Source organism: Phyllostomus hastatus, unplaced genomic scaffold (assembly GCF_019186645.2).
Source record: "Phyllostomus hastatus isolate PE091 unplaced genomic scaffold, TTU_PhHast_1.1 phas_scaffold_46, whole genome shotgun sequence".
NCBI lineage: Eukaryota > Metazoa > Chordata > Mammalia > Chiroptera > Phyllostomidae > Phyllostomus > Phyllostomus hastatus.
The window spans coordinates 16,708,374-16,780,462 of NW_025334032.1; the positions used below are offsets into that span (position 1 = coordinate 16,708,374).

At 39.7% G+C, this 72,089-nt stretch overlaps 1 protein-coding gene across 1 annotated transcript; it reads right to left on the bottom strand.

Annotated features, from left to right (window-relative positions):
• Positions 1–19,146: 19,146 nt before the first annotated feature.
• On the bottom strand, positions 19,147–53,191 carry ANKRD10 (ankyrin repeat domain 10). The gene is made up of 6 exons (XM_045821701.1): positions 52,825–53,191; positions 48,425–48,577; positions 43,380–43,471; positions 32,153–32,388; positions 23,839–23,934; positions 19,147–20,744 (listed from the first exon to the last, which is right to left on the bottom strand). Exons 1-6 carry the CDS (start codon positions 53,032–53,034, stop codon positions 20,269–20,271), a joined length of 1,263 nt encoding a protein of 420 aa, XP_045677657.1. The 5' UTR covers positions 53,035–53,191; the 3' UTR covers positions 19,147–20,268.
• Positions 53,192–72,089: the final 18,898 nt, after the last annotated feature.

Genomic DNA, 72,089 nt, shown 5'->3' on the forward strand with positions numbered 1-72,089 from the left:
TGGCTTTCAGATCCTGAGCCATGGCCTTTCTGCTGTCCTTTCTCCCACTAGACCAACCTGTCTAGGCAGCTCTGAGGACCTCTTCTTCTCTTGTCCCCTCCCTACCCTTCCCTGGGTGAAGAGAAGGTGAATCAGGCCAATGCATCCCTCAGGTGTCACAGGAAGGGGGTCTGGACTCTGTTGTCATTAGAATATCTTAATCTGCTACGCTTATAGCCAGACTGTGCTTTAGCAGGAACTCTGCCAACAGTGTGCAAGTGAGATAGCAGCATTCAAATGAAAGAGATAGTTAAAAGCCAAGAAGAGGAAGTGAAAGTTTGCATGAAGGCAGCATTAGTGGGGGAGGTGCCAGGGGGCAGTTATATTCCAGACACACTCCAGAGTTATAACCACTTTTTGTGTGGCTCTTGGGGTGTGAGGAAGGCAGAGGAGTCAAGGACCACTCACATCCTCCAGCTTTGAGAGCTGGGTGGCTGGGGTTCCCACTAGCCAGGATAGGGAATACGGGAGAATGACTGGTTTTGAGGATAAAAGATGAAAACGGTTACCCAAGCACAGCCTTCTGGAAAGCAGATGAATATTCAGACCTGCAGCTCAGGAAGGGGTTTGGGGCTGGAAAACAGAATTCAGGATCCCAAGTAGATGATGGTGTTCACAGATGTGGGATAAAGGGAATCCTGGGAAGATTTCCCTTGGACTTGTTATCCCTTCTCCCACCTTTTCCCACCTAGCTTGTGGGAGTGAACATTTACTTTAGGGAAGGAAAAGGTTGACCTACTACCTCAACTTAGACAGGATCCCTTTGGCTAGTTGGAGGCGGCCTTGGGAAGTGGACAGTTTACAAGGCGGGGCAGTGTCTTGAGCACCCACAGACGACATTTGGTGGCTGGCAACTGCAGGACTCTTCTTAAAGTTTCGAAAGGGTGGGGAAGGGAGCTCCTCACCCAAATGGACACAGTGGTAGACATTCCTTTCTTATGAGTATAGATACAAATATACAAAGTTATATTAGTACACTGTACCTGGCTATATGTTAAAAATATACACTGTGGTAAAGTAGGGTTTATTCTAAGAATATGGGGAAGCTTTATCATTAAGAGATCCACCAACACAAATCATTGCATCCAACATACCAAAGAAGAAAAGTCATGTGATTTTATCACTATAGGCCAAAATGCACCTGATAAAATTCAGCAGATTACCTAATCACAAACTTGATGTAAATTGAAATAGAAGAGAACTTACATAACATAATAAAAGTATTTTCTAGGAATTGGCAATAAATATGATCCTAAATGATGAAATACTGAAGCATTAAAGGCAGAAACAATTTAGAAATGCCCAATATGTAATACTGCTTCAGACATTTCAAAGCAATTAAGCAAAAGAATTATGTATATAAATATTGCCAAAGAAAAGCCAAACAAGCACTAGTTTTATTTTTTCAAATGGCTAAGATGTGCCCCAGCTGGTGTGGCTCAGTAGATTGAGTGCTGGCCTGTGAAACAAAGAGTTGCCAGTTGAATTCCTGGTCAGGGCACATGCCTGGGTTTCAGACCAGGTCCCTGGGAGGGGGCGAGAGGCAACCACCCATTGATGTTTATCTCTCTTTCTCCCTCCCTTTCCCTCTCTCTAAAAATAAATAAATGAAATATTTAAAAAATGGCTAAGATGTAATTTGATTTTTTACAGCTTTATTGAGGTATAATTTGTATTGAGGTATAATAGGTATAGAAAAACTACACACATTTTATTACTGAACTTCTGGCCAAGATGGAGGCGTAAGTAGGCACACTGTGCGTCTTCACACAACCAAAAGAAGGACAACGATAATTTAAAAATAAAAAACAACCAGAACTGACAGAAAACTGAACTATATAGAAGTCCAACAACCAAGGAGTTTGAAAGAAGAAACATTCACCCAGACCGGTACGAGACGGTCAGCCGGGCAGAGAGGACTCGTGGCAAGAGGACCAGGGAGGGCAAGGTGGCAGCTGGTGGGCCCAGCGAGGCAGCGGATTGCGGACTGGGCGGTTCCACATTCTCATGCAGATAAACTGGGAGGAACAAGTGGGAAGCAGGACCGTCTGCACAACCCAAGGCCTCAGAGCGGGGAAATAAAGCCTCAAACCTCTGACTGAAAACACCTGTAGGGGTTGAGGCAGCAGCAGGAGAAACTCCCAGCCTCACAGGAGAGTTTGTTGGAGAGACCCACAGAGTCCTAGAATGTACACAAACCCACCCACACAAGAATCAACACCAGAGGGCCAAATTTGCTTGAGGGTAGCAGGGGAAGTGACTAAAATATGGTAGAGAGCGGAGCAAGCAGCAATGTGCCCTCTCAGACCCCTCCTGCACATATAGTGTCACAACCCAGCAACGTGGGTTGCCCTGCTCTGGTGAACACCTCAGGCTCCTCCCCTCACTATGTAATGGGCACATAACAGGCGTGTCAAGACAAAAAAAAAAAAATGGCCCAAATGAAAGAACAGATCAAAGCTCCAGAAAAAATACAACTAAGCGATGAAGAGATAGCCAACTTATCAGATGCATAGTTCAAAACACTGGTAATCAGGGTGCTCACAGAATTGGTTCAATTTGGTAGCAAATTAGATGAAAAAATGAAGGCCATGCTAAGTGAAATAAAGGAAAATGTGAAATAAAGGAGGGAACCAACAGTGATGGGAAGGAAACTGGGACTCAAATCAATGGAGTGAACCAGAAGGAAGAAAGAAACATCCAAACAGAAAAGAATGAAGAAACAAGAATTTAAAAAATGAGGGGAGGCTTAGGAACCTCCAGGACATCTTTAAACATTCCAACATCCAAATTATAGGAGTACCAGAAGAGGAAGAGGAAGAGCAACAAGTGGAAAACTTATTTGAACAAATAATAAAGGAGAACTTCCCCATTCTGGCAAAGGAAATAGACTTCCAGGAAGTCCAGGAAACTCAGAGAGTCCCAAAGAAGTTGGACCCAAGGAGGAACACACCAAGGCACATCATAATTACATTAGCCAAGGTGAAAATGAAGGAGAGAATCCTAGAAGCAGCAAGAGAAAAGGAGACAGTTTCCTACAGTCCAGGAGTTCCCATAAGGTTATTAGCTGATTTCTCAAAAGAAACCTTGCAGGCAAGAAGGGGCTGGAAAGAAGTATTCCAAGTCATGAAAGGCAAGGACCTATATCCCAGATTGCTCTATCCAGTAAAGCTTTTATTTAGAATGGAAGGGCAGATAAAGTGTTTCTCAGATAAGGCCAAGTTGAAGGAGTTCATCATCACCAAGCCCTTATTATATGAAATGTTCAAGGGACTTATCTAAGAAAAAGAAGATAAAAAATGAACAGTAAAATGACAGCAAACTCACAATTATTAACAACCACACATAAAACAAAAACAAAAACAAACTAAGCAAACAACTAGAACAGGAACAGAACCACAGAAATGGAGAACACATAGAGGATTATCAACAGGGGGGTGGGAGGGGGGAGAGGGGGAAAGGTACAGTGAATGAGAAGCATAAATGGTAGGTAGAAAATAGAAAGGGGGAGAGTAAGAATAGTATAGGAAATGGAGAAGCCAAAGAACTTATATGTACGACCCATGGACATGAACTAAAGGTGGGGGGAATGTGGGTGGAAGAGGGTGTGCAGGGTGGAAGGGAGTGAATGGGGGAAAATGGGACAACTGTAATAGCATAATCAATAAAATATATTAAAAAGAGAAAAACTACACATAATTAATGTATACAATTTGGTATTATACACTTATGTTAGTATCACCACAATCAAAGTAATAAACACATCTGTCATCTTAAAACGTTTCCTTGTGTTTCTTTGTGTGTGGGGTTTTTTTGTGTGTGTGTGGTAATAACACTGAACATGAGAACTACTTTCTCAATACAATTTTTTTTAAAGATTTTATTTATTTTTAGGGAGAGGAAGGGAGGGAGAAAGGGAGAGAAACTTCAATATGTGGTTGCCTCTCACTTGCCCCCCACTTGCCCCCTCCCAGGGACCTGGCCTGAAACCCAGGCATGTGCCCTGACCGGGAGTTGAACTGGCAACCCTTTGTTTTGCAGGCCAGCACTCAATCCTCTGAGCCACACCAGCCAGGGTTCTGAACACACTGCATAATACCTTATTGATAACTGTAGGCACTATGTTGTACAGCAGATTTAAGAAGTGGTTTTGTATAACTGTAATTGTATACCTATTGACTAACGACTCCCCATTATCCTCCTCTTCCTATCCCCTGGTAATTCTGTTGTCTATTTCTGTATATTTGACTATTTCAGATGCCTCATATAAGAGAAACATGCAGTATTTGTCCTTCGGTGAGTGGCTTATTTCACTCAGCATAACACCTCCAGGTCCATCCATACTGTCTCAATGGTAGGATTTCCTTCTTTTGTAAGGCTGAATAATATCTCTTTGTATCTATATACCACATTTTTTAATCCATTCATTTGTTGATGGACATTTGGGTTGATTTCATATCCTGGCTTTTGTGAATAATGCTTAAATGAATATGGAGTGCAGATATCTTTTGGAAATGAATTTCCTTTCCTTTGGATAAATACCTAGAAGTAGGATTGCTGGATCATAAGGCAGTTCCAATTTTTTGTAGGCCCTCCATACTGTTTTTTATAGCGCCTGCTTCAACTTATGTTCCTATCAACCATGTACAAGGGTTCCAACTTGTCGATTTATCCACATCCTTGCCAACACTTCTTTTTTTTGATAGTCATCCTAATGGTGTGAGGTGATATCTCATTGGGGTGTTGAGTTGCACTTCCCTGATGATTAGTGAAAAAAGTTTAGCATTTTTTCATGTACCTGTGGCCATTTCTATGTCTTTTTTGGAGAAATGTCTACTTAGATCCTTTGTCCATTTTTGTTCATTGTTGTTTTTGCTATTGCGTTGTAGGAGTTTCTTACATGTTTTGGAAATTAACCCCTTATCAGATACATGGTTTGAAAACATTTCCTTGCATCCTGCAGATTGCCTTTCACTTACCACCCCCTCGCCTGACATGTTATCTGATCTTTTCACTTTGATCAAATCTGTCAAGCGCTAGTGACTGTTCTTGCTTTTTTAAATTGCATATCTTTATTCATTATGCTGATTAATTAACTGAGTTGTGTTATCTCTTTAACGATGCCTAAGGATTTTGGCAGAAACGCATTCTGTCACATTCCATACATGAAGTGAGTTTCAGAGAAAGTTCTCCATTCTTTAAAAAATATAGAAATTAAAAGCAGGGCAGGAGCAGCATAGCGGACGACTTCTTATACGACAACATAGGTAACTTCAGCATGTCTGATAGTTCGATTTCAACTGCATTTTAAATTCTCTTTTAGCGTGTTTTAACTTCAGTTCCATGAGTTGTCTCTCTCAAGGTGAAATGAATGACTCTCTTTCCAGTTTTAAAAATAGCCACTAATACTTTAAATATCACCATTTCAACTTTAAAAATCCACACACGGTCAAGGAGCTAACTTAATCAAATTTGGTTTCCAAGATTGATAGCTAAAGTAATTTGAATAAAATTATGATATTAAAGGCAACCTAGACTGTGGTGGGCACTGGGGTAAATCAGAGAATGCGGTTTCCCTAAGGCTTTCTGGGTAGCTTTGTTAATTATGAGAGTGACGCACGCCCCAGCTGGTGGGTCTTGTCCTTGACTCTGTACTCCTGGAGGCAAAGTTACTCTTTGCTCCTCCAGGACCTGCCTGCCTATGTAGTGCTAATTTTCCTGTCATCCTCTCTCATGCCAGTTTTCAGTATCTTTATAAAAGAGATATCTTTTATAACTTGGCTGTATATATTTTTTATCAGACAGATGAGCCCTTATGCATTTGGGGAGAAACAAGGAAATCTTAGTCTCTTTTTAAGATTTAAATATTTGTGATATGCACACTATCTCTGTCACTTCCTTTTCAACAGCAAATACCAACAAGGTGCATGGTAGGACACTCTGTCTACAGGTAGCTAAGAAGGGAAGGATTTGTTTTCACCTTCTTTGAGGACCTACAGGCATAAACTAGCCTTTGCTTATCACAGTTTCCTGTACTTTCCACCAGAATTACCTTCCCACCTCTGTTCCTAACCCTTCCCACACAAACATTTTTTAAAATGAGTGTGCCAGAATTTAAATGCTGTCTTCCTTTTGGAGATGAAGAAGATGGGAAGGTGGCACCCTAAAATATGCTTGGGGGGATACAGATGATTTTAAGCAGGTTATTTTTAAGAAACAAAAGACTCCGAAAGAAACTTTGACCTTCGCCCTAATTGCCTAAAAGGATTCAGACAGAGGACCTACTCCAGGGAGGGAACAATCGCCATGGATAACTATAGTTCACTATGAGCTAGTGTGGTGGACAGGGAGGACCCTAGCAAGGCCCATTTGATCAAAGTCCTTGCTGTGTCCCATTGTTTCAAGGTGGCCTAGCAAACATTTATTTACAAGCCATTTGCTTTTCCATCCCCATGTGAATTGTCTCCTTGACCTTTGAAGTGCCCCACCCCCCACTTTCTCCTTAGCTCAAGCAAAGTGGCAGGCGAACCTCAACTGCCCAATCTCTCCTTGCGTCTCATATTTTTATGGAACCCCCCTCTCCCACCATGTGTATACGTAATAAATTTGGTCATTTTCTCCTGTTATTCTGCCTTGTGTTTATTTGATTATTAGTCCAACTAGAAAAATTTAGAAGGTAGGAGGAAATTTGTTTTTTTCCTTCCCCACAGGGGGTAATTCCAAATACAGAAAAAGTCCTACACTCGAAGATATAATTAGCTTCATTATTTATGCAGCAAGATGGGATTATTTGCCCTCCTTCCCTTGCTGCAGCAGAACACATACCTATTCCTCTACTAGGGATCCAGGTCATACCAAAAAGTATAATAAAATGGAGTCTTGAAAAAAATAGAGAAAAGCCACAAGGACTTGTGAGCACAATACACTGGTAAAATAATGGTTTTGTGGACACCTCAGCCTGATGGGAAATATGTTCTCCTTCCTTCTTAAGCAAGACCTTAAAGAACTTGAAGGAAAGAAGAGTGGGGACTGAATAGGAGAGGGCGAAACAGGAAAAAGGCCCCGTCTCCTCCTGTCTTGGGGCTCGGGCAGCAGGACACAGCCTGGACAGCCTGGACAGCCTGGACAACCTGGCCCGTCTGGCTGGATCATCCTACCAGCAGCTCCCTTGAGGCCTGTGGGGCTTTGTACCACCTACACCCAATGTCAGTGAGGGCCTTCTTTTCAGCCTGGTAGGATTTGGACTGGTGTTGCAACAAAGGGATTATTATTAGGGTAACGACAGAAAATAGGGGTTACCTAGAGAACAACAAAGCATTTGGGCTGGGTTTCCTTGAGTGATCTGTTGGAACCAGGCTTTCTTTCCTTCTCCCACTTGCATCCTGTCAGGGGACCACCATTTGCATGTATCACATTGTGTATGTGCACGCGTGTGAATGTGCACATCGCACCTAGATCTGTTTTCGTGTCTGTATTGAAAAACCCGAGTTCACGTGGATGCCTCCAAGTCCAGCCCAACACCATAGGGTTGTTTGACTTTCCTGTCCTGCTCTGAAATCCGAACTTGAACCACGTGGACCTGTGTCACGTCCCATTCACTGTGTGCCAGCGGGGGAGCCGTCAGCCTGGCTTTGTTTTTTTAACTCCTTATAGTGACAGAAAGATAAAATATTATGTCAGAATGAATGCTTTTCAGTTTGTCTTCAACAGAAGTTGTTTGGAACAAATAAAGTTTGTACAGTATTTGTTAAAACCTATTTCCTGCTTTATCCAGCAGGTGGTGATGGGGCGTGGGGAGTCTCTGGCGTGCTGGGTTCGGCCCTATTCACGGTACCCGTGACCGTGAAGCCTGGGCTTGGTGAGGCTTCCACTGCAAACCCTCTGTCTTGTTGCGTCAATGGCCCTCCTCTCAGCAGCTATTTCTAACAGGTGTAAAATAGGTGGAAATATGACAATGTTCTGAGTTATATCACTGAGTAATTCAGTTTCTCTTTTTACACATTAAAACAGAAATATCATATTTTGTTGTGTATAATGTGCATCCACGTTTTGTGCACATTATGCACAGGATTATTATGTCTATCATTTACCCATGGTGTGTAATCATTATACTCGTGTACAGTGTGCATCTTTATTTTTCCCTCAAAAATTTGGGCAAACGTGTACATATACACGGCAAATCATCCAACATGGGGACTCTAGGCTAATTGTGTGACCTGGGTCATACCTAGCACTCCTGCCCCTGGGTTACACTGTCCCTGTGACCTACTGACTCTTTCACTGGGCTGCCTCAATCATCTGCCTGCCCCCTCTCACTCCACATTCCGTCTTCTTTGCAGGGTGTGGGAGTGACTAAGGATTATTTTACAAGCATGAGCTCATTTAATCCTCACTGCGATCCTATGAGTGTGAGGTAGGCACTGTCATAGGTCCCACTGTACAGACATAGAAACGGAGGCACAGAGAGGGCTAAGTATTTTGCCCAGGTTGCACAGCACTAAGTAGGAGCAACATTTGAGCCCAGGGGATCTAGCCCCTGAGTGAAAGTCTTTCACCCTCTCTCCACAACACCCCTCACCACAGAACTAACCCCTTCCAGCTGTGCAGTGTCTGCACATCACACACACATTCATACATAGATATGGAGCTGGGGACTTGGTCTGTGTTCCTTTTAAAACACCCATGGGATTCTGCTACAGCCATGGTCCTCTCACCTGCAGAGGTGCCCTGGAGGTGCCTGCCTGTCAGGACTGGGAGACTGTCCTGCGTTTCTTCCTTTTCCATAATCTCCCATATCCTGTGGCATCAGAACACATTTAACCACTCCCCACCGATTACATTTAAGTTGCTTCCAAAGTTTTGTAACAACAAACAATATTGCAATGATCTTTGTCATTTTACATTTTGTATATGACAGTGAATATTTCTGCAGAAAATTCCCCCTGGAGGTGGATTGCAGTTGAAGGTTCCAGATGTTTTAATTGGTGATATATGATGACAAACTGGTCTTGAAACAATAAAACTTTGCAGCCCCCTCAACTGCCAGAGAGTGTCCATTTTCCACACCTGTCAATAGCACCTTAGCAAACTTCTAAACACGTATCTAACAATTTCTAATTGGATTTATTGAGTGGATATTGATTCACAAAACCGTACAAGTTTCAAGCATACACCTCAATAAAACACCATCTGTGTGCTGCATCGTGTGCCCATCGCCCCAAGCAAAGTCTCGTTCAGTCCCCACTTTTGTCCCCTTTACCCACTGCACCCACCCCACCCCTTTCCCCATGGCCATCACCACACTAATGTCTAACACGTGTATGCATGCACCGGGGACTAGGTAAAGAGTGCAGACCCACCCACACTTAGTTCCACTTTCCAGGTGTCTTATAATCGTTCCTACCTCTTACCTCCCCGGGTAGCAGGGTCCACAAAGTGGAGTCTCACACCTGATACTTCTCTACCAGAGGGGCAGTTCCGTGTCCTTCTGGGGCACAGCCTGCAAATGTTGGCAATTTTTACAGAACACACTTAAAATAGTTTTTTAGAATAGTTTTTACATGTACAAAATTGCAAAGATAGTACAGAGCTCCCAGACACACCGCTATCATTAACACCTTACAATAGTTTGGTACATCTGCCACAAGTAAGGGACCAATGTTGATACATGTTATAACAAAGGCCCACCCTTTATTCAGATTTCCTTAATTGTTAGCTAATGCCGTTTTCTATTCTGGGTACCATGTCACATCACTCACCGTGTCTCTCTAGGCTCTAGATGGGGTTTAACGGGCTGTCTTTGTCTTGACAACCTCAAGGACCCCATTTCCAGTTAGTGCATCTGCTGGAGCTTCTGTTAACCCGGTGAAGTCGTGACTCCCGTGTCACCTAAACCGCACTCTGAACAAACACTGAAAATGACTTTAGCAAGCATGCAGCCAGACCTACACAGGTGAATCTTAGGTAGTAAATATTTTCCCTACATCAGAACGAATTAAACTCCCTGGGTTTGCTTTTCTCCACAACACATCCCTCTGCCTCTCCCCCAGGAGCGCAGTCCCAGCTGCAGCAACTGATCCCTTCTGCCCCAAGACAATGAAGTTTTGTGTGTGGGGGGGCTGGTGGAGGGGAGTGGGAGGGGCATGGGGGGGTTGTGCTTTCTCCTTCCTTTGTTTTCTTCCTCCTTCCTGCAGCTGCTCTCGCCTGGAGCTTCAGGAGGTGATGGTCACACACCTCCCTGTCCCAGAAGCCCCCTGAAAGCAATCATTACACGCGAGGCTCACGAGCCCTGTCCGAGATCACACAGGCGCCCTCCATAGAGAGGCCGCCCTCCATAGAGAGAGAGAGGCCGCCTTCCATACAGAGGCCCCCCGGTCCTCATCAAATGCGGTGCAGGGGTTTTACACAAACGCTATACTTGGCAGATGTCACCTCAACAAACCGGTGTCTTGGTTCAAATTTAAATTCTATCTGAAAGGCTCTGAAGGGATTTCATATTTCTGGAAGGACAGTGTCCAAAGCAGGTGAGAACGACCTCTCTGTGTCAGCCAGGGCTCACCGGGAGTCGGAGCCACGCGGATCATCGTAACAAAAAATGAAGCACAGAATGAGCACCAGGTGGGAGCTGTCATCTGGTGCACATTCTGGTCAGGTTCTGGTCAGGTTCCTCTCCTGGCCTTTTCTTTTTTTCCTTATATTTTTGCTGAGAGAATTTGCTGCTGCTTGTGTGGCAAATGTTTATTTGCCTCACGATTTAAGATGAAAGTCTCCTTTGAGTGTGTCCGCGCAGCCTCTGCTCTGTTCACCTGTTCCCGAGTCTGTCATTACCTCTGTCCCTTAAGAGGACTTACCCTCTACGTGAGGAAAAGGCTACATCCATTTCCTGTTGTAAAACCTTGCCATTGTTACACCCGGATGCTCACAGGAGGTAGAGGCTGCTAATGGGTGTCACTGCTGGCATATACATTAACATTTTTGTTCTTTTTAATGTAACCTAATGGGCACACTTCAATAGCTGTCATTTTAATCCTGGGTCCCCTGCCTGTGGACAGAGGACCCCATCCTGCCTGGAATGAAAGGGGCCATGGTCCGTTGGAGGCTTGTCACTTCCCCCATCTTTCTCTTCTGGAGAGAATTTCAAAGCTACTGAAATAAGGAAATAATGTCATTTTTATGTATTGGGGACTTAATGTGCTATTTGATGTAGTGGTCCATGTTGGTTTGCTTGCGAAATTGGCTTAGGTTGTCTTGAATTACATGAGCTGCCAGAAGAGCAGTACCAGCAAATGACGGTAATGAAATTTTTCAGCTGAAAGGGAATGGGTCCGACTCACTGATGCATCTGAGTTGCAATTTTTGTAGTTGTTTCTAAAAACATTTTAATACAAATTCACTGGTGATAGCACTGTGGCAGTCACAAACGGTAAAACAGAAACATGTAAGTTGTCTTCCACCTACACTGGAATCTTGAAGTTCAGGGAGATGCCGTGGAGTGGGGTTGTAGGAAGGTGGGAGGGACTTAGATGAACCCAGCAGTCGTTCTGATCCAATCTTTCTTAGTTTGTTCTTAAAATGTTTTTATTCGAATGTATTTGTTTCAGATCATCCCCAAAAAAGTCCGTGATAAAATGCAAAAACTGGTGTCTTTCGTGCCGCTCCCCCATCCAGTGTCCTCCCCCGCCCCCTCCAGGCTGACCTCTCCTGAAGGTGGTGGGCCTCAGGAAGGGGAGAAATTTTTTTCCTTCTTCCAGATTCTTTGACTGGCCTATTAAATTGACATAAGACAGACTAACAGGAGAAAAAACAAATTTAATTTTGTACACACGAAATTCAAAGAAATATGAGGTTCAAAGAAGTGACTAAAGCGGGCAGCTTTTATACTTTTTAAACAAAAAAGTTATTTGGGAAGAACTGACAAAGGCACGTCGTGAGCGGACGCTGCGCCAGCTGTCCACAAACGGCTGCTGAAATCCGACCCCACCTTCCAGCGCTGTGACGGCGTCACGTGACGGCGGGCTGGACCCCAGCACCTCTCCTTCACGGTGGGCATGATGCTAGGTTGTGTCTAGGAGGGCACTGAGGACACACAGCAGGAGGACGGGGTCTCTTGGACGGGGTCTGTTGGGATGTGCTGTTTTGCAGTTTCTTGCCCCTAATGCACACTCATTGGTGGTGTGGGATATCTGGGGGTACTCTGATGCAGTCCTTCCCTCAGTGACACTGAAGCCAGGGCCAGGGTCACTGTGACCCTCCCACGTGGATTCTAGGCCTCAAGCTGGAAGCAGTGACCAGTGTGTGTGTGTGTTGGGGGGGGGGGGCTGCCAGCCCCAGCTTGCCTTCATCACAGAAACGTGCCCCCTGCTTGCTGGGTCTCTGGACCCACCCTGTCCAGGCACTCAGGGCACTTTACCATCCGGCAAGCTTTAACCTCAGCTCCCTCTTTGAAGCTCAAACTGCAGCCTGGGCAAGGGACCCCTTTCTAAGCTTGTATTCCAAGTCCTCAGCCTCAGCTCCGGCATAACTTCAGAATTTTCCTCCCAGCTATGTAATTGATTATTCTTCTACTATAGTTCAGAAGGTTTTTTTTTTTATATTCAAATTCTCTCTAAATTACTGTGTGGTTTCTGTCTGCCAAGGAAGCCATTTCTCCTTCCCGAGTCTGAACCTGTCCCCTCCAAAACTCCTTCAAGTGTCTTTACCCATTTCAGCCTATGCAGCTTCTTTTTCTTAATCTCATCACACTTCTAAAATCACCATCTAAATCTTGAATTCCTAACTTTAGGATAATCCACCAAAGCATCTAGTTTACGTTTTTAAGACCTAATTAACTCGGTTGCTCACTCCACAAAACCAGACAGAGGTTTGCACGGAGATGTTCACTCCTGCATTACTTGTACCAAAGGAAAATACAAGACACCATAAACGTCTCACTTGCTTGAGTCAAATTCATTTGTGTGAATTTGAGGGGAGGCAGTCTGTGACCCCCAAAAATGCTTTTTAGGGATATTGATTATTTTAAAGTGGCTATTTTTAAGAAACAAAACACTCAGGAAGAAACTTTGCTTTTCCCCCTAACTGCCTAAAATTTGGAGCAGGCCCTCTATCCATCATCATAGGTACCTGTAGTGTAATATGAACCAAGTAGGGCAGGGAGGAACTTAGCAAGGTCTGTTCGATCGATCCTCTCCATGCTTCAGTGTCCAAGATGGCCCAGCAAACATTTGTTTATCAAACATTTGCATTCGTGTGAGTCCTTTTGTCCCTTTTGAAGTCCTAAGCCACAGTACACACACCCTTCTCCTCAGCTTACTAAGGCATGTAAGCCTCAACTGCCCTATTTCTCCTGGGGTCCTATAGTTTTATGGAACCTCCATATGTACATAAGTAATAAATGTTGTTATCTTCTGTTAATCTGTCTCTTGTCAATTTGATTGTTGGTCTAGCCAGAAGAACTTAGAAGGGTAGAAGGAAAATTATTTTTCCTTCCCTACAAATTGTTTTATTGCTTAACAGACCAGTCATTTTGGTGCATCATTCAGAGGAAGTCTGGCAAACATGGATCTTTAAGACAAAATTTTCCCAGTTCTTCCCAGTGCTCGTTTATAGGAGACCATGCTACATAGCGTAGGACCTGCTCCCAGTGGAAAGTGAGGTCCAGGGCACAGGACCCACACCCACAGGTAGGTTTTCCCATGGGGAATCAGGCCTGCATTGTACCTAGGCCGCTTTTGAGACTTGCTTTTCCCTCACCCTGAATTGAGGCGGCAAACGTTTACTGCATATCTTTAACGTAACTTCCTAAAATCTATGCTAAACCTTCCAAGGACGAGTGTAACCAGTTCAATCACTTTTCCCTTTGCATTTACAAATATTCTTCTTCTGTGATGTGATTAGCAGCATCCTCTCCTTTGTTTTCTGTAAAAGGTAACCACCTAAAGCAAAACTGTGCATAGTAAATGAGGACCCTGTGCATAGTAAATGAGGACTGTCCTCAATATAATGTGCCCAGAAAGGCAATAAAAGCTTGTCAAGGCAAGGGTCAGCGCACTCTCCTCTTGAGAGTGGCTGGGCTGCTCTAAGGCGCTCTCCCCTTGAGAGCAAAATGCCCAGTACACTCCAGTTCTCACGCTGCCTCCTTCTCTGCCTGAGGCTGTCCTCCCAAGGACAGGATTTCTCCCGAGCTCTCAGAGGTGCCAGGGCTCTTTCACACTGGCCCCTGTACTGCTTCAAGACTGCTCCTGCTCCCTCATCACCCTGGGACCTCACCCTCCTCCCCTGAGGGTTTGCGTGGCTGGCTCACTCGGGCTCTACCCAGGCTGTAACCTGGGGCTCACTGTTCACAAAGTGATTTGTTCTTTGAGCCCCTCGACCCTACTGTCTCACCCCCTCAGTCCCTGGGCTGCATTGCCTTCACTATCCACCCGCTCACCATGACCCTCATCACAAATACGTCCCAGCCCTCACCCCCACTTTCCAACCTATTTCCTCTCTGGCCAATATTCAACAACCAGAACCACCAGAACCGCCAGAACCTCCGTCTGTGGAATCTGCCGTCCAAGCCACCTTACACTCCCCAGCTCAACCAGCTTAAACCCGTGTCTTATCCCAGCCACTCTAATAACCCTCTATGCTTAGTTGTACTTGCTTAGCTGAAACACAATTCAGAATAAGTCCAATATGAACTATCAACTGTTCTGTTGTGTCACTTTTAGTTGGTTAGCAATGTTAAGTGATGCCTGTACCTCCCAGATGCCATACCACGTGTCCAGCCTGTTTACTCTCACCTTACCACTGCTCCTCACACACCAACTCCTTATCCCATCTGCCCCCCTGAGCTGGTGGTTTCCAATTCCCCTGCAGAAGCGATCTGGAGAGAGCTCCCTGACACTTGCACCCACCCACCACCCCTGTGGTGCAGAGGACCCTGCCACTTCTCTCGTCCTCAGGAGGTCTCTCTCTCACATGCACATCAGTCTTCTGTCTTTCATATGTTCCTATCTTCAAACTCTTGATGACACGTCCCCTTTCTCCCTATGGCCTATTTCTTGGCTCCCCCTTTCAGGCAAACTCCAAAAAATATTGTTTCTACCCTTTTAGTCTTCTCCCATTTGCTGTTGCCCTCATTCAAAAAATAAAAATAAAAAACAAACCCAGAGAAAAGCTGAATGATTCAATGAACACCCTTCTATAGTCTGAGCATTTTATCAGCCACTCAGGTCTCTCTGCTCCAAACACTCAAGACATTCATTCAAGCAGTTCCCACCTATGATCTGCAGACCCTGGGGGTCTCAAGCCATTTTAGGGGACCCAAACGGTCACAAGTATATCACCAAGATGTGATTCGCCCTCCTTCCTATGCCGACACTTGCACTGATGGTTCAAAAGCAGCGGTCAGAGCCTTAGCAACAACTGTCATGGTTACCACAGTATTCTGCTTTGCTGTGCAGTTAAAAAATTCCGCTTAAGAATGTCCTTGATGCAGTAAAAATAATTTTATTAAATCTCAACCACTGAGTCCATTCTGTGTGAGAAAATGGGAAGTGTGCACAAAGGACTTCTGTTGCATGCCAAAATATAATTGTCTCCAAGAAAAGCACTTGTCTGGTAGTTGTGTTACAATGGAACTGGTTTTCATTTCTGAAAACATTTTTATTTGAAAGATAAATTATGGTTATTAAGACTTGAAATTCAAAATAGATAAAGGACTTAAATATAAGTCAAGGTACCATAAAAGTCCTAGTGGAAAACAGGCAATAAAATTCCAGATATCCCCTTTAGCAATATTTTTGCCAATAGATCTCCTAGGGCAAGGGAAATAAAGGAAAAAACAAACACATGTGACTATATCAAATAAAAAAGCTTCTGTGTGACTAAAGAAACCATCATCAAAATGAAAAGGGAACTGACTGTATGGGAGAACGTATTTGCCAGTGATACATCAGACAAGGTTTGACTTCCAAAATATGTAAAGAACTCATAGGACTCCACTCCAGGAAGACAAACAATCCAATGAAAAAATGGGCAAAGGCTGGTTGGTGTGGCTCAGTGGATTGTGTGCCAGCCTGTGAACCAAGAGGTTGCTGGTTTGATTCCTGGTCAGGGCACATGCCTGGGTTAAGGGCCAGGTCCCCAGTTGGAGGCATGTGAGAAGCAACCAATTGATGTTTCTCTCTCCCTACCCTCTCTCTCTGAAAATAAATAAAATCTTACAACAAAAAAAAGCAACCTTCTTTCACATATCGATGTTTCTCTCCCTCCCTACTCCTCTTATTAAAAAAATAAGTAAAATCTCAAAAAAATAATAAATAAATGGGCAAAGGACCTGAACAGACACTTCTACAAGGACATACAGATACCCCATGGACATATGAAAAAAATGCTCAACATCACTAGCCATCAGAGAGATGCAAATTAAAACCACAATGAGGTATCACTTCACACCTGTCAGAATGGCTATCATTAAATTAACAAATAACAAGTGCTGGCGAGGATGTGGAGGAAAGGGAACCCTAGTGCACTGTTGGTGGAAATGCAGACTGATGCAGCCACTGTGGAAAACAGTATAAAATTTCCTCAAAAAACTAAAAATGGAAATGCCTTTTGACCCAGCAATTTCACTGCTGCGATTATATCCTAAGAATCTAGAAACACCAATCCAAAAGAACCTGTGCACCCCAATGTTCATAGCAGTGTTATTTACAATGGCCAAGTGTTAGAAACAGCCCAAGTGCCCATCAGTAGATGAGAGGATTAAAAAACTGTGGTACATTTACACAATGGAACACTACTCAGCAGAAGTCCTTACCTTTTGCCACAGCGTGGAAACTATGATGCTAAGTGAAATAAACCAGTTGGTGAAAGAAATACCATATGACCTCACTTATAATTGGAATCTAACGAACAAAATGACAAGAAAAATAGAGCCAGACACATGGAAACAGACTGGTAGCTGTGGGAGGGGAGGAGTGAGTGGGGAATGGGGGAATGAAGGGGAAGGGAGCAAAGAACATGTATTAATGAGTCAAGGTCATGGACAACTGAGAGAGGGCCAGAGGGCAGAGGGATGGAATGGGTGGAAAGGGGCAAAAGGAAAAAGAGAAATTAGAACAACGGTAAGAGAATCAACGATAACAAAATAAATGTAAAAAAAATGAGTGACAGACATTGTTTTAAAATTAACCAAGTGAATCTGCCATTTCAAGGCAGGCAATGGACAGGGTTTGAGGCCATCGATGAAACTTGAGCTTTCAGGCAAAAATTAGAATGCTACACAACTTGTATCCACTACCATGTGCTTGACAGCTTCCAATTTTTATTAGACTGTCAGCTGTACGTGGGTTTTACTTTAAATAATGGAATGTTTCAACATTTGCAAGATCTGCAGAACTCAGTTAAATGTTTTCCAAATAGCTAATGCATGATGTTCTAAAATCAAGCATGGCTTAGAGATCCATTCAAAGTGCAAGAGAAACATTATTGTACACTGAGTACAATAAATTTATCGATAATGGTTTCTGAGTCAACACTGCAATTAACCTTTACAAACTACTACTGTGGCCTTGGTGTTACACCAAATACCTATGATTAACTAACTGCAAAGGCTATTAATATAGCCCTCCCTTCCTCAATTACATACCTGTATGAGGCCAGATAGTCTTTAAGTACCTCTATCAAAACATTTATTTAGGCCTTCTTTTTCTCAGAAATGTCCTACAGTTGTCAGTGTAGCAGCCTCAAACACCTTTTAAGATATATTCCTAGGTATTTTATGGTTTGGGCGTTACTGTAAGTGGACTTATTTCATCTTCCAATTGTTTGCTACTAGTGTTTAAGAATAGAAGTACAAGGGTCTTCAGACCAAAAAGTTAAGAATCAGTGAACTACTGTAATACTTCAATATGAACTTAATTTTGGTGAGTTAAGCATAGAAAAATAGCTTATTTTTAATCAGTGTTAAAATGGCGTCCATAATTTTTCAAAGTATAGAACATTATTTTTCTTCTTAAAGTCCTAATTAAAATTTTTTCCCAAATATATACAAAGTAGGCAGACTTATGAACCTCCACGCACCTAGGGCCAACATCAGCTCATACCCAATCTTGTTTGAGCTTTGTCTCCACTCATTTTCCTAAATTATTTTGAGGCAAATTGCAGGCATGATATAATTCATCATAATTTCCTTACATATCTCTAAATAAAAACTTAATGTACTAGCATCAATGACTAAACTGCAATGACAAACTCTGTATCAATAACTCACTGAAGTGTGGATATTGCCCTACTATAGATTTCATGGAATATTTTTACCCCTAAGAAGTACTGTTCAACTTCCAAGACTAACTAAATGTCCTGATCTTTAGCATATTTTTGAGATTACTTAATGGTTTTCAACAAATATTAACTAGAAAGTCTCTGAAATACATTAAAATATTGTCAAGAATGGAATAAATGGCATTAGGTTTCATCTCTCTTGGGGTCTTGGATCAGTCTGGTAAAAAGGTCTCTGGGGCCATCTGGACCTGGAGCTTGATTACTGACGCCCGTGGGCATGGGAGAAGGAGACGGTGACACAAGCAGATTCTTCTGTTCTCATTAGAGTCATTTTTGTGACACTTCCAAAGTCTAATGCTCCTTGATTTTGGTCTCTTAAGTTTTACAATATGCATAAAGTAGTGAGTAGTGAGTATTTTACATAACATATACAGGTATGCCAGAATGGCCATTTACTAACTATGTGTAAGTTAAATTTTAAAAAGGCTTATATTCATTTAATATCTGAAGGCCGAAAGAAATTCAGTCAATTATGGTGGTTGTCATTCATGATGAATTAACACAATACTGTTAGCTGACAGCAATTTAGTACCTGCCCCTCTGCCCACCCCGCCAGATCCAGCGAGACAAGTGTCCTTAAAACCAGATTAAATCAAAGGTGGTTAAAAACAAACAGACAAACTACAACTAGATGGCAGGAATCAGAAGAGTGAAGTAAAGTCTTACAAGCAAAATGAAAGACAATATTAGACTTCTACCTCCCTTCCCACTGCCTCCACAGACACTCCCCTCTCCCCAACTCCTCATACCTGGAAAGAAACCACAGCTTAGGGCAAATCAAATGTGAGAGATTTTTATTCAACTTGTCAAGGACAGTTTAAAAACAAAATGTTAGTAACACTCTAGAACATTGGTTTGTTCATTTGACATTTTCTCTATCTTCACCAATTTTTATTACAAAAAATCAGAAAAGTAAAAATTCATTACAATATTTGCACAGTGTAACCACTAGTCATCTAAACAAAAGCTAACTTCTATAAAACCATAAACGTAACAGTTTTATAAGAGAGATTAAAAATTCTCTCAGTTTACTGGATATACATAGTGGTATATATTTTAAAGCAGAAAACCCCCAAAAAACAGAAACAAGGAAAAAAATAATAAGTTGAAATAGTCAGTTAAATATTTTAACCTGACAGTTCCTACAAATAGTAACTTCCACTACATATAAAGGAAACCATTATCTGTGGTAAAAATTCTAGAGACAAAGTAGGAAATGTGTAATAAAAACAATCAGGAGTCAGTCCCAGGCTGTGTGTTTTCATTGAAACCCAGGGAGTTACATCATGAAAGGGACATGACTTATACGTCCAAACCACCATATGTGTCTACAAGTAAAACCTTCTTATGGCAAGTTACAGAGTTTCAATGAAAAGACTTTGAAAAACACATATGTTCTTTTCTTCATATAAATCACGGCAACTAATCTTTGTAAGGCTGTATCTTGCATAGGGAAATAGCTGTCTTCTGTCAAAAATTCTGCAGGAATGAGTAAAAGCAAGCTTTTCAAAATGATGCCCACGTGCAAAGAGTTAAATTACCAAGCACCTCACTGACTGCTTCTAAATTTATCTTGATTAAATATAATTTGACAAAAGGAAAAATGCCAATTTATGGTGACAGTATTCAAAAGAAAATATGGAGATTGGCAGCAGAAAACTAAGTGCATTAAGAGGCCCACTGTCCACGGAAGAAAACACCTATGCACTAAATAAACCTACCCGTGCGTTCACTAGGACTCATGAGAAACTTGTCAAACACAAGTGTACTTCTTCAAAAAGCTAAAGTATAAAAAAAATAGGACAAGTTGTGGCATTCCTTTAGGTTGATCTACGTTAGTATTCTGAGTGGGTTACTAGGAAGGATTAATGCTTCCAGACAGAGCCAGGCCACCTGTCTTTACGAGCCGTGGTAAAGGTTCATGGTACTCAGGACAGCACTGGCATATCTTTCTTCTACCTTCACAGAATTGGAATGCTCTATTACACTATTAAGCTCAGGGATGCTTTCAGCAGTGTCCCCAAACCCATGGTAATGTCCATAGTGCAAATTTTCTCCAATATCTTCCACCCAGGAAGGTCTATTTGCTATGCAGCTACTTGGACTCCCATTCAGGTGGAGGGAACCGCACATCTCAGGGTTAACGCTCATGGTCTTTTCTGGCTCCTCGGTCCCATTAACACAGAGAGAACCCTGGCTACTTGAATATGGCCGTCCTGGAACTAATCCACTGCTAATTCCATTAGATCCTGTTAAGCACTGGTCATTCCTGCTTTCCATCCCATTGAGCTGAGTCGTGGAAGGGTAGTCCAAATGTCCATTGATGACACATCCGTTTGTCAATGTATTCGATACGGAGCTACTGTTTTTCATATCTGCATTAAGAAATACACCTGTCACCAAAATGCAGAACCAGAAGGGAGGAGAAACTATAAAATGCTTCACTGCTGCTACAATTTTAAAGGATTTATTTAGTTTCTTTTCTTTTAAACAAACCAGTTCCTTTTCCAAAGTAAAAACAGTACATAGATTTAAAAGTAAAACACAACAATAAAATTTCCTGGAAAGATAGGAAATGATTATAAATTTCAGTAATATTGGGGAGCCAAATTAAAAAACTTAAAATTGATAAACATACTGCATGAAAAATACCAATAGTACTGAAAAGCCGTCGAAAAAAATTTCTCATTTGAAGACTACTTTTGGAGAATGATTTTTCAAATCATTCCTGAAAAAGTCCATCAGAACTGAATGTAAGGATTCCCACAAAGGGTTGAAATAAAACACAAACTTCTCCAGCTCTTAAGGAGAAAAGGAAGCAGTTGAAGCACATGAATTCTGGCAGCTCCTTGGACCAGGTGAGACATCGTCATACCTCACAAGTCAGGGAAGCATACATAGGAATATGAAAACATAAATATTCCCTGTAACCCTCAAATCTACACACTACTTCTGCAAAATGCCACATGGCAGCTCTGCAGAGTACCGAGGACAGCAACTACAGGAAGGAACTAATGGCTCTCATGCGGACAGTCTTGGGCCAACAGCAGTTCTGAAGAGTTTCTTCTGAATTCAGCAATTAAGGTGATTATGATATCCAAGGTTCCACTTTCAAAAACAACTTATGTTGGAAATGTTGAGAGTTTGATCTGCATCCATTAAGACAAGGATGTCTTATAGAAAAAAATGTTAATCACAAAACATTTGGGCACATGGGAGTAGGCAATTACAAAGTATTTTTCTGAATAATGAAACTAGAGAGATTTGTTCACAGGAATTCACAGAACAGTAGAAAGAATGACCTAAAATTGTCTTGCTTGATAATATTAGACTTGATCCCAATGTTCTGCGTTATTAAAACATGGTATGATATTAAACACAGAAAGCTGAGTTACAACAGATGAAGACCCGTTATGTACATCTGATTACCCTAACACATCTCACAGAGTGTGACTCTCCCCATGAAGGGCTTACTTTTGGGGTTCACCATGTACAGACCTCTGATTTGCACTCAAACAAGGGTTTTTGTGTGTCCTGAGAACCTCCCTGTCAACAAAAAACCATGGCTTGTTCAATGAACAAAAACATCTAAACACTCCACTAATCATAAATTTTCTGGCAATTTAGTAACTCCCATAAATTCTGCAGAGAATGATAAATTTTTTAAAAAATTAAATGACAGTTTTTCTATTTAGTTAAAACTCAAGTCTAGAGAACAATTGTTTCAATAACTAAATATGAAGTAAAATAAAAAAAGAAAAAAACTAGTTGTTCCAGGAAAATATTTGTATTAATTTTTAAAAAATGAAATATAAACAACTGTTGCTGGGTGATAAAACTCACGGACAGTTCTTAAGACAAATAATTGGTATGCTACCAGTGGAATGAAAACTGTATTTTCAGGTGATGGGTCTGCAAAGGTAAATAAGCACGCCTCAGAAATCTGTGTGTGGACTGTTTTCCTTTAGTGCCTAATTAAATTAGTTCTATTACACAATCTCAAAGTCAAGATTAGTTGGAAATCTAATAAAACTGTGCATGAAAATAGCAGCCTTGCTAGAGACTGGCTAAGACATAACCCTGCTTGGCCAGGACTCATACCACTGGCCATCTCCAACACTGTCCTTTATTCTGTTTCAAACTGCCTTTTGGGACTCCCACTTCCCTCTCACCTATTTGCTTATCTACTAACAATCAGTCTTCAGAGAATTAACATTTGTTTATTCAGTCAGATAGTGTTATATGAAATGATGGAAAATACGGGTGCTCACTTGGCACCTGTATATGGGATGAGCCAGGCTTGAAAAGTATGGCTTTTTCAATGTTATGTTCAAGCTTGGTATTAAATGTAATCTGAAAACCCAGGAAATTAATGCTTAAAGATTAAAGAGTGATTACCTCTGCCTTTTCAAAAGCATGTAGCAATGTTATTTTTTTTAAGCTGGCTTTGAGTTTCATTTCATTTAATTATTTGGCAAAAAGGTGACTCCACCCATTACAATTCTGTAGCTTCTAGAAATATGTACACATTTTTTATCATTTTATTGAACAGAAATGATTTTTTCATAAAAGTCTGGGAAACAAAATAGGTAATCTTTTCTCCCCAGTGAAGAATATAGTTTAAAGACATAATAATCAAACTTTTTAAAAGCCAGTATCTATTTTTACATATATTAACATGTAAAAGAATGAATAAAATGTTTTCACGGGCACTTAAATCAAAGAACAATAGAAAAAAGCATTAACTAAATGGATAAATCTTTAAAAGCTAAAAAAAATCGAGCCTTTGGCTTTTAAAAACTGATAATGACTATTGATAATAAAATCTTAATACACTAAAAATTTCACTGTATAAACTGTGTTTTGTGAGACATGGTGTTCAGCATTTCACTAGACCTAGAGTGCATGGCACAGGAACCACAGCAACCACTAAGGGTCAAGTGACAGGTTCTGTATCGGCGTGACTGGTTACAAGTCAAAACCACAATGTTTACTAATTTTCATTGTCTATAGTGAATCATCCTTATCGCTTTGAAATTACTAGCAATAGATGCTCATTTTGTATATTCAGCCAAAGTCCTCCATCAGAAAATTAAAAATGCAAAACCTTATCAAAATTAAACAAGGCACATTAAGCAAAAGTTTAAAATCAGAAATATTGCACTTATATTTTTCATATCCATAGAATGCACCAAAAACACTTATCCTTGTATCTACAAACTTGCCCAAAATATGCAAATTATAGTATAACATTCTTTAAAACACTGGACAACAAAGTGCAAAACTCATTTGAGAGAAGCTTATGTTAGAAATAATATGCATACTGATTCTTGCAACGACAAGGGGTTTGCATTGCTGAAACAGTATATATTTCTATTTCTTTTGGTCCAACAGAACCACCCTCCTGCTGTTTGGTGTCTTCGACCACTGGACTGCTGTTGCAGCTAACGGGAAACTGTCCACTCCCACCTGTTACAACAGCAAACTCTCTATCGACGTGCATTTTGTCAGCATCGTCTTCCGCCTCGCCGTTCACTAGTGGCATGGAGTAATCCAAGCTTTGAGCTGCACAGGAAACAAAGGCTATTTTAGATTCCTTGTACACACAAAATTTTAAGACAAATGTCTCTCATTTTTTTGTTAGAGCACCGAACATTCCAAAATTACCAAATATTTTCCTAATCTGCAGATGATGAATGAACTTAGTATACTACTGAGAAACTTTCCCACAGTATAAAATATTTCTTGAAGTGTGCAGTTTCAACGGAAAGTCATGAAATTTAAGTTACCTATTTTAGATTTACTGATGACATAAATTCTCATTTAAGGCTGTTATTTGGACAACATAAATTACAATCCAGAGACATTTAGAAATATTTTTTAAAATTCAGCATACTCTAAAGTATGCCCCAAAACAAATGTTCATTTTTTTTTTCATAAATACCAGGACAATTCTTGAGTAACAATATAGAAACCATGAAATGATCCTCAAATTAAAAAAAAAAATCACTAATTTCAGGAACAGAAAATAAGGTAAAAGCCAAGACTCAAGACAGGCCTGTCAATACGATCCTGGTGGCACTAGTCCTGTGCTTCAAGATATAATACAATTGGAAAAAAACATTTAAGTCTTAGTTCCAAGAAATTTGGAGCTGAAGCTATGTATACACTTCTTATAAAATTATAATCCTCCCTATCTTGGAGAAAAGCTCATATGCACATTTAATCATTTTCCCTCCAAGTATTACATAACCTGTGCAGAAACACTTCTCCCTGCAAACTCCAGTAATCCCCACTTCTCAGGAGCAGCCACTCTCATTTGACAGACAAATCTAGTCTTTAGCAAATCTAGTCTTTTCTTCAAAACCAGATCTTAAAAATTACTTTTATGCTTTGCTTTTATCCATTTACCATGGCATGAATGAATCCCATCAAACAAGTTTAAATCTTTAAAGTTAAAATCCAGTCATACTATTATAATTCACCCACCACCAAATTCTCCACTTTGTCTGGGTTGCTTCAGCTTTCTTTCTTATCATGAATACCGTAATTAAACTAACATCCTTATAAAAGCTCCTTTGTACACATTTCTGGTTCTTTACTCAGATGAATACCCAACATTATTTTTGGGTCAAAGAATAGATACAACAAGTAAGTAATGACTTTTGGTGTTAAGTATTTCTTTCAAATAATTTAAAAGTAGAGACTTGAACTTTGTGCAGTTTTACTTACTTATAGTTTTAGGCACTCAAGTCACTTTCAATATAGGAATTAGCACATTCCAGATTATCTCCTTAACTTTTGAAACCAAAGATGGTAGTCTTTATGAAAGAAACACAAATTCTGAATTAGTATGTGGGAGAAATAGGAAGTGTGATTTCATGCAGTTGGTGAAAAAACAGAAGCCTGCATAGGTATGGGGCCAAAAGTATTCTACCAATAGAGGTGCTTTAAAAACCAGGGGAATTAAGTCATGGATTTCAGTCTTTTCCATTCAATGCTTTCTGTAATCTTCCACGGGGCTCTAACTGGTGATAAGGCATTCTATCTTTACTACAAAACACAGGACTTTCAGGAGTTCAGTGGTAAATAGGTCATCTTAAAAAAGGGTGGTGGTGACTAGAGAGGGCTGTTCCAGATACCAGGTGTCAAAATCCACACAGCCATCAGGGAGTTCTTAGCCAGTCTTTTAAGAGACAAACCTGCAGCCAGCGCAGGGTCTGATTTTCCCACTTCTGCACTCTCCAATGCCTGTTAAGCCAAATTGGGTAGTTTACTGAGAACTGGTGCAGGCTATCATGGATAAACCACAAACATCCTTGTAAAAAAGAGACATCACTGGGGACACAAAGCTGCGTTAAGTAGCTACACCCTTAATGTCTGGTTTTGTTTTGGAATTCAGGTGCCAGTGTTCCTTGGGGAAGGTGACAACTAGATTATATGTGCAATTTCAGATCCGTGGGAAGCAGATTAAAAACAAAACAAAAAACCTGACGAAAAAACATGAAGATCGTCCCCACCATCTTCATAAAAAGGTATCTGTTAATTCATTCCTTTGAGCCCAGTGCATAGAATAGTACCTGTATCAGTAAACAAAGACTACTCCCTAGCCAGAAAAGTTATTTACACAGAAAACAAGCAAAAACTGTTAATAACTAAAGTAACCTGTAAAACTGAGAGTCATAATTGCTTCAGGGAAGAGTGGAAGTGGGACATGAAAGCAGACCTGCCACTAGGGGGCCAGAGTCAGTGGTAAAGGAAGTTTGGGGACATTCAAAACAAACGTGTATGTAAAGAGGAGCTGCGGCACAATATCATTTTAAAGCAAAAATTAACCTCTTAACTAGAAGCCTATCCGATGCACTAGGATTTCTACTCTGAAGCTGTTCCATTTAGTAGCTGTCTTTTGTTAATGTATAGTTTCTCATCATTACAGGATAAAACAAGACCAACGGCTCTTTTTTTTGGTAATCAAATTCTTTAAGGTGGGCAGTGTATGCTAATGCAGACATCCTAGAATATAATTCTCTGTAGACAGTCTTTGTAGTGAGTTATTCCCACCACGTATCTGCAAAGATGTTTCACTACTCGGCTGATAATCCAGCTGCCCCAGAACCTTGAGTAATGTATTTCACACTAACGCTTTCACTTTATTCACAGCACCTGCAAATAGGAAGTGCTCAATTTGTTGGATGGGGGCTTTAAGGTTGCATTTGCTTTTTAAAATCGTGTAAGTCATTAAATTAAAATTGGCCTCTCAGAATACTAACAACATTGGATTTGGACTTGACTCCTTTCTCCCACAACCACAGATGTCACCTGTGGCATTCTCTCCCACATGTACCCATCACCATTGCCAAAGGAACTGTTTAAATATTCCATGTGTCTGAGAAAGGTGGCCTGTAAACCTTTCAGAAAATCTTCCAAAATTGTAAATTTTGATGTTGTTTTGAAAAAGTACCTCCCCATCCTGTTTTTCTATTGACTCCGAGTTAAAAGGTGAAATTAATGAACATTTCATAAAGTGCCCTTACATTTTTTAATTGACAAGGCAGGTATTTGAGAAGCTTCCAGTACACATTAAACAATGCATATTTATGATAGAAAACCATCTAGGACTGGTTCAAAATAAATACCTTCCTCTCCCGCAGGCAGTCACTGCCCAGTAAGCCTTGACCTCAGGAGCCAAGAAAGACGCTCCATTCGGGAAGGTACCCAGGACACGCAGAGGCTTGCATTTGTGTTTTCACCTAAAAACAGTTGACTACACTCCCTGAAAGACAGTTCTTAGGAAGCTCCTAAAATCATACAAACTGTAAGAAAACAGTTGGAAGTAAAGGCCTTATTTAATCCCTTGACATTCCTAAACTGGAGATACCCTCTGACACATGAAAACTACTCAGTAGTTTCACAGTGGATTTAATTGAAGTATGGGGTTGTAAGATAGTGATCTCCCATTCTTGTGCATCTTTAAGGTGTCAGTTGGAGGTCCGTCGCAGGCACTGACCCACAACTCTAGAAGGCAGCAGCAGGGCAAGACACCTCATACCTGTGGTCTTTCCACTCAAGTGGCAACTCTGACCTTAGTTCCCCATAAAAGCCGCCAGGAAGCAAATGTTCCCTTGGTTTTCCACCAGCCATTGCTAATTAGAACTATTCTGTTCTACTGTAGAGCATATATAACCCATATAACTACCTTTGAAAAGAAAGGTCCTGTTAAAATATAAAACTAGTATCTGAGGCCAGTGTGAAGGTAGTTCTACTATCAGGTACCTTCTGTGGAACTTGGACACAGCCCCAACTGCAGCAGGCCAGGGGCATGGGAAAATTCAAGAGGGTGGGCAGTGGAGATGTGAAGGACACGGAACAGCAGTGACAGCACTGGAAACGCTGAGGGTTTGGGGTTATTAAAAATACACAGAATGAAAGGTACATGTGAAACAAGACACACACAGCGGAACAAACCAGGCACATGAGGTTTGCTGAGTTCAAAATCACAATCGTTAATAGAGGAAATCATAGAAATTACTTGGTTCTTAAATGTAATTCAGATTCCATTATAAAATGCCATGTCTTTACCCTGGCTGGCATAGCTCAGTGGATTGAGCGTGGGCTGCGAACCAGTGTCCCAGGTTCCATTCCCAGTCAGGGTACATGCCTGGGTTGCAGGCCATGACCCCCAGCAACCACACATTGATGTTTCTCTCTATCTCCCTCCCTTCCCTCTCTAAAAATAAATAAATAAGATCTTTAAAAAAAATTGATTCATATAAAGGGTAATGTTTAAAAAAATGCCATGTCTTTAGGGATTAAGATAAAATAATCATTTGCTATCTGAACACAAGTAGGTGTTCACTCACTCTGGTCAAATTTTTCAAAACAAATATAAATAGCCATTTACTTCAAGTCTGGGAACACTAAGGAAACAAAAAATTATTTTATGAGACTCCACCCTGTGTGTGTGTGTGTGTATAACTACATCAAGTCTGATTTCTTGAATCTTGTTTAAATAATTAGCTATCGCATTACTTAACCATGTGTTAAGTTATTCACCCTCCTCCTCCCAAGTCATAAATGCCAGTCAACACGAACAATTAGAAGAAAGTGAAAGCTGTTTGTTATATTCATCCTGGGCAAAGTGCAATGACAAACTTCTCACTGCTAATTTTGTTGAAGATAATTTCTTAAAGGGGTATTTTTATACTAAACACCTACATGTTATGTATCAGATGCTAAGATCAATAAAACACCTATTTGATCAAAACCCATGAGGTCAGCCTAACACCTGAGATCTGGTATAATACCACAGCCTACTTTCTTACGGCAGTTGTTTCCCAAAATGAAACTGTGAAGTTACTTGGTTGGTTTGTGACTCACAATGCCTCTCCTCACTCAAAACTATAGAGTTGCAACCAAAAACATTATTGGCTAAAAAAAAAAAAACATAAAGGTTTCTCTTGTGGATAAGGCGGCAATTCTTTTCTAAGCAGGATCATTGATAGTTTGGGCAACAGCTCTCAAGAAATACATATACATGTATAAATAATTATACTGAGTGTTATTACTAAAGATTAACTAGGAATGCTAACAAAACTAAACCAATCTTTACAAAGCAGCTCCAGCTGAAGTCCTGAAGTCCATCTGTCATTCCCTCTTGAGCAAATCATTTAAAAATTGGAGGGGGTGGGGAGAGAATCCTAAACCAATTGTACAGATACTTCCTTGCACCATCATAAATGAACAAAATCCTGTACTGGGGAAATATTACTCCCAAATACTTTTCATCAAAATTATTCAAATAACTTTGGATTTTATCTCATCCTCCAGAGTCCATGGCCACATCTATTATGCCTGTTCTGATTAAAGTATATTTTGATAGTGTCAAGAATGACTGCATGAAAGATATTTTAAGGCATACGTTTCTGTAGTACAACTTGCTTCCAAAGGACAATTTATAACTGAATAGTACAAAAAGGCAAAACTCCTTTTGGTTCTTTTACATCAATATAGTTTCCAAAGGAAAACTACTCCAATTACCTTAATATATTTGAAAATAGTTTATTAAAGCAGAGAGATACTGCTTTCTGTGGAGAAGAGGAATTAACTTTCAGACTCATGATTCCAAGTAGAAAAAGAATTAAAAAGTGAATTTCACAGGGAGTATCTTTAAGAGTTCGTTCAAGCTATGTATTTATTATGTAGCCAAGATATTATTTCAGGAATCCCTAAGAAAAAGCCAAACTTGTACTTCAAAAAAGAAAAAAAAAATGATTCTAAACTCTTCTGAATACTTTCACATGTGAAGTTATTTTAAAATGTATTTTATATGTTACATTAGGAAAAAAAACGCTTTTACTTTGCATGAGAACCAAAAACTCAGCTACAAAGTGAATTCAGAATGAGCAAAAACTTAAGCTTACATATTTAAATAGCAAAGCAAAACAATATGCCAGAAATTAAATGAACTAAGGCTACCAATCTTGAACTGCATACTAAAACACTAGTCAAAGAATGGAAATAACTAGAAAAACTACTGAAGCCAAGAACAGCTTCATTTCGAACTTTCAGGTGGTTAGGGTAGAGGGAGATCTTGTTTTAGTAATCAAGAATTATTGCTCAGATGTATCATTCATAGAGAGTATATAATGGTAAAGTGAAAAAAATTAACTCTTCCTTTCCCAGAGAAAGGAGAGTGGTGCCAGGCATGAGAGTGGCATGAAAACTATGCTTACAAATATGAATTTACATACACACACACACCACACACACGTGACATGCAAAACAATCTCAGTACTACAACTACCAAGGACTGGAGTATTAGAAAGTTTAGGGAGTAAATAATTATAACAATGCTCAGAAGACACAAGAGAAGCTATCAGGGTGTATCTGGTGTCAAGCCATGACTTCTCCTGTGGTAATGAGTATCACTTCATGCACCTGTGGAGCAGTGCAGTGCACAACCTTAGGTATGTGCAACTATTACCTGCAAATGTAAACAAATGCCAGGTGTCAATCACATTTTCTTCTGAATTGACATCCTTGGGCTGAGTATTAGGAACGGGCAATTTGGGAAGCCTGGATGGTGAGTTTAGTGTGGAAAATGTGAAATCTCTAACCCTGCTTCACAAAAACGAATCCTTGTCCGGAGGAGGAAAATAAAATGCCCTGAAAATTGCTTGATGCTTAGAACCAAATTTGTGTGATAACAGGGTTTAGGAAACTTAAAATCAAGTTTCAGAAGTCCTTGGAAAGGCTTTTTAGGACACTTAAAACTCTCCAGGTACATTTCTGTGTCTTATTACATAGAATATTAAGTGACAACCCTTTAATTTTAAAAAAATTTAAGATTTATCCTGCAAACCTACATTCATGGACATAGGCACACACAATTTTTGCATGAGGGCACAATGGAGCTAACACAATACAATTCCAAAATATTAGGTACTAAACAAACAAAAAAGTATATTTTAAGAAAGTGAATGCTCTTAAAAAGCCTTTAAAAGACATTAGAAAAAAATATACTGAATCATGTTGGAAATAAATGACAATGCTGAGCAACACTTCACCATTAAGCCATTCTTAAAATTTAGACATACCTCCATGTGCTTTATTATAGTAGTACCTTCTAGATTATTAGGCTCACAACTTATAAAAGCTATGAATTTGATAAACCATTACATTTAAGTTCACACATTCAATTCTATAAAAAAGTCACATAATCACAAATTTTTATAGTGACCAAGATTTTAAAAGTTATAAAGTAAATAATACAATTTTTATCATCATAGAAAAAAAAATCTCTTTGTCTGGATACACTCCTGTTAAAGAGACAAAGCATCAAAAAGGGTAATATTGACCCACATCAAATTTAAAGTCAACTAAAATCTATAGCCAGCCAGCATTTACTCATATTGTACTTGTATAGTTATTTTTGTAAGCCGAAGGGCACGACTTTGTATTTATTTTCAGCAAATATCTGAGTGCATAATTTCAGAGTGATTACTTTTCAATGTCACCTCTAATTTTCCTTCTATATAGGTTCACTAAATATTCCTGCTAAGCTACTGTCTTCTGATGAAGGTATTTTACATACATACATATATGTCTTTTTCCTAGATAAAAGGGAGGTTTTTCCAACTTAAAGAGTGACTCAGTTGATTCTGATTATTTACAAACTCCAAAACTAAAGATAAAAAGGGGGAAGACAACGTAAAACTTGACTTATCTTAGAGACTTAAGTCCTCACTGTCAAAATGACACACCAGATCTTGTGACAAATACACATTACACTGCGGGTTACAGAGACCAGCTGAGACCAAATCATAGTGCAAGTGGGACAGTACAGCAAACACCTACCTTCCCAGATGTGAAACTAGGTTTTACCACCAGACGGACAATTGTTTTAAGATCAGGACTATTTATAGGAAACAAAAAAATCAGGCACAGTGGCAGATTTTTTAAAAAATTTATATTTCCAACAGGTACAATAAATGAAAAAAGTCTAATTCATGGTAGGTAAACCTGGGTGTGCAGAAAAGTTATATACACACATTTACATTTAAACTATCAACACTGCCCTCTTATATCCCTCTCCTTTTGTTAAACGGGCAATCTTCAAAGTAGCAATACAGGAAAAACTCCACCATCACTGCACCAGAATCCTCCGGGCACAGTACCACCTTAAGCGAAGGTCTCATCTTGAAGGTGTTTTCAGCCATAAAAAAGAAAACATGTTAAAGAAAGGAAACAGAACTGCTCTTTCCCACCCATGAAGTAGTCTCACCTTCAGTTCTAGCCTTCTTTACTCCAAAGGGTTCCGAATCTTCCAAGCATCTCTTGCGATTTGTTCCCACACTAACATGATTAGGAAATATGTTCTGATGGCCCCCATTTAAGGAGCCATTATTATAGAAACGGTTCAGATGACAATTCTGGAGGTTCAAGAGAAACTGGGTACATTCTTGGAAACCCTGGGTTTGAGCAATGTCTGCTGCTGTCAGGCCACTGGCATTTCTCAGGCTGTACAACACAAAAACACTGAATTACATCCCATTAACATTTTCATCTGGTCTCTGCTCCTGCCGAACTGACTAACTATCTGAAGGTGATATGAAAGAGTATACAGATTTACAGCAAGTCTTCATTAAAGAAGGAATTACTCATCCTAGCTCTTTAACTAACTTCTCTCTTATGCACATTTGATTACTAAGCAAGATTTGGGAGATAGTAATTTAAAAATCAATATAGTAAAAAAATTTTAAAAGCATCTTCCTATTTAACTTCTCAAATCATTTTTTGTTAGTCTGAAGAACCTAAATTTATGCTAACTTCAGACTTAACCTGAATTCTATATTATTTGCACTTAATTTTAATAATCCATTCCTTTAGCTTGAGTAAAATCATAACAAACAAACACGTACTGAAATTGTCCATGGCATTCATAACAATCGGCTTCCTAAAACAAAGGTGTGTAATTGGCTTACCAACAAGCCAGATTTTATGCTAACATGTGACACTATAAGTGGAAGTTTAGAAGGATGTCCTGACATTAATTTATCATCAGACTAGAGATGTGAAAAAAGATGAATGGGTTTTTTAGTGTTTTTTATTTTCTGGCCTTGCCTAGGAATCTTTCAAGGAATTGGAATTCTAGAGCATCTGAGTGGATGTTTCCTGTGAAAGTCTAATACTATTTTAGGAACTCATGCCCCAGGCTGAGATCTACTACTGAAAAGAATAAAATCTTAAGTGGTTAATAATACTAATAAAGTAAAGGTCTCATGTCTTCTGTAGTAGCTAAGATTCAAATTAAAAGGAAGAGGTGGTGGCAGAACATAAATGAAAGATCTGAATTAAGATATAGAAGAACTGGTTGAGCTTGTAGACCTTAATTAGGAAACAAAAATTTAAAAAACAAAAGGAAGTCCATGCTGAAGTTTCCCTGGAGGACAAGAGAAAACACTGGTCTGTGAAATAAATCTGTAAAGAAAGCAAAACAGGTTGTTAGGTACAGGTCGATACACTGAAACTGCAGGAGTACCAAATAGCAAAGATACCTCCCATACCTACTCAGCAAGCTATGCTATGAACAGAGCAAAGATATGATCAAATAAGGATCTATTTTGTGTTACGTGAAATAACCAATGCAGAATCCTTAATGCTTCTTTCCTAGGTCAATTTAAAAAAATTTTTTTTTCCAGCAAGAAAACTGGAGGATTGGGGGCAAATAAGGGTTTTTAATTTTAAAAGATAATAATAAGCCTTGAATTCATATTTCCAGCCATCATGCTCATAAAGCTCCAACTTTAGGAATGAAAAATCTCTATATTTTTGGACAATCATTAAACATGTCTTCACATCTCAAAAAATGAGATAAAGAAAATGTATTATACATTTTGAAGAAAGGCAAAAGCCCAAACTCAATTCTATCAGATATAAAAGACAGGACTTAATCCTAGAAACCATCAATAGTTTCTTAAACATATAAGGCAGCCATGTACAGCTAATGGGGACTAAAATTGACATTTTAATTTTACCTCATGGCTGTGTATATTGATAAATATTATTCTAGAATTCTTAATATTTTAATTTTGATACATAAGTTAAATGGAAAGTAAACACTAAAGTTTGGGCATAGCAAATTACATGTATACAAAATGATCATGTACTTGATTTTTAATGTCAACATGGTATACAAATGTAGTATTAAAATGTGTATAGCTGGATGATATTTAAGTGGTGTATTTCATTTTCAGAAGATATCACAAGTGAAAATGGTCTAAAAATGCTTACTTCTTCAGGCATTTGAACAAAAACAATAAAAGCTGCCACCTGAAAATTAAAAACAAAAAATCTAGCTGTCAAAATTTCATGAAAAGATGAAGACCCAGAACATAAGCAAAGTTTATACAATGATCATTTCCACAGGTGAAATATAGACTTGCTCTCCAACATCAAAGAAGAGAGAAATGAGAAGTTGCTGCTTAAATTAGAACAAATAGAGTTTGACAACAAAGATCACCCCTTAGTGGACCATAGACTAAAAAAGAACAGCACATAGATTTTTTTTAAATGAGCATTTCTTTAAAGAAAAAATTTTTTTTGAAGATTTTATTAATTTACTTTTAGAGAGAAGGGAAGGTAGGGAGACAAACACTAATAGGTTGCCTCTCACACGCCCCCAGCTGGGGACCTGGCCCACAACCCAGGCATGCACCCTGACTGGGAATCGAACTGGTGACTTTTCTATGTGCAGGCTGGTGCTCAATCCACTGAGCCACACCTGCCAGAGCACACATTGACTTTTAAAATGGCATTTACCATCATAAATACCAGATCACCAAAGAAAACTTGTTTAAGGAGCATGTTTAAGAAGCATGCCAACATTCTGAAGTTGTTGAAAAGAGTAACATTAAAAATTCACTCAATTCCTTTATTCCTCCATTCAGAAACAGAATAGCAGACTGAATCTGGGACAGAATAGCAAGTTTACCGTTCCTCCATGGAAATATGGCCTTAAAGAAAAATAAGCAACAAATTGGTGACAATATCCAGAGATGACAAAATATAAATGTTTGAGTGGGAGTATGTGCTTAGACCTAAGATAATACTGCTTACATCACCTTACCCTGCCTTCTCCCTTACCAAAAGTAGTCCAACATTTGCACATCACTTAACTGAGTTAAGAGCCAACCACATTTCCAGGTTTTGTAAGGCATTATCTTTAAAACTCCAAAGAAGAACTATAGCCAACTCTTGCTATATATTCCCCATGCATGGACCATGCAAGTAAACAAGAACAATCCCAAGTCAACCTGGTCTGGAAATTAGAGTGAGCCAAAAGGGAGGTGTACATATTCTTTTGTATAAACTGTATGGACAGATATTAGAATGTGACATTCGATGACTGTGGAAGAATTGGGAGATTATAATTTTGGCAACCTCCCTATATTATTATAGGAACAGACACCAAAATATCCTTTCTCCGCTTCTAGTGAGCTACGAAAGATTTCAATTATACTATTTCTCATGTTACTAAAGACTGGAATGTAGACAACATATACTTACAGTTTAATATTCCTCTCCAGCAAAAGACCTGTTAACACCTGACACTGATACACAACAAAACCCACTGTTCCCCTATTTTGCCTCTGAATGTCCTCCTTGCCATCTCCTCTATATACCTACATTCATTCCTTCAGTCTCTACCTTATGAAATGTTTAACTCCCTAATTCTGCTCTGCTCACATTTAAAAACTTCCAAGTAGCTGCTCAATCTCAGACTGTACTTTACAGAAATTGGCTGAAAAGGACTGTTAGAAATCATCTAATTCAAGGGTAGATACCTTTTCTGTAAAGGGCTAGAAAATAAATATTTTAGGCCTTAGAAGCCACAACCTCAATCACAACTACTCTGTCATTGCTGCCTGAAAGCAGCATCAGACAATATGTAAACAATCGAGCTTAACTATAGGTTAACTTTTATTTATAAATACTGAAAATAGAATTTCATGTTATGAGTAGCAAAATATTCTTTTTGTTCAACTATGTCAATATGTAAAAGTCATTTACTTTATGGGTCATTCAAAAACAAGCAGCAGGTTGGATCTGTTAACATTTAACCAAGAGACAAAACTAGTAACTAGTCCTCTCTATTCTTAATAATAGCTGTGTGTGGGATCCTGAAAAAGTCTTTCTAGTAATGTTATGCACTAATTGATTCAAACAAAAGAATAACTTAAATGCATTAAATCATAAAATATTAAATACCAAGAAAAATATCTAAAGGTAAACTTTAGAATATAAAATACCAGACCTTCAGAGAGCATGTTGAATACAATCATTTCATTCCTATTCCATTTCAGTGTTTCCTGTTAAAAGTTCTAAGTGTCTTACAATTCAAATAGGCAATGTATTTAATATGAATAACGTAAAACTATCTTTAAAGGTCTTAATTCCTCAAATCACTTTTTAATGCTTAATAAGTAGAAAGGACTTTCAACTTTACTATAGAGGCTAAATATCAGGTGGATTTCCAAGTAAAAACAAGAATAATTATTACATGGTAATAATTTTAATTTATAACAATTTTTAACAAAAGAAGCTCAGGTCTTTAAATTCTTTTTTCATGTAAGCTGTCCTATTTCTTAAGCATGTTTCAATTTTGATGTTTTACAATTTGATGTCTTAAGATTTGGGGAAAAAAAGAGTTCAAACAGTAATCCTGGTTAAAATGTATCATCAATTTATTAAGCAAGCCCTCAAACTATTTAATGTTCCAAGTTTAAGCAGGTACTAAACCTAAGCTATCCTGTTATTTTCATAAAATTAAATGGGAGCTGGGCACATGAATGTGACTTAAAATTGACAGGTTCTGTAACTTCACATTAAAATGTGGTACTTTGTTCTGTTCGAGTATTTTTTAAATTGTCAACCCTTCCCCTTTCAATCAATCCACAGGTATTCACTGTGTGTGTGATAAGGCCATACTGCACTAACTGCCTGACCTCCATAAGCGGGGTGCTGGTAAAGACTAAGTCAATCCAAACTGCAGCCTTTACACACACTTGTCCAAAGAGAAATTTACAGAATCTGGAAGGAAATGTTCAAAATAACTCTCAAAAACTTAATTTTGCATGAAAATTGGGGTAGTAATGAAACTTTACACATTATTTTAGACTAAGTCTTTTAAAAACATACACTTTTGAATTTAGGGCCTTCAGTTTGATACGCCTGGGCAAACAGACTATGACTGATCTAAAATTTTCCTTTGTCTGTTTCTGAGAACAAGAGAGATCCCCCACGGGACCAAGTTATTCTATAGCTGTAGTTCACCCCCTCTGGTCCTCTCTAATATCCACTTTAAAAATCTTAGAAAATGGGCGGAGATTTGAAAAAATCAGATATCTATCAACTTGATGTTCAAATTGGGTATAGTTTGTTAATGTTTTAAAATTTATTTCCTTTAAATGAAAGTTGACATGATCAGATTTTTAGGCTGGTAAGATCAGTTTGTTATTTTTATGAGAGTGATCTGTAGGATCTGGTTCCTCTAATAGTCAGCAAGAACATGAAAAGCCATCTTTGGGCAGACCACTCATTTTCTCCTAATAGTTCCTAGAATTCTTTTAAAATTGGAGTATGAAAATGTAGGAAGACATAATAATTTTTACTATGAGTTATTTGTTTTGCTAAAAAACCAGCAAAATCAAATGTGTTTATTTTTTAACTTTACTAAAGTTAAAATGTAACTGCTTATATATATTTTCTGTAATAAAATTCTGAACATAACATTAAATTTATTGTATCTAAGAATGACTTTAAAACGAAACTCCATTCTGCTGCCAGCTAATCCTCCATCTGTTTTCCACTTATAGTGTCACAACATTAGAATATATAAGAAGCCTAGATTCTAATAAGAACAGTTTTTATTTGTAATTTGAAAAACCTGAAATATAATTTTTAGAATCCGAGTTGTCACATCACCTTCAGGATGCTTTCTTTTTGTTAATGCCATGTGACAATAAAAGATAACCACAATTTTTATATAAATAATATTTCTGTTAAAATTCTGATCTCAACTTAACTATTGTTAGTTTACAAATAAAAAGGTAGATATCATAAATTAGGGTAAGCAAAGCATGCAAATCTAAAGACTCTATATCTGAATTCCTAGATTAGCATTAAAACCAATCACCGCAACAAATACCTCAACAGTATGCCTCGTGTGAAGAAAGGAAGCCATACTGAACATTCAATGCCACAACTGTAAGGTTTTCGGAGAAGCACCTGTGGCAGTTTCAGCAGTTTCTATATGGAATGCTCCCCCTTTCTAGGATTACTTGAAAAAATCAAGTCAATTCGAATTACGTAGCTGTAAAACATTGACATGTGTAGTTTTTATAGATTCAGAATCTTCTGTGTGATTTAAAACGGGCAATGGTTCATAAAACAGGAAACTTAAATAATAAGGGATCACATATTTGCAGGCAACATTTGGATTAAAAATACATATACATACATGAGGTGCAGAAGCACATTTATTGAGCGTAAGCCATTGTCATGGGACCTCCTTGACCAAAAGCTATTGCTCTAATACACTGCCTTCTCAATCACTTCTAATAATTTTTAGCATGAAGCCAATTTAATTATGTCAATATTTCAACAAAATTTAACAGTATGGACTAAAAACCATTAACTCACGATTCTGGTTACTTTAAAATTTGGTATGCTGTATCTCAAATACATTAGTAACTATTCCTAGATGGAAATAAGCAAATACATGGAATCATTAAAAAAAAAAAGAATTAAAAACATTACTAAATGTCCATTTGTACAAACAAAACATTAGCAAACATCTTAAAATTTCTTCAGTAAAAGAAAACCGTGTATTTTTAACCCTTTGGTATCCAAATTCTTAAATAGTTATGAAGACTTTCTTAAATAAATTCTTTAGGTAACAATAAGAAGAAACTATTTTTTAAAGTTTCTACCTGAATAAATTTGGTGCCAAGTTTTCATTTTAAGTTCAAAACTGATGAGGATAGTTTTACAACACTACAAATGAACCCCAATTATGTTTGCATACATTAAAATATAAGAGTATCATTCAAATACTCTGATAAAGTATTTAACATGCTCCCACTGTATTTTAGCAAAGGAAAAAGATATTTGAATTTAGAAATCATTGGTTTATTTGAAAGCACTATTTATAAAAGCAGTGGTTAAACTATTAAAACCTATATATTATTCAAGCATGAAAAGTAATAAAAATCCTAGACTAAATTTGTCAAGAATTCTACAGTATTGTCACTCCATCATCTGCTCCAGTCCATCAGGCAGAACTTTAATAACTATCTCAGGAAGTTAATTCCTCCACCTTGCTTGTTACACTTTAATAAAAGGAAAAAAGGATGCAGGATATAGCAAGATCAGACGAGTTTGCCACAGTGACAATTAGATAAGGAAGGCAACACTAGGTAAGAGTGACTGGAATGCAGAGGATCCAAAATCAGAAACTATGAATTCAGAGTTATAATTCTAATCAATTTCATAGTTAAAATATTATTCTGAAGGACAAGTAAATGAACAAATGAAAAGAAACCACAAAAAATACAGAAGAGGAAAGGAAAGGAAAGGAAAGGAAAGGAAAGGAAAGGAAAGGAAAGGAAAGGAAAGGAAAGGGAAAAGGGAAGGAAAACAAAACAAAACCATGAATTTTGAACATGAATGAATGGCTAATCTGGATTTGCCAAATGCAAAAGTTACAAACTTCTTACACTAATATTAAAAATACACTCAACAAAATGATTTCTCCTAATGAAAATTCTGCTTCCAGATGGGGCTCTATGGGTAAACAAATAAAGGTATGTCATAAATATGGCCATCAATTATGAACCAACTTAAACCAACTCCATTTCAGTGAAAAATTCCTAAAAGTTCAGCAACATACTTTTATTTTGCAACATTAAAAAGATCACATTTCAGACTTTTGTTATTATAGCCAATTATGCCTGTTTTCTAAATTAGACAAGAGAGTATTTTTTAGAGTAAATAAATTTATTTTTATATAAGGCTATATAGATACTTCTCCAGGAATCTGATGGTCATGGTTAAGTTCTTCTTGGGATCAAAATAATTAAGTTAAAATATATGTAGCTCATTTGAAAGTCTGATTACCACTGAATTAATGGCTTCTACAGCAATGTTCTCCTATAGAAAGCTGAGACTTTTTCATAGCCTGATTAAACACCAGCACCTGTATACCATGTATTAAAATGGACTAGCAAATTTGCCTGAGATACAAGTAATTCTGGTTTCACTCTAAATCCTGCTAAATCCCTTTATTTTTTACTGAGGCATTAATAAAGCTACTTAAATATCTAGTTAATATGGAAACATTCACCACTTCAATCTCTCAAGAAAATAAAGTAACCAAAATTAATGGTGCCAAAATGCTAAAAGTAAAGATAATAAGGCTCAAAATGTGCACCTGACAATGTTAGCAGTAAAACAGTTTTCTTAATTATCAGCAGATAGCAAGCTTTTAAACATCTTTTTCCAAAATCACATTAAGACAATCTTATATTGTTACTAGTTTAATCACAAAAGAAAAATGAGGCAACAACTTTTTCATGTTAGTATATGCCCTCCTGCCAATCAAAAATCCTAATGTGAAGCAAGCACCATTCAAATTTTGGCTACAATGAAAAACTGAACTGCGATACAAGCAAAATAAAGGGTAACAACCAACTTAGTGAAAACTCCATATCTGAGAAAAAATGAGAAGCATCTGTAGAGGTTTAGATCATTTAAAGTACACAAACATTAAGTCTGGTCACAGAACTGACATTCAATCCTGTGTGTTTTATTTTTAGACCTAAACAATGGCAAATAATAATGATCATCATACAAGCTGAAACGAAACCTCACATGAAAAAAGAAAACTTGGCACCAAAACTCAAGATGTAAAATAATAGAAGGAAAAAAAAAAAACTGCATCAATATACTCACGTGTGGTGCTAGAAAATGTAATACGATGCACAGCAGTTGACATGCGTTATCTTACAGATGCAGCCTACATTGACAAGTTAGTTATATAACAAACCATTGTAGCCACAGATGTGTGGTACACTTGCCCTCACCACTATCTACCCAATGACCAAAAAGCAGCACTTTAAGACTTTGGTCACTTCATGCAGCCGATATATAAAAAGCAAAGTAGGAATTAAGAACAAAATTATTAAATACCACCAAGTGTGATAAAATGCTGATATGAGACAGTTTTTAATCTATTCACGGGAAAATAAAAAATTTATATTATCTCCTTAGTATTATAGCATGTAATATAAAGAATAATCTAGCCTGTTCTGAACTGGAAAAAAAAATAAGTAACTTTAAGGCATTATAGGAAACAAGTAAAACAGATCTAAGTATTGTAATTTGGGGGAATCGAAATATTATTTGTTGGTAGACTAAAACTATAAAAACATACGGAACAATGATCAGAAAGCAATTCACAATTTAGCTTACTGGTAATATTGACATTTTATCTAGATGTTAAAACTAAACAGCCCTATATAAAATTGCAATATATAATGATTACTTGTGCTCCATCTCAGTCCAAAGACTTATAAATTTAAGTATTGCTTTTGGCTAGGTGGCTCAGGTGAAATACTTCTTCTAAAAAAATATCTAGAAGTTCAGTCAAGGGAAATCACCATAATGCAGGGTCTCGAGGGAGTGGCTCTTATACTGAGAAGGAAAAACAGACTGGCACTTGAGGCCATGCTCAGTCACACTTGGTGGAAAAGAAACACTCGAGGGTCCTGTAACCAAGGACAGAATTGTAAATAAAATGATCTCATTTTAAAAAGACACCTATTAAAAGGACATAGCAATAGATATTTATTGGCTTAAAGGATTAAGCTATCCCTTAAAATGAATAAAACTTTACATTTTAGTAATAAAATGTTCAGGACCAATTAACAGTACTGTTTAGAAAAATAAGTCATTAAAAGATTAACATCTAATTATTATTTCAATTAATGACAAGTAACTTAATCAATTATTTTATATGACTCTGTATTTTATAAGCAAAGCTTCTCTTATTAAAGATGAGCTTTTAATCTAAATCCAGCTAAGAAAACTGCATATATATCTATGTTTTAAAGCAATCCATTGAGAATCATCTCAATGTTTTTAACATTGTATAACACATATTCAGTTGTTTTTACATTACCTTAAGTCATAACTACATATGAAATTGCAAGGTTCCCTGAAATGTAATGGTCAATACAGGTCATATTTCTAATACTAAATCACTGCATAAGTAAATGATCCAAGTTCAAACTAATGAACTAACCTTAAAAGTAATACTTAATGAAATAGAAGCTAAGATACTAACAGCCTAATGACAGCCCCTGATATTAGACAGGTCTTGCATTAACCTATACGGTTTTGCTGTCCAGGGTCTATTTTCAATATTTATTTATAATACAGAGTCAAAACAATGAAGTGGAAACCAAAGGGTTAAACTAAGTTAGTTTCATGGGTTTTATTTCTACCAAAGTCTAAAATTTCACATTTCCAATTATATAAAATGGCTCGTAATTAATTTTTAAATATTCAAGACACTCAAGGTAAAACAAAAAAAGCTGGTATTATAGTTATTTTGGTTATTATAGCTCTATAGCTTACACTCAACACTTAAGGGTGAAAACCGCATCCATTTTGTTAATGCTGTGAACTGCAGAAGAAAAATTTTTATAACATAAATCTTTTAAGTAAATACAAATGAATTTACTACCCAAAATAAATGTATAGTGCCATGGCTAGCTCATAATTTGCATACAAAATAATGTTTTAAAATTAATACACTTAAATATTACTATTGTTTTGCCAAACCATAAATAAGCTAGTTGATGTAAACTGGGCAAAAACAAGGATATTCTAAAATAATGCTATCAGTATCAAAGGCCCAGAGAGAGTTTGAAGTCTTTTTATGTATATAAGATTACATTTTACAAGGAGTTACAAATCATCGAAAGTCGTAATTATGTCACATCTGCTAAAAAATGAGAAACTAAAAACTCAGGAATGCTAACTGCAAGAATTTTTTGAGCCAAGAGGCCTGGAAAATATTCAAATCCAATTCAAGGACCTTGTTTTGAAATTTCAACTTGGCAAATAAAAGTTTGAAGACTTGACCACAAGTATACAAGTAGTTAGTGGCAAAGTCAGTAATGATGCTAGGTCCAAGTTTAATTACTTAAGTGTTCTTTTCATCCTAATATGCTCTCTCTCATGGCAAGAATTCTGTTAGTGCTGTAAAATTAAGGCCCCTTCTGTGGTCAACCTAACCCGCACAATGTTGCTCACTAACACCTACTGATCTAAAAAAGCAAAATTATATTACTAATATTCAGGACTTTTGCTTGCTCTAAATTCTGTCTCTAAATACAATACCCTCGACTACATCTTGGTTGGGAAAAATAAACAAAGACACTTACTCGATGTGAGCCCCATTAGCCACCAGGGCACTGATGCAGTCTAGGCTCCCAGAGCGAGCTGCCTTGTGAATGGGAGTCTCGCCCTCACAGTCCTGAAACAACAAAGAGTGACACAGGTCCAACAAGACTTCCACATTTTAAAGTAAAATAATATAGACCATGAAAGCAGCTCATTCATCTTTGAAATGAAACAATAGGGTAAGCCAAATTTGATGTGGATGTGAAGAGAAAATAAGAGCAGACCAAGGGCCATGCTTTGATCAAGAACGAAAAGATCTGTGGGACCTCTATAGCTGTGACAGCATTTACACTCTAGATGGTGGTTTAGAAATCATTTTGTCCTGAGTCTTAGCACAAATATGTTGCAAATAAAATCCAAAATAATTATCTTCTGATAAGTAAAAAAAAAAAAAAGTAATCAAGGCCAAGAAATAGCACCAGTATCTAAAGTCTGGTCTAGTTTACCCCTATCTATCACAAGGCTAGCTTTAGTCAGGATATCATCAGTACTTCCCTTGGATTTTTTTGTTTAATCTTGAACTTGAATTAGGACTACACTTTAGAATACATGGTTGAGTTAAAGGGCCAAGAAATGATCGGAAGGGAGAACACGAGGGTCAAAGATACCAGTTCATATACAATACAACTAAGGCTATTTGTAATGGGCAACTCTGTGCAAGGACTTTTAGAAAGCCTACATTAAAACCAGATTTATGCTTCAGAAAAAATGCGGGAGGAGGCAGAGGAAGTGAGCAGAATCAGGAAAATGATTCTGATCACTAATGTAGTCATCCAAAAAAAGATTACACTGAATGAATGGAAAAAAGTCTGAAACACAATTTCATTTATAAGCTGTCACATAAATAAGGGGTAAACAAAAAAAAAGATACAACAATCAAGAGCAGTCATTTCTGCTAGGAAAACTGATTTAGGACTGTTTGCCTGGGAAATTCAGAGTGGCTAAGTAGCAACAGTTCCTGAATGAATCACACTTCAATGTCAGTGAAAGCTGAACTTGGCAGAAGACAACTACCACATAATTAAGGGATAAAGATATAAAGCAGGAGTGGGGCAAATGCACAAAGTGTCTGGAACTTAGAAAACAGTTCATTCACAAATTCAGTCAATATTTGAGCTCCTCATCAAGGGATATTTACTCACAGGGCAACAACCTGAGATGAGGACTCAAGTAAAAGTGTGGTACATTATTTTACAGAAAAATGTATTATGAAAGACTGCTTAGTGGAGGGAAAAGTGCATATTTATTTTAAAATATGCTCAAAAGTGAGACAAAGAACTAAAAATAGTAAGCCCATGTTTGTTCGAAAAAACAAAGAAACCCATGTGGCTATACAAGAAACTATGTTCTGAACTCAGATTTAAAAAATTTTTTTTTAAGATTTTACTTATTATTAGAGAGAGGGTAAGAGAGGGAAAAAGAAAGGGAGAGACATCAATGTGCTAGAGAACATCTATTGGTTGCCTGTCTCACAACGCTATCTGGGCACCTGGCCCACAACCCAGGCATGTGCCCTGGCTGGGAACTGAACCGGTAACCTTAACATGCCCCCGTCCTCCCCCAAAATTCAGGGGAGAGTGGGTACATAATACAGACAAATAAAAATTACTGGCAAATATTACCAGGAAAAGCAGAATTGATATTTTTATGAGATTTTTCAAAAAACAAAGCAAAACAACAACAAAAACGCTCAAGAAAAACAAAGTTTTTTTTCTTTAAGCTACCTTTGGAACAAAAAGAAAAAGTAAGGATTTTCACTATTTTCAGACAATGGTGGGACAGTAACAGATGACAGAGAAAAATCAAAACAACTACCCTGCTCCTGTTTTGTGTTATACCAGGACAGTATCATTAAGCTGGGCAGGACAGAATAAACTACTTAAAGAAAACTGCAGCCCTGAGAGTAAGACTCAAGAGCCATTTTAAGGTTACATTTCGGACCAATCACGTTTCAAGAATACCAAATAGTTTGTAGTATGATTCTAGAAGTATTGTTGGCAAACTCCCAGTAATAAAGGAAAGTGGGAGAGGCTACCAGAAATTTAAAGACAAGTCACCTTGAATTTGAATAAATAAAAATCTAGTTTTTAATCCAGTTACAAGAAACCATAAAAGCAACATCAAATGCCAGCAAAATTCTGGAAGTGGTATTAAAAAGATGACCTGCAAACACACAAAAATGACACCCATGGGTAGTCACTATAAACCAGTGATTTTCAACCAGTATGCTGCAAGAATTTTTAAAACATGCAATACCTGATGATTTAGTAAGGGGCACTGAACTCCTTTCCCTTAGATTGTCAAATTTAAAAATGACAATAGCCAACATAACAATAGCCGTCCAGTGTGACTGAATCAAAATTATTTTTGTCAACTCAGCAATATATATATTTTTTGGTGTGCTGCAGAATTTTAGTAATTAATTTATGTATGCCATGAGATGAAAGTTTGAAAAATCACTGCTATAGACTTAAAAAATAAATCACTTGAAAACTGCCTTCACTTCCTTTTTGTAAAACTTAGAACACTGAGCCTCTAGACAGTACATCTAAGTTTTAGAAATCCCTGATGCCAACCTTAGAGATGGCACAGTATTTACTAAACTTGAGAAAAATGATCAGTCATTAAGATGCCAAGAGATTAAAACTAGAAGATGGGTTAAAACTAACAAAATGTTATTAAGGTCCTGGCTGGTCATGAGAACCTGAGGGTAATCTCTTCAATTCCCAGTCAGGGTACTTGCATGGGTTGCAGGCCAGGTCCCTGGTAGGGGGTTTGTGAGAGGCAACCACACAACGATGTTTCTTTTGTCTCCCTTTCTTCATCTCTTGCTTCCCTCTCTCTCTCTCTCTCAAAAAAAAAAGGAAAGAAAAAGAAAGAAAGACTATACGAGGTTCAAAAAAAAATTGAACACACACACAAAAAAAAGCCTAAGAAAAATCTGAATCTGGTTTTATACTAGTTTATCTAGAAAAATGAGAAAAACTGTCTACTTCAAGATGAGTCAATGGTGTGTTGGGGGGGCCAACAAAAGGTCTACTGGGACTTCAAGGGTTACTGAGTGCCTATCATACCAGTCCCACTGTTACCTAATAAACACGACCTCTGAGATTCAGACTGAGTACACGACACCACAGCCACCCGAGATCCTTTCAGGAGCAATGCCACTATGCCTAAGAAATCCAAGCAACACTCTTACACATGAGAGAGCTTGGGGACATTGAACTAGGTGAAGAGTTAACACATATGGAGGATTGTGAGTGGGAATCTGAGGGACTCTAGTACTGGAAGCAGAGTTCAGGAGAGAGTTCCACATAGTGCAATCTAGAGCAGCTCAGAGGATGGGGGGGTGGGGGGTACACAAACTTGTTACCTGTGAAAAATACAGAGCTGCTAAAAATGTTATATGAAAAGTGGGCTTCTAGATTTTAAAGGGTCTGATAAGTAGCATTAAACAATTTCTTTAGCTCTAAATTAGATGCTATGTAACAATTTAATGAAAATTAACATACAGAATATTCTGCACTTAAATTCCATATTAAAATTAAATATTACTACCGTACATGGATTGTCCATATTTTATTGATAAGATTAAGCCACAGACTAAGTAAATAACCTGCCCATGGCCAGAGAGATGAGGTAGCAGAATGTGTAATCAAGCCCCTACTGCCCTTTCTACTGGGAGAAAGGGGGAAGAAAGGAGAATGCAGGACCAGGAAGGAGACAAGCAGAGAGACAGGCAATGCCTAATGTATACAGTTACTGAATAGGTGGATGAAAGTAACAAAGGAGCAGAAAAGTCTGTATATATATAAAGGCACCCAGGCAAGGAGAAGGAACGAAGAAAAAGAGGTAGCACAGTAAACCTAAAAATTGTCCCACCTCCTGAGTTCCAGTTTAGTAACAGAAACAGGTTTAAAATCCAGTGCTCTCCCTTTACCATCCTCTCTATTAAAAGTCTACTATGGAGAACAAATTACCCTTCTATCCCTCACTCCCCTTTCCCACTGATACTTGTGTTAAATCACTGCTAAAACACCTTTCCTCAATTACTTACTTTGTAAGCAGGTAGCTGTGTTATCTTTAGGAGAGGGATCGCAACTACTTTATACCTGGATATCATAAAAGACTGAAAATTAGGAAAGACAGAAAAGAGGAAATAAAAGTTTCTTTGTATACAGTAGGCCTTTGATGATCATTAGTAGTAGGAAAAAGGTATAAAAGGTAAAGATAAAGGGAAAAGAAAAAAGGCATAAAGAATGGCTACAAAGCCCATGGCACATGTCCCTTAGACTAATCTTTCCTGGGGCAGGGTGCTAAGATTGGGGGATGCTCCAATCAGACTACCCGTGGAGTTCAAGCAAGTTCCCCATAAGCCAAGCACTCGTCTTGTGGATACCGGCCACCCCCTCTACGCCCACCCCCTGCCCCCACAACTTGTGTGAACAGAATACTGAAAACACACCATAAAAAACTGGCACTCCCATGTTCATGTTTGTATGCTTAAATACAAAACCCTTGCATCTGGTGTCCAGGAGTCATTTCCTATATGACACATGTCTACTTATCTGTATTGTCATCACCCCTAACTTGTATCTGAAGCAACATTAACCCACGTTGGTCACTCTAAGGCTAACTTAACCATGCAGATGATTTAATAGCCATTCTTTTGCTATAGTATGGATATGTTTCTACAATTGTCAGTGGAAATTAGGCTAAGGCAGCTGTGAGCAGGAAAGCCAGGAAAGCTGGACTCTATGACAAAGTCCTTCAGTTACAACTGTAACCTTGGGCAAATCACTTTGGGTCAGTGTGGATCCCAGGAAGTCATATAATAGGTGAGAAAACTTTCCTATGTGAAAGGCCTATTATCCACAAGTAACTCAATAAACATAAATTCCAAAGAGCCCACAGGCAGAAATATCAAACTCTAATTAGGGCCTCAATTTAAAACTGAATACCATGTAATTTTACAACTGGAAAAAGAAAACAAACCAAACCAAGTCAGTCACTAACACTCCCTTACCGGTTTGTTAATGCTGGCTCCAGCTTGAATCAACCAGATGAGGCACTGAGGATGTCCCCCAAAAGCAGCAATGTGGGCTGGGGTCTGTGCATAACGCGTAGTGGAGACATCAAGTGTGGCTCCAGCTCTCACCAACTGTATTAAGCACTCCAACTTTGAAAACAGCACAAAGAGAAATGAAACATATATAAATGGAGGTATACTACTAAATATTACTCAAATAATCTAAATTGTACAATGGAGATTAAGTGGCATTTTTAATCAATTTTTTTTCTGTTTATGAGAACAAGGCAAGCCATTTCCCACCAATGCTATACAAATTTTAAAAGGCATTTAAAAGAACACTCTTCCTTATTAAAAAGTTGGCACATAAAAATATGAAGTCAAAAAAACCTAACACTACATAAATTTAAATATTTTGGTTTTTCTACCATTGAAAAAGACAAAATAAGAGTAAACTGCATTATTCAGATTTCTATCAAAACTAGGTTTTGCCACTTTCACACACTATTCTAAAGTATAAAAATGTTAAAGTGGTAGGTTTTAAAAAAAAGTTTTTGTAGCCATAGGAAACTGCATAGCCAAAGGCTGTTTTCTGGTGTCTGCACTATTGTACATCTTTACACAATGGAGCATTTGACGAATACTCAATCGAGGCCCATCCTTCAGATTATTTTTTCCAGGAAAAGATGTGTAGAGTAAGCCAGAGGCCAGGACTCAGTCTTTTCAAACCGATTGTACAGGGGAAAAAAATGCAGAAAGGGCTAGAGCATAGCTAAGTTCTATACCTGTTCGGTGACTAAAAGGAAGACAAGGAGTCAAGATAAGACTGCAGCCAGGTACCAAATTATACTAGCCTCTGGGTAAAAGAACTCATCACACTCAACAAACATTTAATTAATGGTTAACATATGCCAAGCACTGTCCAAAGAGGCCTGTTGTTCTCAAGAAATTATACTTTTCCACCTTCTGTGTCCTCAGGAGCTGGACTCCAGACTGCCTTGTTACCCCCTAACAAGGAGCCATGCACAATTACTGAAAAAAGTTCTGCCATAATTCTTTCTCTTCCAGAGGGCAGACCTCAAATGAAGAATAGCTATGCATTCATCTCGCCTCATGTCTCCTATCCTGTTTCAGAAATTTAAGCCTTTCCTTGCAAAGGGCAAATTACTGCCATCAACGTTTTTGTGAGATGAGTTCTCACAGTTGGGAGTACACAGATTTAAAACATGATATCTGTCTTCAAGGAACTTGAATCTGGGAGTGGCGGCTGATAAAGAGACAACTTTGGTATATATTTTTAAAAGATTTTATTTATTTATTTTTAGAGAGGGAAGGGAGGGAGACAGAGAGAGAGCGAGAGAGAGGAAGAGAGATATCAATGTGCGGTTGCTGGGGGTTATGGCCTGCAACCCAAGCATATACCCTGGCTGGGAATCGAACCTGGGACACTTTGGTTCCCAGCCCGTGCTCAATCCACTGAGCTATGCCAGCCAGGGCGGTATATTTTTATATACTGCCTTTGTTAAGGTACTGAGTAAAAAAAGCTAGTGATAAATACTAGTGATAAAATGAACAGCTGTCTAATCCAACCAAAAATGAAACAAGGATGAAAATCACTGGGCATGACAAAAACATCAATTGAAAGCTCCCTGGACTTAAATCTGTTACCTATCAGTTCAATTTAGGAAATTGGGTTTGAAATTTTTGAAAAATATTGTTCAATAAGATGGCTTGTAAAAGCAAGGTATAATTAGAGATTTTAAATGTTTATCGAGTTCTGGGATCAAATAAGCCTCATAAAAGGTTAATTAGGTAATTTGTGCACAACTGGCTCATTTTAGAAATACAAGCTTGAATGTTGGGAATAGTTTATAATATGCTAAATTGGCACTTGCACAGTGTAGCCCTGATTGTATATGAAAGAAGGGGAGCTGTTTTCAAGGGGTGGGAGGTATTTAGGGGGAACTGAATTGGGAACCTATAGCACTGAATCCTGGCCCAATTTCTGTTCAAACAGCTTTTTCTCAAAGATAGAATGATGCTCCCTATAGCCTAGGAGTGTCCAACCTTTTGGTGTCTCTGGGCCACACTGGAATAAGAGTTTTCTTTGGCCACATGTTAAATACATTGTGGCATGGAATCACAAAAACATCTCATAATGTTTTAAGAAAATTTACAATTTTGTGTTATGCTGCATTCACAGCCATCCTGGGCTGCATGCAGCCTGCAGGCTGCAGGTTGGACACCCCTGCATGGCCTCTTCTGTATCAAAAACAATACAGATACAATAATTAAAGACAGCTGAAAACACTACAGTGTCTCTAGTTACAACATCTGGTTTCTGAGGTTAATCTACTACTCATGTTTTATAAAAACAGAGACTTTCAAAAAGTAAGTTTTACTTTTGTCATAAAACACACATAACATGAAATTTACCCGTTGAAAATTTTTAAAGCAGTTATGACCATTATTTATCCCTAGAGATACCTGTAGGCACCCCTGGGCCAGTAAATACATACTCTAAATGACCATTTGAAATGAGGCTCAAGCATTCTGTAGAATGTACTGGATTGTCATACAATACTGTATCATTCTCTACAAGGTAGGGAGGATAGACATCAACAGGGAAGCGTTTTCAAAAAAGCTGTCGTTTCCCGTTACTAGGGTGTCTTCCCCCAAAACACGGACAAAAAATGTTGAGAATCAAATCTTTGAGAGTTACCTACAGTTTAATGTAAAATTAAACCAGAGCGAGATGCACTCAGGAGAGAGATAATGCCTCAGATCACCGATTGCCTTGGGAAATCTATTTACATTCAAGGCTAGAAAGAGAAGGGCGGGAATGAGAGCTCTGCTACTTTTAAAAACTGATTTCCCGTGGGTGCTCATTTTCAGCAACTGGTACTGTATAGTCACACAACTGCAGAGACTAGTGCCTTGGGATCTTACGGTTAAGTTACTTGCCTCCCCCCACTGTCACAACTCCCTTTCAGTTCTTTCAATAAAATAAACTCCCTACTCTTCCATTTTGTGAGGGGAAACAGAAAGTGTTTCCCAAAAGATACAATCGTATTGTGAATGGAGCACCGAGTCAAATAAAGCACATTCATCAGCTAGACGTTCAGGTCTGTCTTGAAACAAAGTAACTTATTTCCCATTATCTTGCATCTATTTCCGGAAAAAACATTTCTTCAATTGAACCTCATGGTTTCCGAGGGGACCATTTTTTAATGCCCATAGATTTTGGCATATAAATCTTGGTTACTTTTGAAATGCACCGTGTCACTTTATGACTACTCCTCTGATTTAAAAAATCCCGTTTACTGCACAGGCGAGGAAAATGTTAACTAATCTTTAAAAAAATTAAAGTAGCAATCTGTTCTCAAATGATCACAGGAAAATCATTCTATCTAATTTAACATTTTTACAGTAATTTACACGCAAGATAATACAATCATCATTGGTTTTACTAAAACTGGACAAGCTAAGTCTCAGAGGCAAACATTACATACAAAATACCCAAAAAACATTTTTTAAGTGTTACCATTCATCTTACACAACGGTCTGATGACTACAATTCAACCAGGTTATCCCACCACCGAAATCATCCGAAATACAACCTTCTGCTAACACAGAAGCTGTCTCCAGATAATTCGTGTACACGCTCGTTCAAGCGGGAGCAGGGGCGAGGGGAGAAGGGGGCGCCTCCGTAGCAGCCCCGGGCAGCAATTCCGTCAGCGGGAGACGCGCAGACCCCTTCCGGCTCCGGCTCCCGCGGACGCAGCTCGGCGCTGGAAACACTCGGCATTTAAGGAGGCTAACCCGGCCCACCGGTCCTCCGCGTTCCGCGCGGCTCTGCTCCCGACGCCGTAATCCTCCCCTGGGTCAGAGCGGGAGCAGTAAAACCACCAGGGCCCGCAGTCACACAGCGCCCGGATCCCGGCCGCTCCGCGGCTTTCCCCAGAAGCACCCGGGCTCGGGCAGGTCGCGCGCCCTCAAGAGGGCTTCGTCTCACCGCTACCCAAACTGGCCGGCCGCGGGAGGCCCGGGCCCCCAGCACAGGCTGCGGGGGGGTGGTCCCGAACCTCCCATCCGACTGTAGGCGCTAATCCTCAGTCGGCCAAGGGCGGCGCACCCGGGAAGCCGGCGCCTCCAGGAGGCCACCCCTGTTTGAAACCTGGAGAGCCACACAGCGCCTCAAGTCCCTCGGGGCGCCTCTGGGCCCGCTCCTTCCCCATAGTGCCGACACGCCCCAGGCCCCTCTGAGCACCGCCGCAGCGGATCCCGCTTCTGCCGGCGCTCCCGGCACTCCCCGCGCCCCCAGCGCCTCAGCCCCCATCTTCCCGACCCTCACGGGAAAGCCGCGGAAAATGGCGTCTTAAAGCGCCCGCGCCCACCTTGCCGAAGTGCGCGGCCCAGTGCACGGGCGTCCAGCCGTAGAAGGAGTCCTCAGCGGCTAAGTGGGCGCGCGGCGTCTGCTGCAGCAGCGAGCAGAGCGCGGCCAGGTCCCCATCGCGGCAGGCGCGGTGTAGCGGGAAGCGGAGCGATAGCAGCTCCTCGCTGGAGAAGCCCGCTTCCACGCCCGGGCCAGCTCCCGCCGCCGACATAATTCGTCACCGAAGAGTGTGCACCGGCGGGCCGAGAGGACACGCCGGTGACCACTAGAGAGGCCGCCGCCGCCTGAGCACAAAGGAGCAAAAGACCGCTTTCAGCTCGGCCGCCGCCGCCGCGTCCCGCCGGCTACCCAGAGGAGCGCGCACGGGGGGCGGGGTGGGGGGCGGGGCCTGCAGCGGCTGGGCCTGAGGCTGACGCCTGGAGACGCGGAGTCCGGAGGGAGGCCGGAAACAGTGGAGGTGGGGCCTAGTGGGGCAAATGACGCGGTCTACCCCTGGACTGGCGGAGGCTGAGAGCCACAAGGACCCGGGGTGGGGCCCGGGAACGAGCAGTGGTGTGGAAGCCGTATGGGTGGAGCCAGCAGCGGTGGGTGGGGCCGGGAGTAGGGGCGGGGCCTGGCGCAGTCACGGTTTGGGGCCGAGGCCTGGAACTGCGGGGTCTGAGGGCGAGGACTTGGAGCTGAGGGCAGGTGGAGGAATGTGTTGAGGTGTCCCCCTAACTTTGCGGGTCCGGCTGGTCCGCCGGGCCCTTGGCCGCGACCCCTGCCCAGGTGAGGCAGTGTCCTGATCGTCCTGCAGTGGACGGCCCAGTGGCAGGGCCTCCGAGTTGGAATTTTTGTGACCTCCCGGCAAGTGGAATGCCTGGTCCCCAGAAGGTTTTGGACGCGCGCCTGTAATTTGCTCAATTAATCCTACGTGGGAAACCACTGCTCCTTCAGATATGAGAATACAGTCCGAGAGCGGACAACTAGTTCCCGCGCTTTCTGCCCTAATTAGGGCGCCTGCTGGTCGTTTGCGAGAACAGACAGTAAACATACAGAGAAAGAAACACTGCTGCGTGCAAAGAAATGCTAAATTCTCTTTTAGTGACTGAGGACTATATTTTTTAAATAGAATTTCTTTCTGGTGAAAACTATAGAGCATTTCCCAATCGGAAAATAACCACTATTAACATTTATGGATATTATAGTACTTTTCCAATCATGTAGTTGATTTGTATATATTCTTTTTCCTTGTGTATATTGCTTTCCTTTTTTTCTTTTACAAAATTCTAATCACAGTAATTAAACTAAGTAGGTAACTACATGTCTGGGAAAATAGTGGTGCATAAGATAGCACATTGCAGCATTGGTTAATATAACAAGAAATTAGAAGCAATGCCTAACAGGGAAATTGTTAACGGCGTAAACATAAGAGCTATCCTATTCGTCCAACAAATGTGTTGAGTACAATGGTGAATAAAACACATTGGAAAATGCTCTAGATCACAGGGGGCAAACACAAGGCCCACAGGTGGAATCCAGCCCTCCCCCTTGTTTTATCCCACAGGCACCTTGTTTCCAGCTGGCAGCAGCACCTAGCTCTCGCTTAACTGTTAAGAAGTAGTTACATTTATACAGTCCTAAAATTACGTTCTGCCCTTTGAAGGCAACCGAGAGGCTGATGGGCCCTTGGTGAAAATGAGTTTGACACTCCTGCTCTAGATAAAGTGAGAAAAAATAGCAAGTATTTCTACTCGGTGAGCAATTACAAATGAATGGGAAGTATGAATGAGATTTATAATGTTTTTTTCTCAAGGAGTTTATAATCTATTAGATGAGGCAAGAAAGAATATTTCAGTAGTCCAAGCAGTACTCTTTTCTTCAGACTAAAAAGGTAGAAATATGCTATGAACACCTTTTAAGCTTGATCCACTCCAGAATTCAATCATTTTTGTTTATATACACTATGCTGATATTAATCAAATTATCTATTTAAGATATACACCCTGATAACAACTCCTACACTTCCTGGGAAAGAGGCATCCCACTTTGCAAAAGGTCAAAAAGCATGTCTTTTGATCCATAATAAGGAGAGGGAGGGATTATTCCCTCTTAGCTGCATTCTGCAAATGGTAAAACTGAGACATAAATAAACTAAGGAACTTGCCCAAGGACAAAGTTCCTGCATCCCTGCAACAGAGGTTAGAATACCAGACTAGTTTCCAGTCCACTGTTAATTTTTTTAGCCTTTGAATTTATTTTGCATAAAGACAAAAATAAAATAGGTTATAGTGATGGAATTCTTAGAGTGCATCCTTCCTCAATATGATTTCTTGATTCTTTAGGGTTACTTGGACTGTATACACATTTAGGTAGCTGTAGAAGAATAAACCAACATATATATGATGGTGGATCCTTAAGATATGTCTCAGGATAATTGTGTATAAGAAAACTATAAGGGGGAGTCTATTGAGTATTCACAAATGCCAATATTCCAATTGGTTGGTGCCAAGTTTTGCCCAACTCTTAAAATTTTTACTAGTTTCCAATATTCTTTAGGACTCTTGTTTCTAAAAAGTTCCAGAAAAAGTGGGGAGGGGGGAGGTAGATTTGTAGCTCACATCCTTTAATTTTATTTGGCAAATCAACCACAAATAAGTGACAAAGACTCTGTCCTTGACCAAACTCTATTCTGACTCCCCTGAATTTCAACTAGGCCTCGATTTTTGGACTTGTGCATTTCTCTCTGCATTGTCCAATTTTAACAAAAACACTAAGTTGGTTTAGTTAGAATCCCCCACACTTATATATGATCCTTGATGTCTAATTAGGTTCCTCATTCCCCACAACCCTCAGGTGGAATCTGCCCACCCTGGCCAGCCCTCAGCAAGAATCCTGTTAGGTTGGTTTAGCCAGAGTTTCTGATGTTTAGTCGATGTTTCCTCTTAACCATTTCCTGTTCATGGACACCCACCTTGTGTTGTGGCAATACATTCCAACTTGTCCGTGCTATATTGAGAATTGAATCCGATCTCTCCCCTACTGCAAGAAATAATGGGGTCTTCCCCATTGTAGTAGTTCCTACACCCATCATGACGGCCCCGCTTCAGTAAAATCTATCTTTTTTTCTTTTTTATTAATTTTTTGGGGTAATGCTGCTTAACAAAATTATACAGTTTTCAGGCGCACAATTCTATGAGTAAAATCTACTTACCAACCCTTAACAAATGTCACTGAACAATTTTCTCCTTTAATTGTTTGAATAATAATTTTTTCCTTCAACTTAGCAAATACGGGTATTTGAAGATGTGATTCAAATACATGAAAGAAAACAGGAAGACTCAAGACTCAATATATCAAAACCAAAACCAAAAACTCTGTGTTTAGGATTGGTGTTGTGGTTTTCCAAAAAAGGATCATGTTTTGTGAGAAGCTTCTCAAATGGAGCAGGGCTCAGTTGAAGGAATGCCCCAGTCAGAAACGCACACAAGTGTCCACATATTTGGTAGACGTTGGTGGGCCTCTTCTGAGCGCTGTTATTACACCTGGAACATAGTGAACTTGTGACATGGGAGATGAGTTGGAGAGGAAGGCAGGGCCCCAAGTTATACACCATACCAAGAAGCTGGCTTTAACTCCTGAAAGTGTTGGACCAGTGAGGGGCCAGGTAAGGCGAGGTTATGGGTCTCGTACAGATGCCCAACTTACAGCTGATTCAGGAGATGCCACTCTGATGGTGCCTTCACTCTGGCCTAAAAGTGGGACCGGAGTCTTACTATTAACTCATCTACATCTTCTCCCCTCCTATCCATCTCCCCATGCTGCCAGACCCATCTTTTAAGAAGGCAAATCTGTAAGAACAGTGTCTTGGCCTGTTCAGGCTGCTATAACAAAATACCACAGCCTGGGTAGCTTAAACAACAGAAATGTATTTCTCACAGTTCTGGAGGCTGGAAGTCTGAGGTCAGGTTGCCAATACAATTGAGTTCTGGTTAGAACTCCCTTCCTGATTCCTAGGTGGCTGCCTCCTTGCTGAGTCCTCACTTGGTGGAGGGGGAGAGGTCTCTCTCATGTCTGTTTATAAGGGCACTCATCCCATCATGGGGGCCCTACCCTCATGACCTCATTTCACCCTAATCCCAGCTCCAAAGAGCATCACATTGGTATGAGTTTTGGGGAGAAACAAATATTCAATCCATAGCAAACAACTTCCCAGACTTTGGTTATTTAGATACCACTTCCATGTAAATTTTTACCACATCTACGTGGATTTTTATATCCATGTAGGATCTGTACTAATCATATTTTTCTTAAAATAGGTTTACTTTTTAAAATTTATCAACTTTATTCACATCCTCTTCATTAACGAAACATCCATGAGTTGTGGTGCTAGTTATATTTTTGTCCCTACACATTTAAACAAATATGTGACAAAATAAAGTTTGTTCAAGGCTGTCTACTAAATTTTTGAAATGAAAGTTGCTTCTGCCAGAGGCTTTTCCCACCCCATCCCCAGTACAGTCTCTCTGGTTTGGATTGAGCTGTGTTCCCCAAAATTCCTGTATTGACGTCCTAACCCCCAGTATCTCAGAATGTGACTTTATTTGGAAATGGGTTTGTTGCAGATGTAACTAGTTAAGATGAGGTCATAGTGGAGCACAGGCTCCTAACTCGATGTGACTGGTGTCCTCATAAAAAAGGGCAATTTGGGCCCAGATGCACACATGCAGGGAGAACACCATGGGAAGGTGAAGTCAGAGACCACAATAATGGGGCAGAAGCCAAGGAACACCAAGGAGTGCCAGCACCACCAGAAACTGGGGGAAGGCCTGGGACAGATTCTCCCTCACAGCCTCAGGAGGAACTGACCTGTGGACACCCTCACGCTGGACTTCTGGCCGCCACACTATGAGAGATTACATTCCTGTTGTTCAAGCTTGCTGTTTGTGGTACTTGTTATGGCAGCACCAGGACACTAACACACCTCCCTGTCCTGGTTCAATCTGGAGATGCCAAAGGCTAGGAGGCTCAGTGCCCTGCTGAGACACTGTGAATGCACCTGACTACTCAGACTTCTTCCAAAAGCCATGGCCCTGGGAACACCAGGAGCTTTCTTCCCTTCAAGACACTTTCAGGAGGAGAGCTTCCAGATGTCTAGAATATTAGTTTCTTGTCACCCCCAACTGAAAAAATTAGAAAAAAAATGAGAAGTAAATGTTACTCATTTTAAATTATGAAATAAACTTGTAAAAACTGAAAAAAAAAATTAATGAAATAAATAAAATCTTGATAATGAAGAGGTGTGCCCTGAGACTGACTCTCCACATGCGTGGCTCTCCAGAGGCTCTAAGTGTGAAAGCAGGTGTTTTCTCCAGAGATGACCTCTCTCTGCTCTGGAAGGGAGACCCCAGGCAGGTCAGAGAGCTTGCTCTGAAAATTCTGTGCTTTCCACTTTGTATCAGGTGTTCTGTTGAAAAAATAAAGGATAGATGTCTCTCTCTCCCTTTCTCCATTTCTGTCTCCGTGTCTCTCCATCTCAGTCTCTCTCTCTCCCCGTCTTTCTGTTTCTCTTTCACTTTCTCTCTCTCTTACTATTTCTGTTTCTCCCTCGATTTCTGTCTCTCTTTTCATCTCTGTTTCTCCCTTTCTGTCTCCCTCTCTCTCATTTCCTCTCCATCTCTCCCTCTCTGACTCTTTTTGTCTTTCCCTGTCTCTTTCTCTCTCTCCATCTCTCTGTTTCTCCTCTCTCTCTGTGTCTTTCTCCATCTCTTCCTGTCTCTCTCTGTCTCTCTCTCTCTCTCTTCATTATCACTGTATCCATTGCACCAGAACAATGCCTTATTCATATTCAGGTCTCAATACAAATTTGTTGACTGACATGAAATTGCAAGCTGAAACTCCTATCAGTTGGTAGCTCCTTTTCAGAAAGGGGAGACCTGCTATGGATTGGTGACCTAGGTTACAAAGAATATTAAGATTCTGGAATCTAAATGATTGTCCTGTGTCTTACTTATAGCTTATTTTAAAAAGTGATCAGCACTATAATCGAAAAAAAAGCTTCAATTCTTTTCCTTCCTACATAAGCAGTTCTTCCCTCCAGTTCTCCACACATTTGGTGACGTTTGTCACATTTGGTGGATTTAGATTCTTATTCTAAACCTCCATACTTCTGGTCACCAAAGGTGTGGAGATTTAGAATAAGAGATGTTTCTAGTGTCTCATCACTTAGGAGATCACAAGAGCTTTAGGAAGTCTTCTGGGAACTGGGGACAGAGGCCAACATATACTTTTTTAAATTTCACAAGCACACGTGCCCTTAAAAGAAAATAACACCAAAGGGACTATGCTCCACTCAGAAGCAGACTTGCGATACAAAATACTTGGGGTTTGGGAGGGGGTGAAAGCTCTGAAGAAGAAAAAGGAAGCAGCAGGCTGCTCTGGTACCTGCCATCCTAAAGACAGAGGCTGACAGGGGCTGCTCCTGAGGAGGGTCCTGCTGACCACTGAGGATGACCATATGTGGTCTCCCGACCCTTTGATCTTTAACTTGGCAGTCATAAAGTCCTTTCAAATGTGTCAGTCTATCTATTTCTTAATTTCCCAGTGTTATTACTGGAGAGAAAAAGTCCCGAGTGAGTCATCACTATTATTAAAATGTGCTTCAGCAGTCCCGCTGGACTGAGTTGGTGACCTCCCTCCACAGACCTGGCCAGGAAACCCGCACACTGCCATCCTGAGGCCAGCTTCCCCTGAGACAGAACCACAGGCCTCCGGCAGAGACAGCTATCCGCGCTCTCTGGACCAGACCCTGGCACCTGCTGCCGTTGACACCTATCCTGTCTTCCTCGCCCTTCCTGAAATTTCCACTGTTGAATTTATTCCTTAAGAATGTTCCAGAAACAAGAGCATTTAGCCTGACGGGAATCTCTGTTACCAAGGATAACATAATCCCAAATACCTGCTGAAATAACAGGAATTAAGTTGTCAAATTAAAACCACTCTTGCCCATCATCAACAGACAGAGCCTTTTTTAAGTGAGTGGATGCAGAACTGAGGCCATGAGAGCCAGAAATGCACAGGCTACCAGGGAGTGGGGCTGGAGCGGAAAGCTCCTGTCACTCGGGTCCCAAGATGGTCTCTACCTAGAAGACAAACACATCCCACTCCATTAGAACCCTGTGCCCCTGGTCCTTTCAAACAGAGGAGTGATCTTTGTGGCTGATTGTGCAGCATGAGGGGGAGCAGCCAGATTTGGGGATAGAGACGCAGTGCCATCCTGCAGTGGTGGCCCAGAGCACTGTGGCTGGGTACTTTTCACCTCTCCTTAATGCCAACCTTTCCACTTTCTCCATTTCTGAGGGCAGGATGATGTATTAGTAAAGTAGACGAACGGCTCTCCCTTGCTGGAGGAAGCATCTCTCAGCCTGTCTAGCTTAGTCTCCTCATTCATTAACAGAAGACAAAAAATACCCAATTCTGGCAAAATGGTCATTGGGAGGGTCAGATGAGATTGTGGACGTGTAAAGGATTTTTAGGTTGTGAAGATGCAGGTTATTAAATGTTCTGCAAAGTACCTTTATTATTTACCCTGCTACTAAGCAATATATGAAAATTTCAGTTACCACTTTTTCCTGGTAGGAGGTATTGCTGTTAGGTGTTTTCTTTCTCTTGAAGGCTAAATTACAGTGGTCAAGGCCTCCAGAGGCTTTGTTGTCAGAAAGTGGCACCACTCAGAGTGCATGCCAGCTGCTGTGACTAGTGGCCTCTCCTAGGCACTGGTGTCCACAGGGCTGCCAGTGACAGTATGCTGACCTGTGGCCGGGAGACACTGACCTCACTTGGCCTCTTCATCCCAAATGTAGGGTGACCCCTTGTAATTCCACACCAGAGACTGTCACATTTGTTGTATATATTTTCATACACACATACAAATATAAGTATAGTTTGCATTAATCTACAGATGATTTTTCAGGTGCAATGGAATCATATCACACACTGCCTGCAGCAGAGCCATTATTACAGAAGTTTAGGCAGCTTTCTGTTCCAGGGATAGAAATCACTACTAATATTTTTAATAGCTGTGTGTGACAATGTGTGTCTGTAGTGTAATGTACTTACTCATCCTTTATTGATGAATGAGTTTTTTGCAATTATAAGCAATGGTGCATGAATATACTCATATATAGTTCTTGGCATACTTGCTAAATTTTCTGAGGTAGAATCTTTAGGTTAATTTTATGCACATTTTAATGGCTTTTCCAAGGTATCATTCAGAAAAATTGTGTTACACTCCCATCAATAATATTTGAGAGTTTCTATTCCCACACAGCCTTGTTAGTACTGGGCATTAGTCACATTTTTAAATTTAGGAAATCTAATATGCAGAAATGATTCATTCGAGTGTTTATCAAGCACTTGCCACATGCCCTTTTTAACTTGCACTTGTAAAATTATTAATGAAACTGTTACTGAGCATCTATGTGTTTTTGTTTCCAAATGTTGTGTATTGCTGCTGAATTGCTAGCTGATAGGCTTTATTTGTAAATGTTAATTTATAAAAGCCTTTCATATTTAAGAATATCAACTATTATGTCATAAAGAGTTGTTTTAACTATTTTAATGGATCCTTTTACTTTACCAAGATTATCTATTTTATGTAGTCAAGTCTGACATCATATTTTTCTTTATAGTTTCTGTCCTTGGAATCATGCAAAGAAAAGTATGCTGAAATTATAAAAATATTTCTGTGTTAGTTATCAACTTATTATCTTAACTTCAGGTTTGCTTTCTACTATTCCCTAATGGGCCAGATGCTTTCAGATTTCTCCTTTGCAGTAGACACAGCATTCAATTTAATAGTAGGAGGCACTGAACGAATGTGGCCACAGAATGGCACCTTGTCCTCCTGGTCTGGGAGTGCTGTGTTTGTTCTCTTTCTTGTTCTTTCTGTGAGGTCTGTTGATGGTGCAGGGTGGTGGAGACCTGTGGTGGGGAGAGGGTGCAGTCTCACACACCCTCACAGCCAGCTCAGGGTCTGTTTCCTGCTGCCCTGTGAATAGGGATCAGCTCTGACTGTAATTTCTCCACCACCTGGTGGTGTGCAAGTGGACCTTCTCCATGGAGTCTGGTTGCTGGTCTTGGGGGCAGGGCCCCTGCCAAATTTGTCTTCCTTTGGCACTCTCCCTTAGTCATGGGGGACCTATCAGTGTTCTCTCTTGTCCTCACTTATTATTACTCTCCTATCATACCTAATAATTAATAATTATTTATAGTTAAGTTCTCCTGTTTAAATTATTGACTGAACCCAGACTGGTACAATTCCCTTATATTTCCTTTTAGCCATTGTAATGCTTGTATTTTTAATATTTAAATATTTAAGTCACCTCAGATTATTTTCCTGTGTGGATGTGTTAAATCTCTAACTTAATGTTTTCACAGTAGTTCCTAAACCTCCCATATATATCTGAAATGATTGTTATGTACTAAAAGTCATGACTCTAAATTTCTGGACACTTTACTCCATTCCACTGACATTTTGTTTATTCCTGTGCCATACTGTTTTGTATCCTGTGGCTCTATAATACACTCTAAAATACAGTTTGTCAAACTCCTTTCATTTTTTGTTCCAAAGGGGAATCTCAACAATCACCAGTAACTCCTTTCCCCCTAAATGTTAGGTGATCTATGTCCATAATAAATTAAAAAATAACATCAGCAACAAGACAAAAAATGGCCCAAATGAAAGAACAGATCAAAACCCAGAGCAAATACTTTTAAGCAATGAAGAGATAGCCAACCTATCAGATGCACAGTTCAAATTACTGGTGATCAGGATGCTCACAGAATTGGTTGATTTTGGTCACAAATTAGATGAAAAAATGAAGGCTACACTAAGTGAAATGAAGGAAAAAACACAGGGAACCAATAGTGATGGAAAGAAAACTGGGACTCAAATCAATGGAGTGATTTGACCAGAAGAAATGGAGTGACCAGAAGAAAGAAACAACCAAGCAGAAAAGAATGAAGAAATAAGAATTCAAAAAAATGAGGAGAGGCTTAGGAACCTCCAGGACATCTTTAAACATTCCAACATCTGAATTATAGGGATACCAGAAGGAGAAGTGGAAGAACAAGTGGAAAAGTTATTTTAACAAATAATAAAGGACTTCCGGCAAGATGGAGGAATAGGTGGACGCACCGTACCTCCTCGCACAACCAAGATTAGAACAACAACAATTTATAGCTAGAATAACACTCAGAACTGATAGAGGATTTATCTGAATGGAAGTCGGACAGCCAAGAAGTTGAAGTAGACCCGTACATCCAGACTGGTAGGAGACGACAAGCCGGGCAGGTGTGGGTTGGTGGCGTGCGGAGGTCGGGGAAAACTTGGAGGGAAATCGACGCAAAAGCCATCCGGCGTGCAAGAACACAGCGATGGTCCCTGAGTACACAAGCTGCGGCTGGCGGACCCAGTGAGGCGGTGATTGTGGACCAGGGCAGAGTTCGCAGCCCAGGATCCCAGAGAAGGAACTGAGATCCCAGGAGAATGGAACTACCGCCATTGTTTACTCCCGCCCCCACCCCCACCCCCACACCCACACACCCACACACCCACACATAAAGTCACAATGTAGCGACTGGGGTGCCCAGCCTGGTGAACACCTAAGGCTCCGCCCCTCACCGTAACTAGAACGACCAGACCAAAAAAAAAAAAGAGAGAGAGCGATGGCTCAAATAGAAGAAGAAATCAGTGCCCAGAACTCATCCTTTTGAGTGACTAAGAAATAGCTAACCTATCAGATGCACAGTTCAAAACACTGGTGATCAGAAAGCTCATGGAATTGGTTGATTTTGGGCACAAATTAGATGAAAAGATGCAGGTTACCCTAAAAGAGATGCAGGAAGATACACAGAGGAGACCCAATAGTGAAGGGAAGGAAACTGGGTCTCAAAACAATACAGTGGACCAGAAGGAAGATAGAATCAACCAAGTAGGAAAGCATGATGAAATAAGAATTAAAAAAAAACAAACGAGGAGAAGCTTAAGAGCATCCAGGACATCTTTAAACATTCCAACATCTGAATTATAGGGGTACCAGAAGGGGAAGGGGAAAAGCAACAAATTGAGCACGTATTTGAACAAATAATAAAGGAGAACTTCCCCAATTTGGCAAAAGAAATAGTATTCCAAGAAATCCAGGAAGCTCAGAGAGCCCCAAAGAAGTTGGACTCAAGAAGAAACACACCAAGGCACATCATAATTACATTAGCTAAGGTAAAAACGAAGGAGAGAATCCTAGAAGCAGCAAGAGATAAGGGGACAGTAACCTACAAAGAAGTTCCCATCAGACTGTCAGCTGATTTCTCCAAAGAGACCTTACAGGCAAGAAGGGGCTGGAAAGAAATATTCCAAGTCATGAAAGACAAGGACCTACATCCCAGATTGCTCTATCTAGCAAAGCTCTCATTTAGAATGGAAGGGAAGATAAAGTGCTTTTCAGATAAGGTCAAGTTAAAGGAGTTCATCATCACCAAGCCCATATTTTATGAAATGCTAAAGGGACTTATCTAAGAAAAGAAGATAAAGAAAAAACATGTATAGTAAAAGGACAGCAAACTCACAATTATTAACAACCACACCTAAAGCAAAATCAAAAGAAACTAAGCAAACAACTAGAACAGGAACAGAACCACAGAAATGGAGGTCACATGGAGGGTTAGCAACAGGGGAGTGGGAGGAGGAGAGAGGGGGAAAAGGTATAGAGAATAAGTAGCATAGAATGTAGGTTGAAAATAGATAGGGAAAGGGCAAGAATAGTATGGGAAATGTAGAAGCTAAAGAACTTATGACACATGGACATGAACTAAAGGGGGGGAATGTGGGTGGGAGGGGGTGTGCAGGGTGGAGGGGAATGAAGGTGGGAAATGGGACAACTGTAACAGAATAATCAATAAAATAAAACAAATAAATAAGTAACAACACAAAATTTAAAAATTTGGGAAATTTTGGAAAATTAAAAATTCTAACTTGTCACCAAGAACATGCTGTATAAGAACCTGTGAAATATTGTACATCTTCCCAAACTTGAACTTCTTGTACCTCTTGTACCCAGAAACCAGCACATAATAATGTCATGATTTCATATTTTAATTTGCCAAACTGAGTTACAAATGCAGCTTCAAGTATGTCCCTCTGTTCTGCAGAGAATAGGGGCAAAGTAGCAGGAACATGTCCCTGGATTCTATGTCAAACCCTAAACCCTCCTTTGCCTCAAAAGTCTTGTGTCCTCATTCTCTCCTTCCTTACTAATTACTCAGAAGAAGGAATGTCTCCTCCTTGGGAAGACTGACCAGTCTGCACTGAGCTCTTGATCTGGGGCTCATAACCAAGGAGCCCCTGGCCAAAGACACAGGTAGGGGCTGAAACCCAGCTCTCACTGCTTGTCTCACAGTGCACCAGGCAAGGGATGGTCTCAGGGTCTTGAGTTCCTTTTTCAAATTTGCCCTCCAGATTAGAGCCCAAAGATGGAAAATGTAGAAACAAGAGCCAAAGAGTTAACTATCCTATTGCGTTTGCATTGTCTATACAGTAATAAAAGTACTACTGTATTTTAGATTTGAGTAAGTCAGAGAGGCATAGCTAAATAGGAAAAGACCATTAAAAGAATGTATACTAGATATGACTTTAAAATATGTAGTTTGCAATATTTATTCCTTGTCAGTAGCTTTTCTTTTCATCACCTTAACAAGGTACATCAAATCCCAAAAGTTTTTGATTTAGTCTGAAAATTTTGATCAAGTAAAATTTATCTTTTTGCTTCTGATGTCATGTTTAATAACTCTTCACCTATTTTTATGTTTTGAAATTTTTCTGTGTTGTCTTTGGAAAGATTTATCATTTTCTATTTTATAATTAAATCCACGTTCCACTTTGAAGTAATGCTGTATACTATATGAGATTTAGGTCAAGCTTCAGTTTTTGTATATGGATGTCCAATTGTTTCAGCACCATTTGTTGAAAAAGCTATATTTCCTTCACTGAATTGCTTTTGCCTATTTGTCAAAAAATATTTCTATGAGTCTCTATCCTAGTTCTCTATTCTGTTCCATTTCTGTATGTGTCTATCCCTCCACCAACACCAACTGTCTTGAGATAATTCACATACCATACAATTCAAATATTTAAAGTATACAATTCAGTGGCTTTTAGAATATTCAGAGTTGTGCAATCATCACCACAATAAATTTTGAACATTTTAAAAAAGACTTTATTTATTTTTAGAGAGAGGGAGAGAGAAATATCGGATGTGTGGTTGCCTCTCACACACTCCCTACTGAGTACCTGGATGTAACCAAGGCATTGTGCCCTGGCTGGGATCGAACTAGCAACCTTCTGGTTCTCAGGCTGGTGCTCAATCCACTGAGCTACACCAGCAGGAGCAAATTTCAGAACATATTAATTACCCCCCCAAAATGCCACATGGTTTAGCAGCTATCCCTCAATGCCCCAATACCTTCTAGTTTAGGCAACCACTAATCTACTGTCACTATAGATTTGCCTATTGTAGACATCTCATATAAATGGAATCACATTACATGTGGTTTTGGAGTCTGGCTTTCACCTGAGTAGTGTTTTCAAGATTCATCCATTGTTGTAGTATGTGTCAATGATTCATTCCTTTTTATTGCTGAATAACACTCCTTGTATGGATAGACCACACTTGTCTGTGCATTTGTCAATTGATGGACATTAGGGTTGTTTCCACTTATGGGTTATTATGAATAAAGCTAGTGTTAACATAAGTGTACAAATTTTTGTGTGGATATGTGCTTTATGTCTCTTAGTTATAAACATAGGAGTGGAATTGCTGAGTCATGGTAACTCTAGGTTTAACTGTATGAGAGACTGTCAGGCTGACTTCCAGAGCAGCCTTCCCATGTCACATTCTACCTGCTGTGTAGGAGGGTTCCAATTTCTCCACATTCCCTCCAGCACTTGTTCTTACCTATTGTCTGTCTGTTTCATTGTGGCCATCCTAGTGGGCACAAAGTAGTATCTTGATATTTTGATTTGCATTTCTCTCATGGCTAATCATCTTTTCATGTACTAATTGGCTATTGGTATATCTCCTTTGGAAAACCATCTATTCAGACCCTTTGCCCATTTTTATTGGGTTATTTGTCTGTTATTGAGTTATAATAGACCATTTAATATTCTAGGTACAAGTGCCTTATCAGATATGTGAATGCAAAACAATTCTTTTATTTTGTGTATTTTCTTTTCACTTTTTTCATGGTGTAACTGTAGATATATTTTTTTGATTGTGGTAAGAAAACATAACACTGAATTTATCACCTTAACCATTTTTAAACATATACGTCAGTAGTGTATTTAAGTGTATTTATTGTACATTGTTGTACAACAGATGTCTAGAGAATGTAAGTCCAGACGTCTTCCAGGGACCCAACACATTTATTCGGCTGTTTTGGATGCTGTCAGTTAGATTGGAAACATTTTTATGTGGTCAAAATATCAAGCCATTACACTTTAAGGTTTTGAAAATTGCTGTGATGAGAGATGGTATAAGGTTCAGAGACAGACCAAGGGAAGGCAAAGTTTAAACATATCTTTTCAACCTACAGCAAGGTAATGAAAGGAATTTTAAATATTTCGTCTTATCTGCTATGTGAATTGATTACATCAACATATTGTGATTCGCCAACAATGATAGTCATGATTTTAAAACATGCAGTGAGAAGACCCTGACTCCTGAATTAGAAGCCCTGTTGGAGTATTGGGTTCACCACAGACCTTGCAATGGTGTGACAATGAGAAAGTCATTTAATATCTCTGAGTGAAGACAATGTGGAGGTGACATCCCAACACAATGGGGAGGGTTCATGACATTATGTGCATGGAAACAATGTACAGATCACAAAGGAAAATGAGAGGTGTTCTGGGCTGAAGTGTGTCTCCTCAAAATTCATGTTGAAACCTAAACCCTAGTGCTTCAGTATGTGACTGTATTTGGGGACAGAGTCTTAATTTAAATAGGTGGTTAAATTAAAATGAGGCCATTAGGGTGAGACCTGATCTATTCTGACTGGTGTTCTAATAGGAAGGGGAGATGTGGACACACACAGAAACACCAGGGATGCACATATGGAGGAAAGACCATATGAAGCAGGGAGAAGGTGGGCATCTGCAAGCCAGGAAGAAAGGCCTCAGAAGAAATCAGCCCTGCCCTTGATCTTAGGCTCCATGACTATTAAGACAATAAATTTCTGGTGGTTAAGCTACCCAATAACTTTGGTATATTGTTATATCAATTTGAGCAATCTAATACAGTGTCAAGTAGGAAACATAATGAGAAAATAACAACACTGAAATATTTATTGATAGAGGGACTGAAGAATGGTGTCATAAAAATGGGATAGGGTTGGAAATCAGACATTTTTACGTCTTGCTGCTCCATTGACTTACTCTGTGACTAGTGACTTGAGTGTCCTCTCTCTACCTCAGTTTCCTGGGATTGCAGGGTTGGATGAGAGGCCTCAAAAGTCCATTCTAGCACAAAGATTTTCTTACTACAAACTCCCGATCCTATGTTTTACAGGTGATTTGCTGACATCAGGGAAAGAGAGAATAGGCCTTCTCTATTTTTGAGAAAAGCATAAAGCTAGCAATTACAAATAAAATGGTAGAGTTTAATTCAATTTCCAATTGCTCTTTAAAATGATGCCTTAGGCCCTAACCAGTGTGGCTCAGTTGGTTGGGCATTGTTTCTCAAAGCAAAGTGTCGCTTAAAATATTTAAAATGGCATTTTAGAAAGAATATCAATCCATTGCTAAAACAGTACAAAGGAAACAGAAGTGCTCTATCCAGAGTTGTTTCTAAGACAAGATTCCTGAACTTCCCCAAACCTGCCTTTCTGGAGAAATGGGGCAATCCCACATTTTAACCTGAATAACACTTTTCCTGGTCACCTCAAGAGGTAGGGCTCATCCACAGCCAGAACCAGGTTGGGTATGGAAACTTGGAAGAAACCTAGACAGATGCTCAAAGGAAGTTTCTTGTCAGCCCTTAAAAAATGCTGATGGGTCAAATCTTTGCAGCTAAAATACTGATGTTGACAAGTTTCACCAGTACAAGGGCTGGGCAGCCTCCCAAAGCACTTTCCATTGTCTCTGAGCCTTAGCTTACTTCATTTGCTAAATTAGAACTTCAATGCCTTGAAAATTACTTGAAATTGGGTCATTTCCTAGGGGTTGGAAAGCTTTTCTTTTGTTTTCTCTGCTGAGATCTTGATTTGTCAGGGATGATATTCAAAATATTTAACCATTCTCAGATTGAACACTAGCTTTCCATCCAAGTCAGCCACACACACTTCCTGAAATTCTATTTTATCTCCACACCACAGAAATCCAATGTGCATGTTCTGAGCCTTCATGGGGCAATGAAATTTACTCTGTGTATGATGCATACTTTCTACGTGAGTGTGCATGTTGCAGGTGCTGCAGCAGGAGGGAAGCAATGGAGGGCTATCAGGTCTTCATAGACTGGCTATCCATGGACAGACTTATTCACAGGAAGTAATGGTTAATATTATGTGTCAGCTTGACTGGGCCACTGTGTGCCCAGACACTTGGTCAAACATTATTCTAGATGTTTCTATGAGATTAAAATTGTAATGTTAACATTGTAACCTGAGATTACATTGTAATGAGAGGACTGGGTAAAGCAGATCGCCCTCCCTGATGTGGGTGGACCTTACTCAATCAGTTGAAGGACTTACTAGTACAAAAGACTGACCTTCCCTGCAATGAGAAGGAATTCCTCCTCCCAGATGGCCTTCCAGCTGGGGACATCAGTCTTTTTCCTGCCTCCAGATTTGAACCAAAACATTGGCTTTTTCTGGAAGTACATCAGTGGCTCTGGAAGCACATCATGAGTCTCCAGCTTGCTGACTGCAGATCTTGGAATTTGTAAGTCTCTGTAATTGCATGAACCAATTCTTTACAATAAATCTCTTTCTATATTCATGTTTACATCCTGTTAATTCTGTATCTTTGAAGGCCCCTGATGACTATTCAGGCTCTGAGGTTATGTTTCTTCAAAACTCATCTGTTAGATAATAGCAAGTTTTGCACTCTCATTTTTCAGGCTCAATTACATTTTTATTATATTTTCTTATTTAAGAAAAAACAACACTGCCTTTAACTTAATATTTAAATATGTTCATTTTATTTGGCACTTCTTGAATAAAATGATTCTTCTTTATGTTGTATAATTAGTAATTCTCTTTTATTTTTATTCTTCAAGGTGGGGGTGGACAGCCCCTTGGGCAGTCTTGATTTCTCAATTTAGGCTTTTTTTCATCCTGTGGGTTTTGCCTCCTTTGAACAATTTTTTTTTATTCTTTCTTTTTTGCTTGAGAGTGTTTTCTGTTTAAAAAGAGGAGATTTTCTTAAATTCTAGGTGCTCCTCTGAGCCTGCATTTCAGACCCTCCCATGGTTCATGCATATCAATGAGCACTGAGCTAAGTGACTGGGGCTGTGAGACTGAGGAGTAGGGGGTAGGAGCAGCTTTAGATTCCCTCCTTTGTTGTCCCTCACCCATGGCAAACACTTTCTCTGGTCACTTCAGGTGCAGCCCTCCCACAGGTCCAGGTGGGTGGGTATGTGTGTGGGCACCATGCTAAGCACTCAGTAAATGTTATTTAACCTCCTGTTCCCCTATGAGGCAGGTGTTCTGGGTATCCCCCTTTGAAGATGAAGCTAAAGCTTAGGAAGTGCTTGTTGTAACTTGTCCAAGGTCACCCCAATGTCACACAACTCATCTGACTCTGGGTAGAGATTTGAACCCAGCCCAGTCCAAATTCTGCACTGTGAGCCACTAACCAACTTCCACCTGCCCTGAGTCAGACCCTCTGGTTCTACATGTAGATGAGCTCAGTGACTGGCAGACTCCTCAGTTTCCCCAGAGGAGCTGGGTGACTGGAAGGAGATGTAAGAAGAGAGAGTCCTAGGTGGGGAATGAGACCGATCTGGGGCATTCCAAGTTTAAGGTGCAGACACCACCCTGGAGGTGCTCAGAGGATGTCAAAGATGCAAGACAGAAACCCCAGAGCAGTCAGGGCTCACATGAGCGTTATTTGCATAGAGGAAAAAGTGGAAGTGTGGGTTTAGGTGAGGTGGGTAGTGAGTGAGGTGGAGGAGAGACAACTGGTAGGTTCTTGGGAGTGAGAGGCCCGGATGGAGGAGGAATCAGCAGAGATGTAGGAGGTGGGAGAGGAAGACAGAGTGGAGATAAGAGAATCTGGCAGGCAAGGCTGCAATCTGCTCTCCACAACTAGTCTGTTTGACTTAACATCACATTTCCACTGCTTTCTGCCTCAAAACCCAGTGAGGGACTGCTCTGAGCTTCACTGCATTCCTCCCTTAGGGACAGCCGGCTAGGGAAACATTCCTTTGATGTTATATTGGGGACGTCAAAGACCTTTAGTCATTCCTGTCCAAACATTACTAGAGTCCCAAGCCTTGTACACCTCACTGTCATGCAAGAAGCTTCAGTTTCCTGTGCCCAAAATGTATAGGTGCTGGGATAACTTAAAGGAGCTTCATCAAATGGAAAGGCCCTGTCTTTAGCCATTTCAGTTACAGGAGAGTTTATTGTTCTCATGTCGGAACACTCAAATCCCAGAGAACTGAGAATTTGACAAAGTCTATCTTGAAATCTGCACCAAAGCAGCAGAAATTGGCTGGATGACAGTACAGCTGGTGAATCTGCAGCAGGTCGACCACCACTAACGTCCCTTTCTACCACTGGTTGTGCTGGGCTGGTCCTGCTGTGGGAGGGCATGCAGACTGTGAGGCCTGAGACTTTGTGGCCCCAGGACTGGCTCTGGCCCTGCAAAGTCAGAGGTGGGGAGAATCCCACTTCAGAGCAGCTCCTGGCCTGGGCCTGATGACAGCTTGTACAAGAAAGAGGTCTTCAGGGATGTGCCTGAGACTCCATCCTCAGTGTCATTTAAAGGACAAGATGGCAGGCTTGTCACATTGAGGGTGATCAGGGGCTTGAAGGGGTCACTGATAGGAAGAGTCAGGACCCTGGAATTTTCCAAGGCTGGAGTGATGAGACACATCTGACCCTCCCTATAAGGTGAGCTCCACGAGGGCAGAGGTCTCTGTGTCTATGGTGATGAATCACAAGAACTAGAACGGTGCCTGTAGTGTATGTAGTAGGTGCTCAATAAATATTAAAGGTAAAATGAAGATGACC

Excerpts from the sequence above, each read along its gene's own strand:
- ANKRD10 (XM_045821701.1), bottom strand. The coding sequence starts at position 53,034 with ATGTCGGCGGCGGGAGCTGGCCCGGGCGTGGAAGCGGGCTTCTCCAGC. Across the intron at positions 32,389-43,379 it reads GCTAATGGGGCTCACATCGA|CCTGAGAAATGCCAGTGGCC; the intron begins GTAAGTGTCTTT and ends TGTGTTGTACAG. Across the intron at positions 20,745-23,838 it reads AGAGTTTGCTGTTGTAACAG|ATATGAAAAACAGTAGCTCC; the intron begins GTGGGAGTGGAC and ends TTCTTAATGCAG.